The 72,089-nt window shown below is 34.8% G+C and overlaps 6 protein-coding genes and 2 long non-coding RNA genes across 11 annotated transcripts; 2 read left to right on the forward strand and 6 right to left on the reverse strand.

The window, feature by feature from the left end:
- Positions 1-9,726: 9,726 nt before the first annotated feature.
- LOC110937928 lies at positions 9,727-15,080 on the reverse strand. Of its 2 annotated transcripts, XM_022180396.2 has the most exons (6): positions 14,797-15,080; positions 14,601-14,681; positions 12,450-14,054; positions 11,636-11,780; positions 11,393-11,537; positions 9,727-10,435 (listed from the first exon to the last, which is right to left on the reverse strand). In XM_022180396.2, the coding sequence occupies exons 3-6, from the start codon at positions 14,047-14,049 to the stop codon at positions 9,941-9,943; spliced, it is 2,385 nt and encodes a 794-aa protein (XP_022036088.1). In that variant the 5' UTR covers positions 14,050-14,054; positions 14,601-14,681; positions 14,797-15,080; the 3' UTR covers positions 9,727-9,940. The 2 variants fall into 2 exon arrangements, with proteins under 2 accessions (XP_022036088.1, XP_022036087.1); XM_022180395.2 differs by having other exon boundaries at positions 14,601-15,080.
- A 2,242-nt stretch (positions 15,081-17,322) lies between these two features.
- LOC110937926 (fructose-1,6-bisphosphatase, chloroplastic) lies at positions 17,323-20,620 on the reverse strand. The gene is made up of 4 exons (XM_022180394.2): positions 20,075-20,620; positions 19,528-19,752; positions 18,145-18,651; positions 17,323-17,619 (listed from the first exon to the last, which is right to left on the reverse strand). The coding sequence occupies exons 1-4, from the start codon at positions 20,480-20,482 to the stop codon at positions 17,548-17,550; spliced, it is 1,212 nt and encodes a 403-aa protein (XP_022036086.1). The 5' UTR covers positions 20,483-20,620; the 3' UTR covers positions 17,323-17,547.
- A 1,021-nt stretch (positions 20,621-21,641) lies between these two features.
- On the reverse strand, positions 21,642-26,881 carry LOC110937925 (phosphatidylinositol:ceramide inositolphosphotransferase 1). The gene is made up of 11 exons (XM_022180393.2): positions 26,460-26,881; positions 26,261-26,350; positions 25,635-25,721; positions 25,472-25,540; positions 25,268-25,348; positions 23,169-23,240; positions 23,000-23,057; positions 22,812-22,914; positions 22,628-22,723; positions 22,068-22,224; positions 21,642-21,975 (listed from the first exon to the last, which is right to left on the reverse strand). The coding sequence occupies exons 1-11, from the start codon at positions 26,490-26,492 to the stop codon at positions 21,898-21,900; spliced, it is 924 nt and encodes a 307-aa protein (XP_022036085.1). The 5' UTR covers positions 26,493-26,881; the 3' UTR covers positions 21,642-21,897.
- A 2,018-nt stretch (positions 26,882-28,899) lies between these two features.
- On the reverse strand, positions 28,900-30,202 carry LOC110935274. The gene is made up of 2 exons (XR_002589003.1): positions 29,724-30,202; positions 28,900-29,339 (listed from the first exon to the last, which is right to left on the reverse strand). It is a non-coding gene; the product is annotated as an uncharacterized LOC110935274 (long non-coding RNA).
- A 2,072-nt stretch (positions 30,203-32,274) lies between these two features.
- On the reverse strand, positions 32,275-37,759 carry LOC118491218. The gene is made up of 2 exons (XR_004890850.1): positions 35,032-37,759; positions 32,275-32,805 (listed from the first exon to the last, which is right to left on the reverse strand). It is a non-coding gene; the product is annotated as an uncharacterized LOC118491218 (long non-coding RNA).
- A 144-nt stretch (positions 37,760-37,903) lies between these two features.
- LOC110937924 (mRNA turnover protein 4 homolog) lies at positions 37,904-40,583 on the forward strand. The gene is made up of 7 exons (XM_022180392.2): positions 37,904-38,041; positions 38,173-38,228; positions 38,382-38,639; positions 39,070-39,219; positions 39,616-39,706; positions 39,819-39,877; positions 40,183-40,583. Exons 4-7 carry the CDS (start codon positions 39,170-39,172, stop codon positions 40,259-40,261), a joined length of 279 nt encoding a protein of 92 aa, XP_022036084.1. The 5' UTR covers positions 37,904-38,041; positions 38,173-38,228; positions 38,382-38,639; positions 39,070-39,169; the 3' UTR covers positions 40,262-40,583.
- Positions 40,584-44,170: 3,587 nt separating this feature from the next.
- On the forward strand, positions 44,171-48,296 carry LOC110937923 (dual specificity protein phosphatase 1). 2 transcript variants are annotated; one of them, XM_022180390.2, is made up of 6 exons: positions 44,171-44,306; positions 45,733-45,811; positions 45,898-46,033; positions 46,729-46,846; positions 46,934-47,079; positions 48,071-48,296. In XM_022180390.2, the coding sequence occupies exons 2-6, from the start codon at positions 45,740-45,742 to the stop codon at positions 48,133-48,135; spliced, it is 537 nt and encodes a 178-aa protein (XP_022036082.1). In that variant the 5' UTR covers positions 44,171-44,306; positions 45,733-45,739; the 3' UTR covers positions 48,136-48,296. The 2 variants fall into 2 exon arrangements, with proteins under 2 accessions (XP_022036082.1, XP_022036083.1); XM_022180391.2 differs by lacking the exon at positions 48,071-48,296 and adding an exon at positions 47,972-48,050.
- Positions 48,297-51,706: 3,410 nt separating this feature from the next.
- Positions 51,707-55,000, reverse strand: LOC110937922. Of its 2 annotated transcripts, none has more exons than XM_022180388.2 (3): positions 54,809-55,000; positions 52,265-54,116; positions 51,707-52,162 (listed from the first exon to the last, which is right to left on the reverse strand). In XM_022180388.2, the coding sequence occupies exons 2-3, from the start codon at positions 54,086-54,088 to the stop codon at positions 51,884-51,886; spliced, it is 2,103 nt and encodes a 700-aa protein (XP_022036080.1). In that variant the 5' UTR covers positions 54,089-54,116; positions 54,809-55,000; the 3' UTR covers positions 51,707-51,883. The 2 variants fall into 2 exon arrangements, with proteins under 2 accessions (XP_022036080.1, XP_022036081.1); XM_022180389.2 differs by having other exon boundaries at positions 54,711-55,000.
- Positions 55,001-72,089: the final 17,089 nt, after the last annotated feature.

Below are 72,089 nucleotides of genomic sequence, written 5' to 3' on the forward strand. Positions count from 1 at the left end.
TATGTCAATTAATTCCATCTATGGGTTTAAGGCAAACATCAAAATGTTATGAAATCTTAATGCATTATATTCATCAAGAATTAAGTGGATTTATGTACCTACCTCAAGATGAGTGGGAGCAACTAATGTAAACTTATCCTTATATAGATAGCACTTTTTGGATAAGTATATGTTACACAAGTCAAATAATTTCTCACATATATTTTGATATAATGAATCTCGGAAATACCACTTACGTGAGAGATATCAAAATATACCGAGATAGACCCAATGGGACATTAGTTTCATCCCATAAGCCTTACTCTAAAGCGTGCTCTTACATGTGTAACAAACAATATAGCTCTCCTTTAGAGGATAAAATAATAAATGAGATTATTTCCTCATGCTTCATTAATTAGAAGCTTTACAAAGGTTCAAGTCTATACTCGTTTAGATATTGCTCACATTTATGAACATTAGACCACTCTAGATTATTGTGAAGCATCTTACGATATCTTTAAGAAACGAGAAAGACTATAAAGAAGAGGTTGATTATTCTTACCTTGATTTTGTAATATTCAAAAGAACCTAAAAGTCAATTTGGGGTAATCCTTATGTTTGCAGACAAATTTATCTCATGGAGGAGTCATAAGAAACTGTTAACAACAACCTAAATCAAAATGACATAATATGTTGTTAATTAACAACGCAATTGTCAATAAATGTTGTTGAAATTTTATCAGTAGACTCATAAACTTATTACCTCCATATAAATACTATATTGAAGACTTACTGTGAAAAGTCAGCTACCTTATTTTCTCGAACAGTAAGAGTTCGAGAGGTGCTACATTAAACTTCGATACAAAATTATTGTTCGTTTATGAACAAGAAGAGGAAACTAATTATTTGTATCGAATACATTTACATTCATGATATGCTTGCGGATCCGATAACTAAGGTCTACACCCAAAGTCTTTTTAAGAGCTCATAATAAAGACGGGTTTTACTTAAGGCCTTACATAATAGCATATCGTACATATGAATGATTAGTTATTATTAAATTTCCTCAATTGTTTAAATTTGTTTGTTTATAAATACGTATGTGCACCTGATGACGTATAGACAATAATTATACAAATTAATTTCAAATGGCTTACCTCAGTCATTTTGGTCTTAAATTTACGTATGTTTTGATTTGGGGTTGTAACATGATTAATGGGGGTCTTGAGTTGACAGTAACTCAATGACTGTATTTTTCTGTTGCAATTTCAATTTGAAACATTGATTAATGTTTTAACTTGGCCAAACTTACTTATACTTATCACAAATGATCACTCGGCCAAGTGGGAGAATGTTAGAAATAACCCGTTGATGTGGCCTTAAGGATCATTTGGTAACATTACCAATATGACATAACTAGTCCCCGACAATTACTTGATGATAGTAATTGTAATTATTGATTAGTATTAAGGGGCAATTATGATTTCCCTTTAGGTACCATTAATAGAGAAAACATAGAGTTTTATAACGGATCACCATTCATGATCATTTTTTATTGATCTTTATATATTGGTGATAAGTGGTGATCAAAACTCTCTAGAAGAACACCATGATCAATTCTCTCTAGTGTGATCCATCAACACAAGGTACCATAACGGGAATCATGACTTCATCTTTATCCTCAAAGATAATCATCCCTACAAGTAAGTATCTCTAACTTGGCATCTATATTTACGTTATGATTGAATAAACATGATTAGGGTTCTTTATTTTAACTCATGTTTAAAGATATAATCAACAATAGCTATATAAAAAGTAGCAACTAAAAAAAGCTCAAAAATTATATTGTATTTTTTTGTTGTATAACATTTTGTGTTTAATTTTTTGTATTATACTTCTTGTGTTAGATTATTTTGTATTTGATTATGTGTGTTAGGTAATTTTAACAAGATTTTTTCTGTTGTATTTTGAGAGGAAAAAATTGAGAGTTTTTGTTTTAAAATCAAAATGTCCGTTAAAGTTATAAGGAGTGAAAAATGTCATTTTTATAATCTTTTTCAAACTACTTAGACAAAACCCACATTTTAAAGGATCTTTCCCACTATGTTTTAAATGTTGTATCATATGTTTTAAAATAGGGATGAGTGTGGTACCGGTACCGTAACCGATACCGAAATTCATCAAAACTGAGTACCAGTATTGAAATTCGTCAAACTGGGTACCAGTACCGAAATATTCGGTATGATACCGGTATTTGAAGGTAAAATTCGGTATTTTACCGGTACCCATACCAAAAATGCAAAAAAATGGGTACCGGTACTGAAAAAATTCAGTACGGTACCAATACCCTGTACTAAATGCTCATCCCTATTTCAAAAATTGTAATTAGTTAGATTCTATGTAATGTTTACTTTTTTTCTTCCTTTATATTATAGATAATTCAAAAAAACAACAAATTTATTACAAAACGGTATAGAAGATAAAAGATAAGAGTAATGTACACCGATGGTCTATGTGGTTTTATCAAAACTTTGGATTTGGTCTCTACCTTTCCGAAAGTACACAAATAATTCTTGTGATTTACACTTTGTAACGCATTTAGTTCCCATCTTTTTCCAAAAATACATGGATGGTCCCTGTGTTTTACACTTTGTAACGCATTTAGTCCATAACTTGGACATACTAAAGCCTTTAGATTTGTTGGTTGGGGACTAAATGAGTTACAAAGTGCAAATCACAAGGATTATCCGTGTGCTTTTGGAAAGCTAATGACCAAATCCAAAATTCTGGTAAACCATATGGATCATCCGTGTACCTAGAATTATCAAAGTTAGATATTGATTTATTACTATTGTAAATCATATGGATCATTCGCGAATGTCGGGATGTCTAGTATACGTTGTCTTAGTCGGGTACGATCTAGAGAGCCCCTCGCACAATAGATCCCCAATTTAAACCCCTCAATAAGAAACCATAGGGCTCGAACTTGAGACCTGTAAAGGAAAACTCACCCGGGTCCACCATAGGTGGAACTCAAATACCCGTAATCACCACTAAAACACTAGTAATGGTTAAAAAAAAACAGAATTTACCTGATTGTAGAAACCACATCTTTCTAACACATGCTAGACAGGTAGAGTCACTAGAGTGAAAATTGACTTGATTGCAAACAAAAAGTAACAAATGTTTGTGAACATCGAAAGTGAAGGGAGAAATGTGAAAATTGAATATTTGGTAGGGGACTAGGATACGTACCCGTCATCCTTGTGTACAATAAATTGTTACCTTTGTTTACTTTTTTTCCTTTATTTCACGTGACTTTCTCATTTTAAATTCTTCTTGTGCTTTAAAGAAAACGAAAGGATATGCTACTGGTCGGATACATAGAATTACTACACAATTACATAATTCAACACTTTTTCGTTTTTTTACTTGTACAAATACATAATTTTATATTTATTTAAGCATAATAATATGTGGATGATAAATTGATGTGATTTCTTTACGATGAGGGCGAACACCAATGTCACACTACTGTAAGCGATCATTAACACTGAAGTTGTGGTATGTTAATACGAAAAACTAAACCAAAACGTAAAACATATAAAATAATAACTAAGTGGATTTAGAACTCGTGCGTTATGACTAACATGTAATACCATTGTTGAATATTTATTATTACTTTTATTATAAATATAAAAGTGTAAATGCGTAGGCAAGTGAAAAGAAGAATAACAACTTTTAATTGACCAATAAATACTCCTATCATTGATCAATGTGACATACGTTACATGTGAGTACGTGACCGCATTTATTTTTCTCCAGGGAATTTCCATTATACATTTCCATTAGGGTGGTAGGGGGCGTAATGGTTAGTGATATGTGGGTAGGGGTACCCTCGAGGTAGTAGTCACCGCTACCGCTGGAGGAAGATGAGAGAGATCAGAGACAGAGATTGTTCATGTATAAGTGGGCTCTCAATTTTGACTTACCCAGTCATCTATAATCTTTATAACTAGTGATTTTCCCCCGCGCTTCGCGGCGAAAATTCGGTTGATATATGTTCGGTTCGTTATGGTACCTACACTCGCTAGAGTAATCTAAAGAGAAAACATTACATCGATCGAAAACAATAAAAACGAATATCCATACCAGTACCGATGTTCATTTTTTTTGAAAGACAACGTCTGGTCTGCTCTATTCACCAATAATTCTAATATTTATCACCCTTACCCAGGATTGAACCCGGAACATCTACCTTAAGAGGCATATGCCTCTACCAAGTGTGCTAGCCCCACATTGCCAAAACATAGAATCGGACACAAAAACAATCGAACTTGCATCGGCTGCTTGCAATACAACGCATCAACCCTCACAACACATCATTTGATTTGTATGTTGTTCAGTTGATATTAGTTTGTTTGGTTTGCAATCTATGTTTACTTTTTTCAACGTTGCCATATAAACATTATGGAAAACGGCTATTGTGCCGCTATTGTACCAACCCAAATCGAAACCGACTGAACAACATTTGTATCATTATCGGGATTTATTTTTATTGTTTTTCCTTTTGATAAACTAAGATCGTATTGCTATCATACCGTACTGAACAGAACAACATCGGTACGGATATGTATTAATTTTTATGTTTTTTTGTTTGATAACTTATATCATGTTGCTATCGTAGTGATCCGAACGTAAGTTATAATAATAAAAAAAAAACTGAATAGTAAACAAAATGATACTAATAAAAAGAATAAATACCTAATAATTATCCTATTACTAAACAATTACTTAAATGAATAACTGATAAAATATTAGTAAATAAAAAAATATTTAAATATTTCTAACTACTGTTCATCGAGACTTTCTGTTAATATATATAATAATAATAATATGGTTTCAGAGTATTTAAGATGAGTGGTATCAGTGGAATAAAAGTAAAGGTGACAATGCATTAGTGGAATCCAGGGTAGGGTATATGAGAGAAGCACCTCTTCCACCCTCATATCCAAACTATTATGTGTTTTTCGGTGAGTCTTCTGAGTCTTCTGGTTGAGTGATAGCCCGTGACTTTCCAAATGGGAGATTATAAGTTGGACTTTGGAGTGTCGCATGGGACAAATTTTGTTCTAGGTTGAGCTAGTGGGTTTTCCCAGTTGTGGGTTTCCTCCTGAGAGGATGGACAGGGTCACCATGCTCTGTTCTTTGGGTAGGAAATGATTCATGTGTTAGGGTGATCTCGGGTGTCCGAGCCTTTGCTGTTAAAAAACAATTATGTGCTTATCATTGTTTCAAGTCGGGGTTAAGTGCCATCGCATACGCAAAATGTGGATTTAAGAGTAAATGTCAATTAGATTACATAAAAAAAAAAAAAAAATTGAACGGCAATTGTAGGGGGGCCAAACGACCCACTACCCCACATGGGGAGACAAGCTCTAAAACCCTGCCCAAGCCCAACTCCATACTGAAATCCCAATATGTACATAGCAAGAGTCGAATCTGGGACCTCCCAGAGGAGAAGCCTTACGGAAAAGTCCTCTGATCGACTGGGCTATACCATGTTCGCAAATAAAATGTAAATGTTGTATGGATTGAATTTGACATAACAAAAAAATATATATATTGTTTTGAACGATGGTTTTTTTTTCGGCGAGAGTATCTAAGGTCCCAAGTTTAAATATATGTTCGATAAGATAGTTTAAACAATTTTGATAAATATTTATATTTATAGGTTGTAGATTTTAGAATATTTGTTTATTATCATTGTGTCTTTTCTGCGTCTTTTTTCCTCGACATTGTGTTGTATTTTTCGGCATTGTGTTATATTTTGCTCTACATTGTGTCTTCTGCGATCCATTGTGTCTTTGTACACTTCTTATTTTTAAGAGTCTTTGTAGAACAACTTTACCATTTTAGATATATACAAGTACAACTCCAACATCATCCGTAATTAGTTGAGATATAGTCACAAGTTCAATTCTTGTAACATACAACTAAATATATTTTTTCTATAAAACTCGTCCGACCACTAAACCAATCCGCCGGTTCAATCATCACATGTAAAAAATTGTTTAGTCCAACTAATACCAATTCAACTTACCGACCAAACAGGTTCAACTCATATCAACCGATTAACATATCGTAATAGTAATTGACGTATTATAAACAATTTAAACAAACAAATAAAGTAATAAAGTAACTCCGTCTTTAATAAATATGCATATATGCATACTATTAGCGAAAGCCGTCATCGTTGTCATATTCCTGTTTGTGTGTGTTGTACAGAGAATAGACAAAAGAATTGGAATGATATTATGAATATCTTCTTCTTGGTACCGAAATCATTTTGTCGGTTAATACATATATATACATATATGAGGATGACGGTTGTAGGATTTGGCGGGAATAACCGTTATATAAAACGGTGCCACCAATTCGTCATCTCGGTTCGATAATAAGTTACGTAATAAACTAAACATCCTAATAAATACAATAATAATTAAGTTTATAATTCTAATACACACCCCTAAACTTAATTAGGTTTAGAGTAATGTATTGGTTTGCTGTTGCGTGCTTCCTCCACAACCTTCTTGACTTGTTTAAAATCAAACTAGTTATTTTCGCCCGCGTGTTGCGCCGGGGATCCAGTGTCTGCAAAACATGTGCCGGCAACAGCAAGCAGATACTGAATATCAAAACACAGATAAAAATGACGTAGTAACGATAGTCACTCCGTCATAAAAAACGATTTTAAATAATCTAATATATAATAGTAGTACCCACACGTCATACACGTTGGAAATTTGGTTGTTTTCAGTTCAGTTGTTATGGTACTAACACGTTAAAATCTGGATGAGCTCGATACCGATAATGGCATCGAAAGTACCGACCCCAAAAATTATCGAAATTAGGTACCGGCACCGAAAATGCTCGGTACGATACGGTAGGGATGAGCACGGTATAATCTTTAGTTTGCACACAAAATTACACTACAAGCATAAAATGGAAAAAAAAAAATAAGACCCCATGATTTGAACTTGAGTCTCTTTGAAACACATACAATCACAAAACCACTCCACCATGATCAATAATCTAACTAGCTTTGAAGAAAATAGATATATATACACACTTAAAAAGGGTATAGGGAAAAAAAAATTTAACAAAAGACTATTCACAAGGTTGTGTTTTTAATATATAGGATAATTTGCGCCGCTTGTGAAGCTTTTCCATTCCCTTCCAGTCATTGCCTTCATAATATGCATAATGTTCTCCTTCATGTTCAGCAGCATTGTCACTCCTTGTGTTCCTCTCCGTTTGATCCGCAAGAGTGCCTTGGATTTCATCATCTTGACTTCGGCTTTTTCTCGGATTCATCACCTTCTTCACTATCTCTTTCTCATGCACTCTTGTCTGAGTAAATTTAAACTTATAGTAATAAACTAAAACATTTAAATATATTGCATACATCAGCCTCATACATTCCCATTTCATTGCTAATCGTCCTTCTGTCGTGTAAAATCCTTCTTCTGTCACTAAAGCCTTCCTTTCTTTGTCGCTAAGTGTATAACTGAGTCTCTATTTCTTTTTTTTCGATGCATGAATACATTCTCCATAACAGAGACTTGCAATTCATGATTGTTTTCTTCAGTTTCTTGTTCTCTAATTCTTGATTTGATCTTATTCCTTTTATTCAGAACATCTTCACATGCTATCTCATTTCTTTCGGGATCATCTTCTTCTTTATCCTGTTTTGGAATTCAATTTCTTGTAACATTGAATTATCTTCTTTCTGTGTTATTACTTCGCCTGCATCTTCGTTATCTTCGTGACGTCCCGATTCGCATTCCAGTAATGCAATTTCGTATTGCGATTCCATTATTGCAATCTCTCGTTTCAGGATTGCACTCGCGCGTAATCGCGGACTTATATAATCGGCATCGTTGTTAATTTCTCGCCCGTTTCCTTGTCCGCTGTTCATCTTTATCAGCCGTCTCTTCCCGGGATGTTGTAATTCTGATCGTAATTCTCCGATTTCCAACCATTCCCGTTCTCGTTCCATTAACTCGATTTCGCGTTCTTCGTCTCCGTATCCTCTGTTTTTGTTCTTCATCCGGATGTTCCCGGAATCGTATGATATCAATCGATCTTCATCGATTTCCCACCGTGGCTCTGATACCACTATGTTGGACAACCGAAACATCATCGGATTCGTGTGTGTGTTTGATATGAACGTGTATGTGTACGTACAGAGAATCAAGAAGAATGCATATGGATATTATCTTGAAAATATCTTGGTAAAGTATAATGTTCACAGAGATTACATATATATATCGGTCGGTTAGTTTGATAACCGCCACTAATATAATAACCTATGATAACTATATTATTACATAATAATAATAAACAATATATATATGCTAAGTTTATATTCTAACACCATCCCCTAAACTTAGCATCGGTAATGGCTCGTCACGTCGGCTTTGATGATAAACGCATTTTTCTTTAAACTTGTCATGATTCGTCCATAGATCCACCTTGATTTGTTTTGTGATGCCGAGTACGGTAGTATTGTTGTTCATTACCCATTTTGTCGCTGAAAGTCTTTGATCTGTCGTTAAAGCCAATTTAGTGTCGCTAAATCGTTCTGTCGCTAATCTGTCTTCTGTCGCTATCTTTCTTCTTTTGTCACTAACTGTCGTCGCTAAAACTGGAAATCCATTCTTTCCTTTTTGTTCCCGCCATTCCTTCGTACTTCCTTTCTTCATTTTAACTTCTAATTTTATTAACTTCTGCATTCTTTTCTTAATATTCTTGTCGTCATGAACGGTTCCGGTCATCGGAACATCATCTTGCATATCGCCTTTTACTAAGACATACGAGTCTTTATCTTCTTCATCGCTGCGGTCACCACCGGAATCGTAGTATCCCGTTTTTTTAATTGAATCATTGTGATCCTTCTGATCACTGATTGGTTCTTCCTGATCTTCCCGATCGTAACCAACCATATAGATATTCAGGGTGAAGCATGCCCCATCGTGGACATCTGTACTTGTCGGATTCAACATCGAAACGTCTTCTTCGTCTTTCTTCTTGGATTCCCCTGTTTCTTCTTGTCTCCCTTCTGATTCTCGCTCTAATAACTCAATTTCGATTTCTAATTTCATTAGAATATCTCGCTTCATTCTTGCGAACATTCGTGATCGCGGAGTCGTACGATCGGGATTGGATTCTTGTCCGTCTTCATATCCCCTGTTTTCCTTCTTCATCCGGATGTGCCCGGAATCATATGATATCAATCGATCTTCATCGATTTCCCACCATGGCTCTGATACCACTATATTAGCGGAAGCCGTCATCGTCATCATTGTCATATTCCTGTTTGTGTGTGTGTTGTACAGAGAATAGACAAAAGAATTGGAATGATATTATGAATATCTTCTTCTTGGTACCGAAATCAGTTTGTCGGTTAATACATATATATACATATGAGGATGACGGTTGTAGGATTTGGTGGGAATAACCGTTATATAAAACGGTGCCACCAATTCGTCATCTCGGTTCGATAATAAGTTACGTAATAAACTAAACATCCTAATAAATACAAACATACAATAATAATAAAGTTTATAATTCTAATACATACTAGCAGGGTGCCCGGACGATGCGACAGAGACACCATTGAATTATGCACAACTCTTCATATGCAACAAATTTGATGGATTGGCTAAAAAATAACAGCTCGGATGGGTTCAAAGTTCAAACGCATATTTATTATTTAAAACAGCCTAAAACATTATGTACACTTCATATGCAACAAATTTGATAACAAATATAGGATACAATAACTCCACATGAAGTACTAAATCGATTATTCGGATGCCACAACAACACAAGTACATACCTCTTCTGATCACGGGCTCGTAAACTCCTAACAGACCAAAACGACCCCGAATATGTCCTACAGTCGTGCGAAAATCCTATTCAATCCAAGCAATCTGCCCTTATTCCAAGACTTTGCACCAGAGCTTTCTGGTCGTTTGGTTGCACCGTTGATTGTAGCTTGAGACGAGAGATAAGATAACGACTGCACCCAAGAAACAAGTGCTGGTTTGCGAGTAACATCATCAGAATCCGACACTTGAGCATACAAGTCATTTAGAACCATGTTTTGACCGTCTTCCGGAAGCTGCACAACCAACTGTGCCAACAGCTTCATTAAACTTGGCAACACCTGTATATCGACCAATGAGAGAAGTCTTAGTAGTAAATCTAGAAGCTTCTTACACGGCTCCGGTTCATCATCTAAATCTTTCCATTCATTGCATAGGCTGCTAGCTTTCTCCACGAGAGAGTGAACACAGTAAAAGATTGACGGACTTCCAGCTGGAAGATACCGAACCAAAGCAGCAACACCAGATGCCATACCTTCAAAAGGGGTTACACCCGGATATCCCTGCCAATTTTTGATAAATAACATGATGATAATAATAATAATAATAATAATAATAATAATAATAATAATAATAATAATAATAATAATAATAATAAATAAGATAATAACTGGTCACACCACCGCCAGCGACCCCTAACAACGAAAAAGTTGGTATAAAAAATGAAAAAAATCAAACCAAACGGATAGTAGACGTAAAAAAGTTGAACCATGCATGCGAAACGTGAAAGATAGAAAACAATAATTAAGTCGATCTAGGACCTGCGTGATGCAACAGGGTCGTTAACGGTAAAAAATAGGCGTAGAAATGTTGAACCACACACGCACGTTGCCACATGTTAACTCGCAAAATTTAGACTGAAACCTAAAATGAAAAATTTGTAAAAGATTAAAAGTATAGGAGATCAAAGTTGCAGGTGAAAAAGTGTTGAGGCTAAATAGTAAAAAAATGAAAAAAATTAGGGTTAAAAGTAAAAAAAAATTAAAGATATTTAAAAAAAGAGTTAATCACTGTTTTCGTCCCTGTGGTTTGTCAAAAATCACTATTTCAGTCCATTAGTTTAAAAATTGCGATTTCTGTCCCTGTGGTTTCGCTTTCGTAACCATTTCGGTCCCTGTGGTTTCACTTTCATAACCATTTCAATCCATTATTTTGTTAAGTACAGGGAATGACGGTCCCTGTGGTTTCACTTTCATAACCATTTCAATCCATTATTTTGTTAAGTACAGGGAATGAAATGGTTACGAGGTGGACTGAAATGGTTACGAAAGTGAAACCACAGACTGAAATCGCAATTTTTAAACTAATGGACTGAAATAGTGATTTTTGACAAACCACAGGGACGAAAACAGTAATTAACTCTTTAAAAAAATTAAAAAACTTTACAATGCATCAGGGGTATAAGTTGGTGATTAATAATATATATAGCAAGTGATTGTAAGTGATTATAGTTTTCATACCTCTAATGATCTCTGCATGTAATAGTAAACAAGTTGCTCCTTCAATAAAACTCGTTCGCTATCAACATCTTTGCCGGAGGAAATGAAAGCCACAAACGTTGAATGTGAGGCTCGGGTCACTTTCTCATTTGGGTGTCCCATGTATCTAGTATCGCATGTGTTAAGTAATAAATAATCATCAAATGTGAACTACGAAATAACAATACGTTTTTAATATTGTAGAAAATTAGATATTGCGGATACAAAAAAAGAATGGGAGCCACAGTCTTTCTGAACACCGGAGCCGGTATGCATTCTGCGCAGGTCGGAATCACACGCAAATAAAATAAGATTCTAGAAGTCTGCATCTCGTCTTTAGACCATGTAAACTCCATTTTGTTTGAGGATACTAAAAAGCAAAAAAAAAAGAAAAATTAGTATTATATAAGTAGTTAACTAAATCAAGAGTAAACTTCCGTTTTGCTCCCTATGGTTTGGTCACTTTAACGGTTTTGCTCCAAACCTTTAAAAATAGCCATTTTACTCCCTGATGTTTCGTTTTTTTTTGCCAGTTTGCTCCTCACCTCTTACTCCATCCAAATTGTTTGTTTTTCCATTTTGCTCCCCGCAGGGAGCAAACTGGCAACAAAACCAAAACATCAGGGAGTAAAATGGCTATTTTTAAAGGTTTGGGGCAAAACCGTTAAAGTGACCAAACCACAGGGAGCAAAACGGAAGTTTACTCTTAAATCAATTAGAAATATAATACTTTATTGAGTAAAGTACACGACTACATGGATGGTCCCTATGGTTTACCAAAATTTTGGATTTGGTCCCTAGCTTTCCAAACCTAAAGGTTTTAGCATATCCAAGTTAGGGACTAAATGCGTTACAAAGTGCAAACCACAGGGACCATCCATGTACTTTGGGAAAAAACTGGAAACTAAATGCGTTACAAAGTGCAAACCACAAGGACCATTTGTGTACTTTTGAAAAGCTAGGGACCAAATCCAAAATTTTGGTAAACCAGAGGGACTATCCGTGTACTTTACTTTACTCTATTGTAAAGATGTAATACCATGTACTTTGGTCAAATCACCATACGAAGGTATCGACTCAACAAACGAAACACAAGCTATCTGGTCTTCTTGAACACTTCCGGCGACAGCCCTAATCGTATCCATATATTCAGACAATCTCATCCGTCGAAAATACTCCAAACAAGAAAACGAAATTAATATCTTCACCGATATATCCAGCTGGATTTCTCTAGGAACATTAGGGACTAACTTCTGTTTAGTGACAGCCAAAGCAAAGAAGACGACCATATAAAACGCACGTAAGGTTATTTCCTCCAAATCTTGAATCAAGTCTTCATTTTTCCCTCGAAGCATTAACACCACCTGGCGATGTGACATGTAAACATCTTGACAAAAGTCCCATATAAGATTCTCGACTTCGGTTTTAGTACCTTCACTGGCTCGGGCATATTGTTTGCAGAAAACATTAGTTATCATTCCCGCTTCCTTGAAAATAATACTTTGCAAATGTTCGTTAACTTCGTGAATCCCGGTGGTACTAAAATTGACACGAACTTCAAGAATCTTTGAATAAAACCGCGTAAACGGAAAGATTTCGGTCAATAGCGCTGAAGCAAGACATAGAAGCAACGAATCGCTAGAGAAAACATCACCGCTTCGAGCTAAAGCTAATGACATACATTGAAGCAGAACACCGTCTTTAGCTTCATTTACATTTTTCGAAACTATATCATTAGCAATGATTTCGATTCGGTTTTCAGCGGAACTTCTTAATTCCATTAGACCGGTTGATACGGACCTATTAGAGGCCCGCAAGGCTCCTGCTGCACCCATGACAACAGAAAACGGGGCGTATCGTGCGTTGGAAGCTTCGAGAATCTGTCGTGCGAAAGTGGCAATTTTCTCGAACGACTGTGATTGAATGCAATTATAAAGAACCCATTCGACAAGATGCAGTACCATTAGACCATGCGACACGCTAACCGAGGGCCCACCTTGTTTATTCCAAATTCCGAAAAGCGAATCGAGAATTCGAGTAAAATGAATCGCCCCACACGACGATAGAGCGTAACCCATTCCCGCAAGTACATTGGGGACAAGATCGTCAAACAAGTTGTAATCTTGTTCGAGTAGTTTACAAAACAAATCCAAACACTGTGTTCGTTTCTCGTGAGATGTCGAGGGCAGAAACGTAAAAGCGCCAAGAAGAAGAATCCCTTCGGTGAAGAGCTTTACGGTGACAGGTTGAGACGAAAAGAGGTGAAGAACGACGTCTATGGAAGAATGAACAAGTGCGAGAGACGGTTTAGACGATTTCCGAACCCATATGTATAAAAGCCGAAGGAAAAGGGGGTAGGATTCCGAAGGTAACGACAGGTGTGACGCTGAGAGAAAAGAGATTACGAGTTTGACTTGTGGATCAGCAACGTAAAGGGAGATTCCGGAGTTCATTAACGTCTGTAAAGACTGATAGTGTTGTTGTGTGAATGATTTTTGGGTGAGTGAATCCCGAAGATGGGCCCATGCTTGGATGATGGCTCGAGCTGATTGAGGGGTGGTGGTTTTGTTAATAGCGGTGCTGCCACTATTTGTTTGAATCCATTCTTCGAGAAAGAATGTTTGAGCTTGTTTTGCCATTTCACCTACAACATAGTCACAAAGAAAGTATCCTTTTGGTGTTAAAAATGCAAGCAGGCAAGAAGTTTAAAAATATGTATTAGTTTTGAATAAAAGACCTACGTCTGTGTTCAATGAAACGATTATCTGATACTTATAATACTCTATTCCATCATAGAAGTGAAAGTTGAACATTCATTCATACATTCATACCATAATAAGGCTTAGGGGATGTTTGTTTCGGCTCTTAATGTGCTCTTAACGGTTCGGACCTCTTACTGGTTTAGCACTTAATCGTTAAGACTGTTTGTTTCGCGAGCAGATATCTGAATGGTTCAGACATTTGCCTTTGAATGGTTAAGCATTATACCGAGTCTGAATGGTTAAGACCTCTCGTCTGAATTGGTCAGACATTTGTCTCTGAATGGTTAAGCATTATACTGGCTCTTAATGGTTCAGACCTCTTACCGGTTCAACACTTACCCATTCAGAAGTTGCCAAACAGCCCCTAAAACAACGAAAATTCCCAATTGCCAATTAAACAAAATCAGAATCCAATTAATAACACATACCAAAACTTAAAGGAGAGGCACTGGTTCAGCCTTCAAGATGCTTGCTCCGACAACCATAATCCATGGTCCTCAAACAATAGCCTGTAATTCGCATACACAAGTAACAAAAGCATATTTTTTCCCAAATGTAACCGGAAACTCAAATATTAGGTTTAAAACTGGCGTAATTTCAATAAAACAACAGATAGGCAGGCACCTCAATTTCTACTAAGGTTGACAATTAGCAAGAACTGGTGGTGAAGAACTGTTGTCTGCAGGAAGAACTGTTGATCGGCAGATTGTAGTTCGTAATTGTGGTTCTTCAACGAAGAAAACCCTAACCCCAATTGCAGATTTGCAGACGATAAGCTCTTGTTCAAGTATCTATTTTGGGGGTTTATCTTGACCTATTCTGACCTAGAGGTGGGAAAAAACTGGTTCGGGAACCGAAACCGGAAACCGAATCGAACTGAACAGAACCTTCCGTACCGGTTTCACCCCTGGAGCCTTAAACCGAACCGAATCGGTTTTAAATCGGAAAAAGAAAACCGGTGTGTGTATAACATCTGTTCCCGAGACTCGTTTAACAAGGGGAGGGGAGGGAAAATAGATGAAAATATGGAAAAACATGTTCCCGAGTTTCATTTAACAGTGGGAGGAAAGGGAAAAGGGAAGAAAATATGACCAAATATGACCATATATTCATCCTCCCAAATTGGAGAGATTAGACCACCCGTAGTGGGGCGTGTTTTTTAAAAATTTTTCAAAAAAAAACGCCGGATAACGCCCCCCCCCCCCCCTCCCACTACACCCGGCGTTTCCGGGCGTTATATTTGAAAAAAAAGCACACCGGCGTTTTCTTTATAACGCTTAATCTGGTTTGTTTATTGGTTGACCAACCAATCACCACTCACATACATGTCTGACAAGGTATTATTGGAATAATACTAGAGAGAGGGGATCATGCATGTGGCCAAAAACCTTTTTTAACTCACTGACAACTTTTGAATATAATATGTATTTCGTTTGTTTTGTTTTTTTTTTTTCATTAAAAATAATATGGGCGTTATTGGCATAATGCCCCACTACGCCACTTTTGCTATAATGCCCCATCGCTGACTAGGACGTCACGTGTCGGATAATGCCCCATGGTGGGGGCATTATAACCCACTACCACTACACATGGTCTTAGGAGAGAAAATTTTCCTTCCCCTCCCCTCCTCTCACCTCCCCCTGTTAAATGACTCGGGAACATAAATGTTTAAATACAAAAGGCTCTTAACATGCGACGATGTAGGTAACTACCAATAAAATATGCGTAATTAGGGTTAACCAAGCTCATGCGTAATTATGCAAATAACGTGCGTGATTAGGGTTTAACCCAACCATGCATATGCAAATAGCGTGTGTACTTATATATTGTAACGTGTGTAATTGTGCAAAGTTAATTACTGTTGTGCCACCGCGTTCAATCAAAGACCTAGATTAGATCAGATGTGCGGTTGAGATGCTCGCGTACGCATCGCGCGATAAGGTGATCTTGTACGTTAACTGGTCTATATATATACATATATAGTTGAATAAATAAGTATATATACACATAAAAATTAATAAATCAACACAAAAATACATATACATACACATGTTGGAAAATTAGGCCCTTGAACAAACACAAAAACACGGTATGAACGAACTCATTCGACTCTTTCGTTAGTTAAACCATTAAAATACACCAATACATAGAGTTAACCATCTATTTAAATTAACCTCATACTAGTCCTAACCAAACCTAAACACTAGTTAAACAATTAAATAAAAAAACAACTAGATAGACCTATATGTTAAACCAATAATTCAAACTATTTAAATAAATGAACCGAACTATATTGATCTCCAACTAACTTGATTTATCTTTAACTCATATTAACTTTATGGATGATCCACCAAATCAGAATTATCCCTTTACACATAGACATACTAGTATCGTACCCTGTTTTACATACGCCTACTAGTGAGTTTACACTAGCCGATAGTCATGTTACAACCTTTCATTTGGAACGCATGTACAATTGGAACCAAGTATACGTGCACCTATGACCTAAACGCTTATCCATAGAATACCTTATAATCAAACGTATTTAATACACATTCATGCCTTCTACAAGATCTGGAATTGTATTTGTATTTTGAAAAGAGTTAACATACTCGCACGATAACTTTGGACAGAGCATCTACCTTGATATCGAATGAACCGAGCTTTTACACGTTGCTTTGTGGTATAGAAACGCCGAGATTATGAGTGTGTGTGTGTTGCGAAAGAAGACCTTGGTCTTCTATTTATGTTCGTTCTGGAGGTCCGAAGCGGACCATTACTGATTACAGGTCCATTACTATCCTAGTAAAGCCAAGTCACTAGCCAAGTGTCAATCTCTGGTTAATTCATGTTAATTGCGGATAGCAAATCATTATGAAATATGGTAGCGATCCGCTACCATAAGAGTCACTCGACACGTGTAAACACCCATGATTATTCTGCCGCAAATACTGTTAAATGAGAGGGGTGCCTTTGGAAATGCGGGCACAGGATATTACACGTGTCACTCTCGTATTGCAGCAGCCCTATCCCATTCCATAACGGACCATTAGGCTTTTGGATAGTGGTCCATTGTCACCCAATTTTTCTTATTTTCATTTTAAACCTTGAACTTTCATTTTGACATAATTACACACAAACCCCTCAACCTTTAATTATAATATTCTAGGCACAAAACTTTCAAGATGTTACATGTGGATATCATATCACTTACGTTTCTTGAACAAGCAACAAGCCTCAGAAAATTAGAAGTAATAATTTGGGTGAGAAATATCAAATATACAAACAAAGATCCCCATGAAAAACTCCTCAACCAAACTTTAGTTCCCTTTTCACTTTTGTTTTTTCAAGCAATTGCATATTTTACATAAAATTTTAAGCCAAATACTTCTCCAATTTTTCCACTTCCTCTACGCTTCCAATGTATAGAGGAACTCTTTGATGAATCTGCAAAACCAAAGTCGAAAGTTAGTAAATAAATAGAATCATATAACGTATGTATGTATGTATGTATGTATGTATGTATGTATGTATGTGTGTATGTGTGTATGTGTGTATGTGTGTATGTGTGTATGTGTGTATGTGTGTATGTGTGTATGTGTGTATGTGTGTATGTGTGTATGTGTGTATGTGTGTATGTGTGTATGTGTGTATGTGTGTATGTGTGTATGTGTGTATGTGTGTATGTGTGTATGTGTGTATGTGTGTATGTGTGTATGTGTGTATGTGTGTATGTGTGTATGTGTGTTTGTGTGTTTGTGTGTATGTGTGTCTGTGTGTCTGTGTGTGTGTGTGTGTGTGTGTGTGTGTGTGCGTGCGTGCGTGCGTGCGTGCGTGCGTGCGTGCGTGCGTGCGTGCGTGCGTGCGTGCGTGCGTGCGTGCGTGCGTACGTACGTATGTATAGGTGGTTAATAGGAGCAGATTAGAATTAAGAGCCAATTAAGAGCCAAATATAATGTAGTTTTCACAAACCTCGGTTGGTTGGATGTCAAGTACTCGTTGATGGCCATCGGACCCCTTTCCACCGGCTTGTTCAACCAAGTAACTCATTGGTGCACACTCATACAATAGCCTAAGCTTACCATTCTTACTCTTTTTGTCACGCGGGTACCCGTAAATCCCCCCATACAAAAGTGTCCTATGAAAATCACCAACCAAACTACCAATATACCTAGCCGAATACGGCTTGCCTGAAGGCCCAGGGTCCTTAAGATCATCCATGTATTTCTTGAGCTTGTCGTCCCAAAGTTGATAGTTTCCTTCGTTGAAGGAGTAAATCTTTCCCGATTTGGGAATTTGAATCTTTTCTTGAGTGAGGACAAACTCACCGTACATTGGGTCTAGGGTGAATGCGTAGACACCCGTTCCTATTGAGAGCACAAAGATTACGGAGCTCGAGTACATACAGTAACCGGCTGCTAGAAGGTTGTTTCCGGGCTGGCATACACTAACGATGCACTTTTGTTCCGCACTGTCTAGCTGCATTTATTTTATAAACACTTTGTTGTAACATCTGATGGGTTGTCACAACTTCACAAATTGTGTGAAGAACTTTGTTACATACCAAACAAGAGAACTCAACCCAAAAGACTAGTCTGATGGGTGAGAGAACCCATTTGGTATATAGAGTTAAGTTCACGTAAAAATAAAATAAACGTACGAATTGAAAGAAAGTCAAAAAAAGTGGCGGTGGCATTTTGGTAATTATCAGCAACTTCAGAATTACTCTAGTAGAGTAATTTTGAGCTTTTGTAGAGTAATTTTGTAAAAGTTCATGTAGTGTAATTTTGGTCGTGTAGGGTAATTATCAAAATTGTAGGATAATTATCAAAGTTGTCGGGTAATTATCAAAATTACACTAACCCCCCCCCCCCAAAAAAAAAAAAAACCTAAACCACCCCCCACCCCCCCCACCCCACCCCACCCCCCCCCCTCTCCAAAAAAAAAAAAAACCTAAAAAAACCTAAACCACCCCCCCCCCCCCCCAAACTAAAAGCTAAATACACCTCCCAAAAACCTAAACCACCCCCTCTCCAAAAAAAAAACTAAAAAAACCTAAACCACCACCCCCCCCCCCCCAACTAAAAGCTAAATACTAAACCATAAAGCTAAACCCCATAACTAAATGCTAACAAAATTACTGATAATTACCAAAATGACACCGCCACTTTTTTGCTTTTCCCCCAATGCGTACGTTTCGTACGTTAATTTTATTTTTATTTGATCCTTTACCTTGGTATATAAACCCCACATTGGTTGTCCATACAACCGATGTGGGACAAGTTCAGTCCGCAACAGACTTTTAGATCAAACTTGTGACATTTAAAGTAGATTGAAATGAAACAGAATATATACCGCAGAGTCATCACCGATATCAGGGAGACACTCATCATTGGGGCTGTAGATTCCGAATATAGAACCAGTTGAAACGGCAGCATCAATGTTGGATGATCCATCAAGAGGATCAAACACCACAATGTAGTTGCCGGAGTAACTCTCTTCCACCGCCACGGGTACATCCTCCTCCTCCGACGCAATGATTCCGGTCCTTCCACTTGATCTCAAACAATTTGAAAACACCTATTTGATCCAAATATTTTCTATTATATTTGTTGGATAGTAGTTAGAGTTTATTGCAATTATCTGTACCGTAATTTGGATATATCATACACATATGAATCTAAGAAACATAAAATTTAAAAAACTATAAACATTAAATCCCAAAATTTAGTGATTAGAGTTGTTCTTTTTGTTCTCGCAATAATTAGTGTTCTGTAATGATCTCATTTGTATAAACGCTAACTAATATTATTTTGGTCTAGATTAATGTGTCTACTATCTTTCTTAAATACAAAATGATTAATAATTTAAGCACAAGATATGGACATAACAATTAAGAAACCTCATTGGATACGACATCGAGTTTCTTCTGATCCTCTCCCTGAACATTAACGGCTCCTTGGACTCCGGTGAGGTTCGAGATGCTGGCTCGTTGGACCAAGGATGCAATCTGCTTACAAGCCATTGAAATGCTGGACAAAACGATGGTAAGTTCGGCATCAATGACCCCGGATTGCTCTTGTTTCAACAGCCAGTTTGTCAATGTCTCAATCTGATAAGAACTTCTCTTCTTTACGGACTCAGCCACCGCCATGCACCGTATTCCGCCTGTGGTGGTAGAAGCGACACCGGCAGCCGCCATTGGTCGCCTCTTGGAGCATGATAAGAGAGTGGTGTTGAGAGGGGATAGACGTGAAATTGAGTGACAACTGGAGAAGTGAAGGAGGTTTGAAGAAGATGTTGCAGCCATTGCTGTGTTTCCAAAGGGAATGATTCTTGTTTTTCTTTGATTTTATATAATAATATGTTTTGTTAATAAAAAATAAAATAAAAATTGAGATTGGGTTATGGAAAATGTAAGGTGATGAGGGAGTGTCTTATGATGGGTCCCAGATATCCACCACTCATTTGTGATCCTGTGAAATTGTATCAATTGATATATATATACAGGCCTTAGAAAAGCATGATACATGAATATTTTGGGTGACTTATATACATAAAAACATTATATCATTTTATAACGTTTTGATTTCAATTTATAAGGGAAGGTTCATTTGAGAAGAAATTTAATGTGAGAAGAAAAAGAAGAAAATGCATAATGGTAAAACATTAAATAGTTTATAACTCCTCCCATTAATTATGTTATCTCTCATTAATAAAGTAAAAAAACATTTTATCCTACACATTTTCAAAATTTATCCTACATATATCTTACACTTACCGAAATTTACCCTACGCATATTTAAATTTTTCATACACATTTAAGAATTTATCCTACACATACTAAAATTTATCCTACACATGTCGAAAATTGTCCTTCAACCTAAATTATTTTATCTTGAAAGAGTATATTTAAAAGTGAGTTACAAGTTTAATTAGTTAGCTAATTAATTACAATTAGAAATTTACCTATATGCTCTTATTAATAACATTAAATACACATATTAAATGAAATAAAATAGAGCATTTCTATTGGTTTAAAACTTATTCTTTTTATTCTTACAAAATTTTTCTTCTCATTTGAACCCTCCACCCAATTTATAACACTTGTACTTTTTATTTTGGACTCAAGTGGTTAAAAGCACTAAAACACAGGCAGGGGCGGACCTACCTCTTTGGTAGGGGTAACCCCCGCTACCCCTTGGTCGGAAAAAATTTGGAAAAATTAGTGTAAATTTTGGAAAAATTTGACGTTTTTTCGATTTCGTTACGGCTTATTTATAACACGTTACCCCTTGATCGGAATCCTAGATCCGCCACTGAACACAGGGACTCAAAACGTTTATAAAATGAGCGGTTAGGGACTCAGGGCTTTAAACTTTTTGATTTTGGACTCAACTGGTTAAAACCACTAAAACACAAGGACTCAAAAAGTAATTTACTCAAAACTAAAATAGTAGATTCACAAAGAGAGTAGAACCATATACACTTGATATTACTTAAAATAAGTAGCAAAATATATAATTAACAATTTAAAAACTGCTAATAATAAAAAAAATAAAATAAAAAAAACACCAACTTGATAATACAACTAGGTGGTACTCTAAAATCTAAAACTAGATCAAAATCAAAATAACAACTACCCAATTCAATATTTTACTTAAAAGATAACCAGGGTCTAGCGGTCTTTAAATTTCAGACGAACATAAATCGTGCTTCCAATAGCTATGCACCATCCCGTACTTCAACGTGTAGGTTGTCACCATCTTCATTCACCTTCCCGTTGGCTTGACTTCTCGACCTCTGTATCACCATATCATAATACTCAATTATTAATTTATTAATTTTATCATTATCATTATTCTATAAATTCAACCCAAAGTCGTAATAATTACCCGATCTGTACCATCCCCAGAGTTGCCATTCAGAAGTTTAGCGCCTTCTTCTTTCATTCGGCCATTGCTCACAGGTAACGAAAGTGCACCTATACTGCGATCAGGCATCTCCGGTAACTTGTTATCAACAAAGAACACAACCAAATTAACTGTGTACCTGTAATAAACATAACAAGAATGAGTTTGTTGACTTGCGTAACAAGTTAACACATGTGTTGTTATAGAGTTAATTGCCCGGATGGTCCCTGTGGTTTAACATTTTTTCACGTTTAGTCCTCACCTTTTGAAAATAGCAGGTATGCTCCCTATGGTTTGTCATTTTGTTACTCGGATACTCCCCTGACATTTACTCTGGGGACTATCCGAGTAACAAAATGACAAACCATATGGAGCATACCTGCTATTTCTAAACTAACTGATATCTACCCAGGGACTATCCAAGTAACAAAATGACAAACCATAGGGAGCATACCTGCTATTTTCAAAAGATGGGGACTAAACGTGCAAAAACGTAAAACCACAGGGACCATCCGAGCAATTAACTCGTTATATTATCTTACCAGGCAACAACAACATCAACCGTGTAATGTTTACGAGATGCAATAATTAATAAACTCTGTACCACAACCACCAACCAAGCACACTGCTTTATAAATCTGTAAAAAAACAATCAAACGGAGTTTATAAATTTAGAACCGCTTAGTTAAAATGTTGATAAAAGTTATGTTAAGTTGACAAAATTACCTGTTAGTACCGTATTTTTGATACGTACGCACAAATACAAGAGAAAAGATCATGTGAGACGAGAATATCAAATCCCCACAACCATAAAGAACGCCTCGAGGAACTGCAAGTTCAGATATCAACATTAGAAACTGAAACGTGCCGGATCAAACGCAAAGACAATTTTGAAAACGAATTATGGGACTTACTGATTAATAGAGTTTCAAAAATATTGTCCGGACGGGGTAGTGTTGCAAGCCGTGAACCCTACAATCATGAACAAAATTTCAAGCTTGATTTGATTGTACGAATAACTTGATGCTTACAGAGAACAACAAATAAATAAATAAATAAATAAATAAATAGAGAATAATATACCTCGCGACAATGGTAATTTGGACCAGGTAATACAGTTGAATAGAATGTAATTATACGAAGAATCTGACAAGCCTGCACGACATGACAAAAAAAAAATTATTAATCGTATATGGGATCAATACATTATACCATTACTATGTCTAGTCTATGTTTGTGTCTACAGAACATGTACATGTACGCGTACATACATACTTGAGTCTACAAAAATACACATAGAAGTAGGGCTGTAAACGAACCAAACGTTCGGCGAACAGTTCGTGAACCGTGCGGCGGGAAGTTCGTTTGTGTTCGTTCGTTTATAAACAAACGAACACGAACAAGAAATTTCGTTCGTTTAGTTAAATGAACAAACATGAACAACGGTCGCGTTCGTTCATTTATGTTCGTGAACGTTCGGTAACGTGTTCGTTTGTGTTCGATAGTTCATTAGTGTTTTGTTTTTATATATTATTTAAATATTACAAGATCCCGACAAATAAAATATTTAATAAGTGTTAGTGTCTTATATGATCTATTCATGAACGCGTGTTTGTGTTTGTTTGTTTCCATTTGTATTCATCAACGTTTGTTTTCGTTCGTTGTCTAACATTAACAAACAAACACAAACGAACACGAACAAGTTTATTTCCTTAACAAACGAACACGAACAAGTTTATTTCCTTAACAAACGAACACGAACATAAAATCTCGTTCGATAAGTGTTCATGAACCGTTCGTGAACACATATATTCTTTAACAAACGAACACGAACAAGGTCTCGTTCGTGTTCGTTCAGTTTGTTTGCAGCCCTACATAGAAGATACACGTATGGTACATATAATTCAAGAAAATTACAAGAACAACCATGTTGAAATTTATGAATTTTAACCGCTACAAAATATTTTAGTAAAAGGAAACCCAATCAATGCCAGACACGTGGACGATTTTTGCGTATAACTTAGCCATTTCCACACAGAGTAAAATGCCATTTTCATCCCTGACGTTTGGCTAGTTTTGCGAATTTCGTCCAAAGGTTTGTTTTTTCGAATATGGATCCAAACGTTTTGAATTCTTGCCATTTCATCCGGCTCGTTAACTCCATCCATTGTTCTCCGTTGAGTCAAGGGTATCTCCGTCCTTTTTGTTTACTTAAAAGACAATTCGGTCTTTTTCACTTTATGCACAAGCATTTAGCATAATGTACAAGTATTCAAAAGACCGAATCGCCCTTTATGTTAACAAAAAAGACGAAAATACCCCTGACTAAACGAAGAAAAATGGATGGAGCTAACTTGCCAGATGAAAATGGCAAGATTTCAAACCTTTTGGATCCAAATGCGAAGAAATAAACCTTCGGATAAACGTCGCAAAACTTGCCAAACATCAGGGACGAAAATGGCATTTTAGTCCCACAAAAAAAGTGGTAGTACTTTTGCGCAGAGTAGACATTAATGCAAAAGTACTACCGCTTTTGTGCCACTTCACGCATATGTTGCCACGTGTGTTTTCGTGATCAATTTTCCTTGTAAATGAAATATGTATAACAATCCATTGATAATTTAGAGTTAATTGCTCGGATGGTCCCTGTGGTTTCAACTTTTTTCACGTTTAGTCCCCACCTTTTGAAAATAGCAGGTATGCTCCCTATGGTTTGTCATTTTGTTACTCGGATAGTCCCTGAGTAGATGTCAGTTAGTTTGAAAATAGCAGGTATGCTGCCTATGGTTTGTCATTTTGTTACTCGGATAGTCCCCAGAGTAAATGTTGGGGGACTATCCGAGTAACAAAATGACAAACCATAGGGAGCATACATGCTATTTTCAAAATATGGGGACTAAACGTGAAAAAACATGAAACCACAAGGACCATCCGAGCAATTAACTCGATAATTTATAAAAATGAAGTCAAGGGTATTTTGGTCAAATGTTTATTCTCGTGTTTTTCTACATACAAACTATGTATATGAAATAAATACCGTTCATAACAGTTTAACAGACATGTTTTCTTGTCAATATGTCGTTAAAATTAGTACACCGTTATCTCACTTTACTCAAAAGCACAAAAAACATAAGAACTCATTGTGAAACGGCATAAATACGCAGGTACAAAATGCCACTTACAACCAAAAACGCAAGGACCCTGCACCATACGAGAACCGTGTAGATCTTTTTGCTCTTCAATATGAAAGGATGGAAGGTCCACTGTACCAAAAGAAAAGTTAAAAACAGTACTAAACAATGGTTCATGACAAAATGTACACATAAGTTACTTTAACAAATTATAAACTTGTAACATATTAAATACAAAGTATTATCATTGATTACCAAGAAGAAGGATAGAAAGACAAATGTGAATACTGTCTCACTGACATATGCTCTTTCCTGTCCAAGTTCCTAAAAAAAAAATAGATTTATACATATAATTATTACCAATTTTATTATTTATATATACAAACCAGTACACATGGTCTAAGAAGTTGATACTTACAGGAAGTAGAAAGAAACCAGTATCCTGAAGAATTGGTCCGGGACGATGAAAATAATGAACTCCTCTAGCTGCGAGACCATGAATATACTGAAAAACAAAAATATACCAAAATGAGAAGTATGATAAACATCATGTTACTTACATAGAGGTGTAAAAAAACGGTTTTAAGACCGAAACCGGAAAAAAAAAAAAACGGGTTATTTTTTAACCGTTTTTTTAACCGGTTCCAACCCGAACCGAACCGCCGGTTAGTATACTGGTTAGGGATCTTGATCTTCGAAACTGGTTTAAAAACCGAAACCAGCTTTAAAAAACCAGTTATTTTGGCACAAACCGGTTATAAACCGAACCGAACCGGTTATACCGGTTTGGGTTCCCATCGTGAAAAACCGCTTTTTTAACCGGTATTTTTCCAACACAAAAATAACCGGTTCAGTTAAAAACCGGAACCGGTTTGTACACCCCTAGTTACTTTTGTAAAATACTGTAATATTAAATGAATACAAACAACAACTTTATATTCAAACATCTAGTTATCAAAAAAAAAAAAAAAAAAAAAAACTTAAAAGATCCGTACAATGAATATAAAAAAAAGTTTAAAACGAGATGAAGAAAAAGAAAAAAACCTGACAAATTAAACCGCCAAGAATATACTTCCAATTTTCCAGAAGAAGATTAACTTCTGTTGTAGTTTCCGCACAAATTCTTTTCCAAAGCTATTCAATAACATAACACAAATATTAATTAAAAACTGATAATTAATTAATTAATTAATAAATTAATTATAACTTAAAAGTTAATTAGAGTATAAATTAGAAAAAATACCTTTGAAGATTCACGACGAATGTAAAGCGACATCGTTTAAGTGTGTAACAACAACCAATGCCATATCACATCACAATCGTCACCATCGCTCTTGAAAATTATCAACAGAAAGCAGTTTATGAACTCCGAAACTGAATATTATTAATATATGGAACGGTTTTGATTCTTAATTCGAGCGATTTGGGGTGAAATTGAAAGGAAATTGGAGGCTATCGAGATGGAATAATAATAATAATAAAAAATGATATAAAAATAATTTGGAATGTAAGAAGAAGGATGAGAATAGAGAAGTTGGATTTCAAGAGTGGCTGCTGGTGGTGAGGAAAGTTCTGTATGATTTCGATGAAACGAAACGCGAGTTGAACACGGAGAGACCGTTGGGAGACTAAAAGGGGGTTTTAGTTTTCTGGTATTATTGTGCTTCAACCTTCTAGATTTTCAAACTTACAACAATTACTTTGAATAAAAGAGGGTTTTAGTTAAATGTCCTTGAAGACAAAAGACTATATATTTAGATCCATTAGATTTCATTTTTGTTGTCACTTCTGTCTAATTAGGTTAGAATTTCTGCTCTTTTTATCGTTTTCCTCATTTAAATGATGGAGTTCCTGATAGAGTTTAGGCATAAATGACGATTATACCTTCTATTTAAACGAGGAAAACACAAAAGGACATAAATTTCTAACCCACTTTGCCAATTAGATGAAAATGCCAACAAAATGAAACCTGAGGACCCTAATACAAAAAGTTTCATTGTTGGACTGAAGTGGTAAAAGTGATCTGAACTCAGTGACCATTTTGTCTTTTTACTCATTTCGCTATATGTAAAACTACATCTTTTTTTATAAATGGGTCTTGAACGTGTCACGTCAATATGTTTACTCATAACACGATTGTTTTTTAGAACGGTGACTCATACACTCTCTACTATACTCCTAAATTACACCTATATGTCTACCACGGGGATTGAACCCTCACCACACCACTTGGAAAGGCAAATCCTTATCCAACACTAAGGTGTTTCTAGGGCGAAGTCCCTTACTTAAACGGGTTAGGCAGATTAAACCCGTTTAGACATGTTTATACTTGTGTTATTAATGAGTCTACAAGTTTATGACCCAAACACGATAATGTCAAACATAATCTCATTTAGTTTATTGTTAAGCCATGTTGTGTTAGCCGAGGTCTAATATAAATGCAACAACTTCTTAATTTTTTTTCTTGTAAAAATGTCGTTTTTCAATCTTGTTATGGTTTTTGGTTGTTTTACAACCCACGAGTCCTTAGGTAAAATGGTATACCATATGTGTATAATTACAAAAAAAAATATATATTGCCAATCACAATAAATTATATTTTTAACTTTAACGCTAGGTTATAATCTCATGTATTACACGGGTTGATAGACGTAATGTTAGATAATTAATAATAAAAAAAGTTATACTTTAAAAAGCATATGCGTTACACAGTTGAATAATCATCGAACAAAATATAATGTAATTTGTTAACATATATAATCGTCAAGATACGTGTTTAAAAAATATGAACATTGACGTGAAAGTTATAATTTTTGTTAAGGTAATTTTTTAAACATTATTTCGTTCAATTGTGTATTAACTTTGATTTTCTATCACAATCTATTTTTTATTATTTAACATATTATATTTTTACCATTTTTACCATGATGTCGGGTCATTGGTTGGAGATACATCGAAAGATTGAAATTTTTGGAAATCATTACAACACAAACGGATGTCCCGTCAAATTGTTCACGAACTGTTCTATGAACGTTCAGTTGCCCTAAGAGTGGAGATTGCAACACTGGTGGCGGCAATGGTGGTAATGACACCAGGGTGGTGGGGGTCGCAGTGTTAGTGAGTTATAGGGGTGTTCACGATCCAATTTAGAGGGTTTGATGTTTCATTTTTGTAACATGTTTAGGGTTTAAGACTAAACTACCTTTAGTTTTTCGGTCTAATTTTTCAAAAATAACCAAAATACCCTTTTATCCAAATGAACCATTTATTAACGGGAATTTACGAAGGTACAAGTGATTAGGATCTGAAGGAAAATAACTTAAACATGAAAGGTCAGAACAAAAAACATGGAAAAACAATAGAAGTTATACATGTAACTATTTTAATTTGGGGCGAAGCATCGAATGTCAACGATTTGACGATCACGGGCCCCTCTTTTCGTCAAACTTCAGGAAAAAAAATAAAAAAATCAAAGTTGGCATTCAATCATGTAGTACCACGTGGACAGTCAACTGTATGTAATTAACAATTGTATAAAATGGAGGATTTATTATAAATAGTGGAAGCATGGAAAGGCACATGGCATCATGCCGTTGCTTTTTGGCATGTCTGTCCTATCATTTCTTTAAGGGTAAATTACACTTTTCGTCCTTTATGTTTGTATCAGATTGCAATGGATACCCTTTAATTTCAATAATGACAGACACAGTCCTTTATTTGTAAAACCCATTACACCCTAGGTCCTTTAGCCCTAACAAGGTTAAAATTTTCAGTTAAATTTGGCATGTGACTTGCACATGAGGGTAGGTTAGTAATTTCACCTATTATATTTAAAATATGTATTCTTTTTTCCTTTCATCTTCACACCCAAAAAACCAAAAACCTTATCCCCTTTCTTTCTCTTCTCTCTCATGTTCCTCTCTCTAGAAAATGGCCGGCTGCCACCCTTGGTGGCGGAGCCACGGCGGCAAGGCCAACTACCACCATCACCCCAACCTCCGGCGCCCACCTTTACTTGTTCTCCCTTTCACATCATCTAGTAGTACAACCCGTAACGGTAGATGTCACTTTTTTCTGTTAGTTCTTGGGTCACAAGTCACAACGTATTCTGGGTCCATGTAACCTGAGTTCAATTAAGAAGATCAAAAAATTTTACAGGATGCAACTAAATTTAGTAAAAGTCTAAAGTGTCTTTTTAGACATGTGCCTGATTTTATATTAGGTAACCAACTTTTTTATGCTAGAAAAAAAATCAACATTTTGAGAAAACTGATAGGGTAAAGATTACATGGTCAAAATATCGTCATGGTCGCTGATGTTTCATTCGGTTTGACCATGCTGACTTTTTCCCCTAAGATGGCACCTAAAAACGGGTTAGCTTGGAAGATGACCTTAAACTTAAAAAATTAAAATCAAATATTGATTGTTTTTTCTAGCCGAAATTAGAAATCTGACCAATGTTGGTTTCCGTTACGTCTTTTGCTCTATAGATTTTTTTTGTTCTAACCTGAAGTTCCTCTGATCTCTGTATTAACTGCGGTGGTGAATCCACGCTCAAATCACCACCACCGCACCTCTCTCACCCACATCTGAACCGTTGTCCACACCCCACACGTTTGCCACCAGTTTCGTTTGGGGAAACAACCAACCGTTTTCCAGATGCGGCGGCTAGGGGTGTACGGCAATGTTGGTAGCGTGAGCGTCGGATGCAGAGAGGGAGTGTGGGGTGCTTGGTGGTGGTGGCAGGAGGTGACGATGGCGGCCGCTAGTGGTGGTGGCAGGAGGTGGTGGCGGCTAGTGGTGGTGGCAGGAGGTGATGACGGCAATGGTGGTTGAAAATGGGGACTAGCTTCAGATCTGGTGGTGGGTTGTTGGTGACTGGCTTCAGATCTGATGGTTGTTGGTGGGTGGCGGTGGCTGTTAGTTTGTTTAGAGAGAAAGATCAAAGTGTGTCTTTGTGTTAGAGAGATACGGGGAGAAGAAAAGTAAGGATTTATATTTGTTTTTATAAGATTTTATATGTTATTTTCTTTTATTCATAAATTTATAAGTAAAAAGACTAAACTGTCCTTAAGTAAATAACTTAACTGAAATTTTTAACCTGGTTAGTGTTAAAGGACGAAAGGTGTAATGAGTTTTACAAATAAAGGATTGTGACTGTAATTATTAAAGTTAAAGGCTATCCGTTGCAATTCGATACAAACATAAAGGACGAAAAGTGTAATTTATCCTTTCTTTAATTTAAAATTTATAGCCTTAACTCTTTAAGGTATTAACTAGATAATTACTCGTCACTTTCTTACACGCGTTACAATAATATTAAAGTGTGGTGTCCATATGTAGCGTGACGTGTTTTTAACTAACGAAGCGTTACAATAATAATATTAAGATATGGTGTTCACACGTGACGTGACACATTTTTTACTTTGTTAAATATGTTACGTCAATGACTTTAATGTGGTTAGGCAGATATGAAAAGAGTAAGTTGTTTCGCATGTTGCGGTGTATAGTCGTAAAAGTAATTAAACAAAAGAATTAAAGTGTTGGATAAGATGATGTGTAAAGTTATCAAGGAGAAATATATGGTGGTGAAAGACAGAGATGCAACATGAATGAGAAGGAAGGACACAATTCCTCGAAAACATTAAACTTGAAAGTGGAAGTTGGTTTCTATACATGACATGAAGAGGGCTTTACCCAAAAATGTGTTTTTGAGGCTGATCGCTATATATACATGACTTTGATCGTTATATGTACACAACTTTGATCATCATTTAAGGCTAATTGTTATATGTACATGACTTTGATCATCATTTAAGGTTGATCGTTATATATACATGACTTTGATCATTATATATACACGACTTTGATCATCATTTAATCGGGTTGTGTAATAATCATAGTGAACATGTGTTCAATGGTGAAAAATTGGTGATTTTAACTTAATATGAACCAAATAATCAAATATGAGAATTTGCTAACCTAATTAGTATTTTGACCCGTCGTGTGTTGCGGCGGTGTCAAATTTAAAGTTTCTCAAATTGGTACCCTCAAATTTCTGACCCGACTCGTTTCCGAACAAAACTTATGCTAAAACATAGATCAATTTAAAACATGCATATAACAAGCACGAAAATTTATTATATTTGACCTAACTCATTGCAGAGAAAAATTTATGTTAAAACGTAAACCAACTTGGATCTACACTAAAATGCACTTAAAAAGGCACACAAGAAAATAGTTGTTTTCATGTTAAAGAAAGATACCCCGTGTGGCGGCGTTGAAACATACAGTAACTCGAATTCATACCTCCTAGTGAAAACGTATTATATATAACAAAACGTAAACCAACAAAAACTTGCATAAAAATAAGTATGAAAACATATTGACAAATCGAAAACATACATAAAAATACGCATCAAATGTATTGTATTTAACCTACATACATAAAAGTTAGCATGTAAAACTTGAAAAGGGTTAAAATGATATTTTATAAAGAAATTTATAAAGCTAATCTATATATGATAAAAAGAAAAGCGAATGAACAGTGATAAAGGGTAAAGAAAGAATTTAACAGCATCATCAAAACACGTGTCACCTCCTTTTCCTTGCCACCGTACATTATCAATAAATCTTCATCATCTTCATCGCATCTCATTTTAACATTGCAGGGAGAAAAACCATAAAATCAGAGTGAACCGGAGCAACTTGCGGAAAACGACGGTGGTACCGGGGTTTGCGGTCACCGCAGTGGTGGTCAACAGTCGCACTCAAGTGTTGGCTAGGGTTTCGGTTGCCGTTTAAGGCAGAAACCGATGGTGACGACGGTTAGGGTATCACCATAGGCGTTTCTTTTTTTTTTTTCCGGTGTGAGCACACGTGCTCGCCATTCAACACCTCATCTCATCTCATCTGCTTCTTGATTCAGATTAAGAGAGACTAGCAGGAGAGAAAGATAACTGTTCTGGAAATCGAAGCTTGGTTAAGCTTGTCAAAAACACTGGTATACTGATCGATTGTAGCAAATATAACAACACAAACACAGTAGATACAAAAGATAGCGACAAAAACATGACGTAAAACTTTATTATTTCACCCAAACCAAAAAACACCCCCCAAACCCTAGATCTTACTTATGTAAGATCTAATACAACAAATACGAAATACAGGATCAACAGATAAAATATCTGTTGATCATAGAAAGAAATGTGAAATAACAAGATCCAACACAGGATCAACAATAACCAGACCATACTCGGCTGGTTAACAAAAGGATACAGGAAAAACTAAGAATATGAAGATTCACAAGATCTTCAACAACACAAACTGAATAAATTAATGAGATCTTCAACAGATCTTCAATCCTTCTACTGTGTTGGAAACACAACCGGACCAACAGCTGTACAAGTCCCACAACGGATCTCCATCAGATCAGAACTTGAATGAAATGCACATCTTTAATGGATTGAGAGAACTGTGTGTATGATCGGTGTATATTGAAAGAGAATTGGGGGATAATGGCAGAACTATACACAGAGTAGATATGTGTTGATGCGTAAAAATGAAGGTTCTGGAACCCTAGCTGCACACTGAACAGATTTATAGGATGAAACTTCTGAATTTACACTTCAGCCCATAGGTATACGTATAGACAATTGAACCCCCTGGAATGTTTCATATATAACCCTGAACAATTAAACTGAACTCAAGAATGCAACACAATCAGTTATAACAAACAAAGTCCAATAGCTATAAGCCCGGATAATACCAGTTCAGTAACAACCAAGCCCAACTCTCCAAATGTAACAAGCCCAATCAACAAATTTAGTGATGTTGAACAATAAGCCCAACTTGACATGTTTGTTGGATGAACACTATTATTTTTAACATCCCCCCTTGATTCAAACAGCAAACATGTCACATAGACTTGACTTAAACACAATAGTTCATGTTGAACACAATTCAAACCTTTTGCAAACACGTCTGCCAACTGATCTTCAGTGGCATTTTTCCGTGACTTGTACAAACTGATAAGACCCTTTTACAAGCTTTAACAGGTAAATTGCAAATAGCACCAAATATTTTCCAAACAGTACAAACCAATATACACAACATCATGGAGAAACAAACCAAAAACAGAATTTCTATAACCAAATTTCAACTCAGGCATATAAGAACTCTGACAAAATACAATACGAGACAAGAGATCCTTTGAAGGAAACCACAAATACCAACAATAAAAGAACCCTCTATAACAGAGAGTCAACAAAACAGATACACTGTTATGACTAAGAACACCAGACAACAATAATAGCCTTCACAGATCCTGGGAAAATACACAACCAGAAACACATCTCTTACACAAGAGAACAAAAAACATATACGGCTAACATCACAACAGGCATGAATCACAAGATTCATACAACACTGATATATGAGAAGTATACACTCCTATAACAGACAACAATTCTAGCCTCAACAAAAACACAAAATCACATGATTTAATGACCACACACAAGGCTAAGAATAAAGAGACATACACAAGACAATAAGATGCAGCCAACAAATCCTGATTAACCACTAAATTACACAATTTGTAACCAGAACAACATATCTCACACGAGACAATATACTAGGCTGTCACACATATACAAAATAGTCTTGACAAAAACACATCGGTTAAACACGAACCACACAGTTCAGCTAACCATACAAACAAGACTATAGACATCAAGGACAACCTTGGCGACACAACTGATTAGAGAACACTCAAACCACACAGTTTGACTAATCATACATCAAAAGACAACGAGACATACGAACAACGCTCAGAAAACACCTCATCAGACCAAAAAAAACAAAGTTGAATATGATCCAAGACAAAGAAATCTGATAGAATTGACAATCACACAATTCTACGTGTAAGAGAACATAATGACAACCTAAATACTTCTGAAGGTATACACAGTTTCAACCAGAATACAGCTGTCAATATCTTGAACAAAAAACCAGTTCAGTTTGCAAACCACACAGTTCAACGAAAACCAAACTTATAGTCAAAAAAACATTCGACTAAAGAACACAAGATCCTACATTTATACGGACGAATAGGCATGAGGACCTAGCAAACAGTGAAAAACAGAACATGCTAAATTTCAAATCCAAACAAAGTTTTTATTGAAAACTTTTGATGTGTTTGAAACCCTGTTATACAGAAGACAATATATATGTGAAGCAAATAAGTAAAAAAAAACCTTTTTCACCAAAAAAAAAAAGTTGCCATCACATAACAAATTATCATCAAAGAACACTTATATTTTCTTGAAACCTACTAAAAACAACATGGTTCCATTTTGCCATGCAAATCAAATACCTATAAACTCAAATAATTTCAATGTAATCAACACCAATGATCTGAGTTAAAGGAAAACAAAACAGACATACAAGCTTATAAAAAGATTCCAAAAAAAAAACACTTTATACAAAGAACGACATAAACTCATATAAACTGAAGAAAAAACTATTCACAATAAAAATAAAGCATTGTCATCTGTCTAGAACAAATCAAGAACGATAAAATATCCACATTTATCAAATAAATGAAATTGCATACCTTAATTATCCAATTTACAACCCTTTTTTCAACAATACCAATAACACTTCTAACAAAGACTAAACAGTGAACAATTAAGCACTAATAACAACCTTAGCAATTTCATGTTCAACCATTAACAAAATATATCCTAATCTTCTTGTAAACCGTGACAAAATTTATAAATGCTTAAATGAATCATATGTATGATTCACAAAATTACCTTTTTAACTATTTCTTTATTAATGAAACACCATCTCTGGATAAAAGAACAGATTGTAATCCAATTTCATCTACAAAACCACAAATTTTCCAAAACCGCATTCAGTAATTACAATTATGACCATAAAACCAATTTCACTTTACCACTTAAACAAACAAAGAACAGGAGATCTAAGAAGTTTAATAAAAAAGACTATTTTAGCGGACAACTACGAAAGAAACAAATGTTGTTAAAGCTCATAGATGGCAAAAAGAAACAAATTTTTATTTCAATCATGTCAGTATACTAACAACTAACTAAAGAAGTATAGCTCTAAGGAAAGATGGTTTACCAATGTAACGAGTCAATTACAAAGAACATGTCTGAGAGAACTCTTTCACATATAAAAAAACAAACCATCGCATGAACATGACAAAAATCTAATACTAGACAATGGGCATGAACACCATGATTATAAACAAACTAATCAAATTAACAATAAGACTCAAATGAACAAGACCTAAAAAAAATCTATAACCGAAAACAAGACACATCACAACGATGAATTTCAAACCTAGGCAAACCATCAAGTACAACACGCAAGCTCTAAAGAAGCGCATCATAGAACACATCAAAACACACAAACATAACACATTACATAGCAACCAAACATCCAATCATGAATGAAACAACAAGATCATGCAATGAAAACCACAGTAAGTCATGAATAAAAAAACATGACCATTCAATTATCATACAAGATTCAAGAGACATAACAAAACCAAGATATACCCAAACTGTCATGATTTACAAAACCTAACCCTTTAGGACAAACAAAGATGAGAGCCAAACAGATAACATAAACAACAAGGATCTCATATAAACCTGAATCAATAAAAAACTGGATCTAAGAACATGCCACAATATATGCACAACTTACAAAAAACGAAGACCAAACATCTTATATAAACCTTCTATCAGATTTAAGAAAGCTATTCAACAATTTTAATAGTCACCAAGTGACAGATTTTAAACAATCTTGTTACCTCAATCTACATAGACACACAGTATCAAACAATGAATCAGCCAAAACCAAAGAACAAAAAAAAATAAGACACAAAAGAACAAACAACAACAAGACAATAGACCACAGAAGTTAACAACAGATAACACAATATATGAGCCAATTAGAAGATAAAAAACCTAGGGCGAAGCTGAGTCAGGGACCAGATTCCAGGTTCATCACTCTATGGTGCCTGGACAAGCCTTTACTCAGAAGCCACTTCTAAACTAACCACACAAAACAAACAAGAACAAATAATAAACAGTAACAACCACAGAACCAAAACAAATCAACACAACCAAGAACCAAACAATGCAACAGATAACAAGTAGACTCGATCAAGAGCCGGCCCGACTAGTCCGGTAAACAGAATGCCTAGACACAACAATAGTTAGATGCAGAAACAAAAAATAAAAACAAAAATAAAGGAGAGGAACGATCTTACAGCGGTTGCAAGCAACACCAAATAATATCAGATATGTGATTTTCAAGAACAACAAGATCTGATGCAGACAGAAAAGAATCACCATAACTTTTCTGGTTAGTTTGCCCTGAACCTCCGAGGGTTGCAGAGACTAACACAAATGATAAATTGGAGAAAAGACCAGAAGTTAGAAACCCTAACTTAGGGTTCTATTCAGAACCAAACTGTATATCACCAAGAAATCATAGATCTAAGCAGATCTGTCACTAACCAAAAATTTCCGAGCACACTTAGACAACACTTGAAGCCCTGAGATAGGGTTTCAATTCTCTTTAACCTGAAGTACACAGATCTGCTGTCAACAACCAATTCCAAGAACAGAAACCCTGGAAACAACAACAAAGCCAAACAATCAGACAACCGACACTCAACAATACAGCGGAAGACATACAATCGATCATCAACAGGAGCATGAAGGCTCTGATACCATGTCAAAAACACTGGTATACTGATCGATTGTAGCAAATATAACAACACAAACACAGTAGATACAAAAGATAGCGACAAAAACATGACGTAAAACTTTATTATTCAACCCAAACCAAAAAACACCCCCCAAACCCTAGATCTTACTTATGTAAGATCTAATACAACAAATACGAAATACAGGATCAACAGATAAAATATCTGTTGATCATAGAAAGAAATGTGAAATAACAAGATCCAACACAGGATCAACAATAACCAGACCATACTCGGCTGGTTAACAAAAGGATACAGGAAAAACTAAGAATATGAAGATTCACAAGATCTTCAACAACACAAACTGAATAAATTAATGAGATCTTCAACAGATCTTCAATCCTTCTACTGTGTTGGAAACACAACCGGACCAACAGCTGTACAAGTCCCACAACGGATCTCCATCAGATCAGAACTTGAATGAAATGCACATCTTTAATGGATTGAGAGAACTGTGTGTATGATCGGTGTATATTGAAAGAGAATTGGGGGATAATGGCAGAACTATACACAGAGTAGATATGTGTTGATGCGTAAAAATGAAGGTTCTGGAACCCTAGCTGCACACTGAACAGATTTATAGGATGAAACTTCTGAATTTACACTTCAGCCCATAGGTATACGTATAGACAATTGAACCCCCTGGAATGTTTCATATATAACCCTGAACAATTAAACTGAACTCAAGAATGCAACACAATCAGTTATAACAAACAAAGTCCAATAGCTATAAGCCCGGATAATACCAGTTCAGTAACAACCAAGCCCAACTCTCCAAATGTAACAAGCCCAATCAACAAATTCAGTGATGTTGAACAATAAGCCCAACTTGACATGTTTGTTGGATGAACACTATTATTTTTAACAAAGCTACAAATTTATTGAGATTAAGAGAGACTAGGAGGAAAAAAAGAAGGGCCGGTTTCCTCACAGCGGTCACCGGTCACCGACCTTCGGTCGGATTTCGATTTATGCAACCATTATGGCTGAGTAGGGTTCCGATCAAGTTCTCGCAAATTCCGGTTAGCCTTTTTCTCTTTTGGGGATTTGCATAACCTTTGATCTGTTATATGAAAAATGCTTTATTTTTCAACTTTACCTTTTTTTGCACTTGTGCGTTGTTTTTATTTTGCTTAAATTTGTTCTAAATTAGCATGGTGCCTGAAATATGGACAACGCTGCTCGAATTTGGTCGGAATTCAAGAATAGGTATGTTTGATTTTGTTGAAATTTGTTTGGGTTTTGCAAGTGAGCAACTACGCCTGGATGTTTACAATTATCAAGTACTAATAATTTTAGATATAGATTTGTGATTTACATTTGACTAATTTATTTGTTTGGTTCTAAATAATTCATTTGTAGTGGCAGCTTAGAGTGGATTTTACTAGATGAAAATCCATTTGAAACAAGAATCACATAACAATATGTTTACTTGAACATTCATTGGATAAATGCCGACGACGATGATAGTGGTTGTATCGGTGGCAGCGATGGTAGTTACTGGTAATACCTATGACGGTAACAGGTTTGAGACGAATGGAGGCGACGGTAAAAGTTATGATGGATTTAGTTGATGACGGTGGTTTAGATCGACTCCGACGTGTTTTCAGCCTATCATCGGTAAGAACCATCCCACATTTGAAATATATTCCAATTATAGAAACCTAAACACAAGTTTAAAAATTAGAGATGGTGAACGCGAGTCAAACATCGGGTCAAAGCCGGATTCAACATGGTCAACAAAAGTTAACTCGGGTCAACCGAGTCAACTCAGTTAAAGCTGATCAACATGGTCAGACTGAAAATCGAGTACCCGGTACTAACTCGAACCCGATAACATAATTATTTATAATACGTTATAGATTACATTGATGTCACGTGTGGGACAAATGAGCTTACTGAACCTCACCGACCAAATTAGGTCTGGATAACTCAAAAGAAAATATATATGAATATAGGCTACAAATTTATAATTTGTTTGGCTTTCGGTAACGGCTTTTTTATTTGTGGGACTTATTGGGTTTGGTTGTTGTTGTTTGGTTTTCGGTAGCGGGAATGCCGACATTGGGATGGCCCATGGTAAAAGGTTTTTGGGCTGTGGAGGTGGTGAGGATAGGTTTTCGAGCCCAACATTTGGAAATGTCTAAACCATGAATTTGAAGTTTAAGCAGTTCAGAGAACAACTTAAATCCACCAGCAGGTGCTTAAAATGTTTAATTTTATTAATTTACTGAATGATATTATTAGTAGTAGGGGTGACGGTGGGTTTGTGCCTTTGTGGGTTGAATTGATGAGCTTGTGTCGAAGACATCAACCCGTATACGGTCCGTCTGATCACTTATTACTCAAAGCTTTTACGGTTTGTAAACCGGTTAAAGGGGTTAACCATATAAAGCAACTTTTATTAACTCTATTTTAAAATCGTTTAAGTTTACGCGTTAAACGGTCAACCTGAACACGACATGTTTATTAAACGGGTTAGAACGTAGAAGTAACAACCCACAACCTAGCTATTTCCGTGTCGTGTTTTGGGCTGTGTGGTATATGATATCGAGGTATAATATATATGTTTTTTTGGTTATCTTTGATATTTCAGATTTTTCCTAGGATTAAACAAAGTTATGCAAGTTACTTTAGGTCGATCTGAATCCGATGAGATGAGGCCAGGGCTTCACAAGGTTTCTAAGGTAAGCAGAACATGTTAATACATACCTTTGTTTGTGATTCTTCATCTTTTTGTACGCTATTTTTCATTTAATGTTAGCTGGTCTTATATATTTGACCATTGTTTGCATACAACTTCTTAGAGGGGATTCTGGTCTTTGTTTAACCAACATGCCTGTAGAAGAAGCCCAAAGGTTAATACTACAAACCCATGTTAGAAGTGCTTCTGTTATTGAACTTGAATTACCACCTCTTACAGTTGGCACATTAATATTGGTATTATAAGTTGTTTTTGTGGGTCAACCGACCTGCATTAAAAGATGACATGTGTGACCTGACGTTCTGACCCGCAACTCTTGTCACCTCGAGCTGGACCTATATGTTAATTCATGTGTCATGAATCATGATGCAAACACACATCTATTTCACAATAGTGCTTTGTTCATTTTTCTATTATTTATTTTAATTTAATTTGTTATGGCTTCTACATGTTTGGCAGAATATTTAACGAGTATGAAGATTACGACTATGCTAAGACTGGTAATATTGCTACAGAAACGGTGGTAGTTATATGCTAGGACTGCATTATATTTGTTTACATGCCCTTTTAAATCTCTACCAACAGCCACATTATCAATCTTAGTGACTCGGTTAATTCGACTAATGTGTCTTTATCTAATCAAGACATAGTTGAAGTTAGGGCAGTTTGTGTATATTGATAAGTTTGAGTTTGATTGACCGGTACCGCATGTAAGTGGAGTGCGTCTGCTTGCTGGACGCCGTCCGTTATCCGTTTGTAGAGTTTGTTGTTTATATATTCCAGTTGATAAAATCGGGCTAGATTGTGAATATATCGTGTTGCTGCTATTGATTTTTAATGTTGTTGATTACCAGATTCAAGCAACTGTGTTGTTTATGTTTAGTTATTTAGTTGTTCCCAATGGTACGTGATTGGCCAAGGCTTCAACACTTTTGCTTCAACACTTTTCCGGAAACATGAACGCCTGCGCGATATTGATAACACTAGTTGATGTAAATAACAAACTTGAACGTTGAGAGTAAAAAAGAAGAAAAATCAAAAAAGAAAGACAAAAAGAAAAAAAACCTTGATGTGATTGTCGTTACACTGAAATACCTTTTCAGAATGATATATACACGTAAAGTGACAGCCACGTCAGCAAGAGGACGTGGTAAAGAAGCACGGGATGGGAGAGCGTGAAAGTGATGCTTTTATTAAAAAAAATATTAAACAAGAACCAATCAAAACCAAACCAAACAACCAATAGCATTGCGCCACGTCAGCCACCAACATCCCCTCCACGCCGATGGAAATCTCCCTGCCTACACCACCACATCACCCTACGGGCCGGTGTGCCCAGCGTGGAGGGGCTTCCACGCCGATGTTCATGCCACCATACCGAATAGTCTTAAAGGTTCTAAAATAAGTGTTTGAATAACTTTTGATCAAATGATTGGTAAAAGAATAAATAAAACTCAATAAGTGTTTGAATAAATTTTGATCAAATGATTGGTAAAAGAATAAATAAAACTCAATTTATGTTTAAATTTATATGTTAAACGTGCTAAACATGTCATATGTTGATTTTTTTTTAAATAATTAAGCAATTTAATCGAAAGTTCAAAACTCACATGTTACGCATGCATTTAGGATTAGACGGACGTTCACAAGTTATATTAAGTAAGTTGATCAAGGACTGATCAATTTGGTAAGTTTTTTGTTAAATGATTCAAAATGTGTAATTGAATATTAAAATGATGGTACGGTGATGATTTTTACGTGTTTGATAGAAACACGCTTAGTATGGTGTTTATAAAATAAAAATAACATAAATTATGTGTTGAAAAATAAAGCATTCACCATTTTGACATATTTGTGCACTTAGCTTGCCTATAAGGCTATTAATCGAGGTATGCATATTTGGCTAAGTATTAAAGTCTAATTGAACACTCAATTATTTGGATAAGTACTACCAAAGGGTTGGATTGGACCACTTGTTTAAAATCCCAATAACTAATAGTTAATGATGCCTTTCTGTTTTTGGAATTCTAGTAGATGCATTGAATCACGCGTTGCCATGGGAACACCAGTGAAATTCGATCGATATCAATTCAGTTTGTTATGATAGTGACTTAGAAATATAATGAGAACTTAAAAGTTAAACATTAAAAAAAACAAGAGTAAATTGCCAAAATTGTCCATGAGGTTTAAGTTTGTTTGCCAGTTTTATTAAAAATAACTTTTTTTTGTGTCATATTGTCTTTTGCTTTTGGCAGTTTTTGTCATTTTTATCAAGTCACTAACATTGTTTCTTTTTCTGGTTAAGATGAGAAGCACTTTTGTCTTTTAGCTAACGTACAACACATTAAAGCTTGGTACAAGTTGTAAATGCACACAAATCACCCCCACCGCCACATCACCACCACCATGACACCCTCACCACCACCACGACATACCCCACCACCGCTCATTCACCGCCCACCCCACCAACACCACACCTTCAACACCCCCATTCAGTCATAACCCCATTGCCACCAGCACACAGTCACCACCCCATCACCACCACCATTTAGTCATCACCCCACCACACCATTGAAGATGAATTGCAAAGGGAGACAGAGAAAAAAATTGAGAGCAAAATTGAGTTGTGATGAGTTTGTACGAGGTCTTCTATTTTCGGGACAATGGGCAAGGCGATCCTTTATCACCATTCTTGTTCGTGGTGATAATAGAAGCGCTACACATAGTGATGACGAAAACGATAAAAGAAGGGGGTAATAAAGGGTGTCAAGTAACCCAATGATGGTCGTATTTTCCTCACATATTTTACGCGGAGGATGCAATCTTTAAGGGGGAATATAATCAAGAAAATTTAATGAATTTGATGAGAGTGCTTAGATGCTTTCAATTGGTGTCGAGTTTGAAAGTGAACCAAAAGAAAAGCAATTTATATGGGGTTAGGGTAAAGGAGTACAAATCCGAGTTAATGGCAGATATACTGAAATGTAGACAAGGTAAATTACCATTCACATATTTAGGCTTAAAGGTAGAGGCATATATGAGTAGGTCCGATACAAAAAAATATTTTATTGCGAATATAACTTTGTATTCAACGAATTTTATACCGTCACATCTATAAACCTAAAAAACGAATACGGTATATTGTTTAACATTTAAATTATATTTTATATAATTTAGATAAAATTGTTAAGTTAAATGTAGGGGTGGCAAAATGGGTGGGTTGGGTAGGTTTAGGTACTGTGTTAGGATGAGTATGGGTTAGGATGAGTTTATTAAGAGATGGGTTACTAGGTTAGGATGGGTTTAGGTCAAAATGAATTTTTGTTAAGATAGATTTGGGAATGATAAAAAATCAAAAAATTCTAAAAATCAAAAAATTCTAAAAAAATCCAAAAAAATTCTAAAAAATCCGAAAAATTATAAAAAAATCCAAAAAATATAGAAAATCAAAAAATAATAAAAAATAAAAAAGTCTAAAAAAATCAAAAAATAATAAAAAAATAAAAAGTCTAAAATAATAAAAATTCTAAATGGTTTTTTTTATTTTTTATTATGTTTTTTATTTTTTAGAATTTTTTGGATTTTTATTATTTTTTTTTTGTTTTTTAGATTTTTTTTATTTTTTAGATTTTTTTATTTTTTAGATTTTTTTATTTTTTTTATTTATTAGAATTTTTATTATTTTTTAGATTTTTTCTATTTATTTTTTTTTAGATTTTTTTAGATTTTTTTTTTGTGAAGCCAACGTCTACGAAAACTGGAATAGGATAAAGAATCTGCCTATGATGCTCTTTTTTGAACTACTCATTTACCCAGCATAATACCCATCCTGACCTACGAATTATTTTAAATAGATATCATATAACCCATCCTGACCCATCCTTAATTATTTCTTAACCCATCCTCATTTTTAAAATGATACAAAATAACCCAAAAAATCCAAATGGGATTTTATTGCCAGGCCTAGTTAAATGTCATTATTGTAGAAAATATTTGCATAGCTTTTTAAGTTCACATTTAACCGTCGATATAAATTAATAGGATGAGTTGTATTTGGATTTAAAAAAAATAAATTATTTAAGTAAAAAAGACAAAAATGCCCCTTATTTAACTGACTTTTTTGACGAAGTTAATGGGCTGAATGAAAATGGCAAAAAAATGCAAACCTCAATGACAGATGAGAAAAATTATCATTGTTATTATTATTATTTATCTGTAATTATTATATTATTATCTAAATCGGTAGGGTATAGTCTCGTGTTTTACACGGCTTACATAAGATACTGTCTTTATTCAACGCGTGTGATACGCATATCTATACCCTACTACTAATAACGCAGATCTATACCCTACTACTAATAATAAAAACTCTTTGAATTAACGCGTGATATTTGTAGTAAATAGATTTGAAGAACATTAAAAGAGAATCATAATAATAATAATAAAAAGCTCTTTGAAAAAACGCGTGATATTTGTAGTAAATAGAATTGAAGAACATAAAAACAGAATCATCAGAAGGACTTATAAACCCTAAATCCCTAATACAATCCTTCTTCTCTTACTCATCTCGATTGATTTCACAGGTATGACTTTCAGCAGTTTGCAATTATCATGTTTGTGATTTGTGAACAAGATTAGTTTTTTTTTTTTTTTTTTTTTGGGTTTAAATTTTATTTACTACTGTTAATAACTATTACTGTTATGATAAAGCATGAAGCTAGAATATACCTACCGACCGATATACGTAAAAAAAAACGACTTCAAACCAAACCGATGACGTGTTTGAACGGTTACAACAATTTTGATACTTTCTTTTTCTTGCACAGAAATATGTTCTTTATTATATTGATAATTTTAGGGCTGCAAACGAACCGAACTAACACGAACAAGACCTTGTTTGTGTTCGTTTGTTAAGAAATTTTTGTGTTCCCGGACATTTTATGAACACTTACCGAGCGGGATTTTAAAATGAACTTGTTCGTGTTCGTTTGTGTTTGTTTGTTAATTTAGGCGACGAACGAAAACGAAAGTTGATGCACACAAATGGGTACAAACTAATGTTCATGAACACAAATGGAAACGAACGAACACAAACAAGCATTCATGAACAGATTATATAATACACCGACACTTATTTAGTATTTTATTTGTCGGAATTTTGAAGTATATAAACAAAATATAAAAACTAAAAACACTAGTGAACTATCGAACACAAACGAACACGTTACTGACTGTTCACGAACATAAATGAACGAATGTGGCCTCTGTTCATGTTCGTTCGTTTAACTAAATGAACAAAGTTTCTTGTTCGTGTTTGTTTGTTTAACAAACGCACAAACACAAACGAACTTCCCGTCGAACGGTTCACGAACTGTTCGCTGAACGTTTGGTTCACTTGCAGCCCTATTGATATATGAAGTAGTGCTTTAAGATATAACAGCAAAAGAAAATAGTTTGATATATGTAAAGCAGTTGACTTTTTTTAGTCAAATGAAATAACATGAGATCAAGCTAAAACGGATACTTCAAATTGTATATTAAAAAAATCGAGAAAAATGTTAAAAATGGAACAAAGTTGATGTTCATATAAACACTATTGTAAACTTGATTTTGGTATTTTGGTGGCGTATGAACCCAATATCTAATTGTTAGGGGCTGTTTGTTTACCTCTTAATGAGGCTCTTAATGGTTCAGATCTCTTACTGATTTAGCACTTAATGGTTTAGACTGTTTGTTTCGCGAGCAGATGTCTGAATGGTTCAGACACTTGCCTCTGAATGGTTAAGTTTTATACTGAGTCTGAATGGTTAAGACCTCTAATCTGAATTGGTCAGACATTTGTCTCTGAACGGTTAAGCATTATACTAGCTCTTAATGGTTCGGACCTCTTACTGGTTCAACACTTAATGGTTCAAACCTCTTACTGATTCAGCACTTAACCATTCAGAAGTTGCCAAACAGCCCTTAGACTCTTTAGGGAATAGGTTTGAATTTGAATTTGAATTACAGTTTTGCAATGGATGACCTTTTGAGAGCAGTTAAGGCAACAAAGGATATTAAAGATGACATTCCATCTCAAATAGAAGAGGTAAACTAAAACCGAAAAATCAATCTCTTAAAACTTTATTAACATCATCATGTTACTTATTATTTTTATCCAATCCAATATTGTAGGGTCTTTATTTGGGTTCACTTGAAGCTGCCAATAACAAGACCCTTTTGAAAAGTTTAAACATTACTCACATTTTAACTGTTGCCTCTTCATTTCCACCTGCATACCCAAATGATTTCACTTACAAAACTCTTGATGGTAAGATGCTTCTTTTATTGATCAATGATATCGATCCTTATATATTCTATTCCATAGTCACAGGAAACGCTAAAAGACCCTTGTATCGCGTACCAGATTCACCGTACCGAATCGGGGTACAGAGTCGTCCCAATCGCCTCCGGTACACGTACCGGATCGCTAATTTGGACCGTTCCCGATTGTGTACCATAATAGTGTTCCAAACGGTGAATACACGTTTTTAATTAATACGAAACGCATTTCCGTTTGTAGTGTACCGGCGTTCCAGCATTCCAAAAGTCAGATTCCGGTACAACCTGGTCCTGAACAGTTCTTCCCCCATTAACTTTTTCCCGCTTTTTATGAAATTTATGTTTTGATTATTAATTTTCTTTTATGAAGTTTCTGTTTTGAATTTTGATTATGTTTTTGACAGTTTAATGAAAGATCTATTTTATACTTTTTTATATATATATGATACGTGTACCAAACTATGGTGGTACGCCATAGGATACACCGTACCATGTACCGAATTAGCGTTCCCAAATGAACCTACCCCCAACGTACCGATTTTTAGAAAGACCCGAATTGCGTACCCGTTTTCGTACCGCGTACCGGAGCGTACCGCGTTCCATGTGACTATAATCTATTCATATATGTAATATGTTTCAATAAACTTTTTATAGTTCTCACCCGCGTAACTTTATTTGATTTAGTACACGACAGAGCAGACGTAAATATTGCACAATACTTTGATGACTGTTTTGGTTTCATCAATGAAGCTAAAAGAACGGGTAGCGTGTTGGTTCATTGCTTTGCAGGAAGATCTAGAAGGTGATTTAATTTTTAGGATTTTTTTTTTTTTTTTGAAATGAGCATTTGAATTGAAACTAAGTTTAACGTATTATATATTTGATCTAGTGCGACTGTTGTTGTGGCCTATTTGATGAAGACACATGGCATGCGCTCATCTAAAGCGTTGAACCTTGTGAAAAGTAAACGAAGCGTGGTTGCGCCCAACGCTGGTTTCATATTGCAGCTGCAAAGTTATGAGAAATCTCTTCCAGGTATGTTGTAGTTTTATATAAAAAACGCCTCGTGATTAAGGATCCTCTTAAAGGATACCTTCATAATAAAGAATCTCCATTAAACCTCAATTGTTTTAAATATGAGTAACTTATAGTGATTCCGTAAATATGAGGATTTACTTTCGCTTTATCAAAAAATTTAGGGATGGGAAATGAGGATGGGGATTGAGATGGAGTGAAAATTGAGAAACGTGTTTTCCTTATAATTTGAAGATGGGGATGAGGATAGGGAATGTGTTAGAGCACTCACATCAGGTTCCTTAAACCTACACCCATCCTCAAAATTTAAAGAGAAAAACTAAAGATTCCTCTATTTTCACCCCCATAGTTGTCAATAGCGGCTATAGCGATCGCGCGCTACGTAGCGAAGCAATGTAGTGTCGCTATTAGGGTTATAGCGGTTGATAGCGAGAATAGCGACAATTAATTTTTTTTAAATACAAATAGCAATTAAATATAGCTATAAAATATACATGTAAAATAGCATATATACCATGGTATTTTGATATAATATACATATAAAAAATTTTAATTTTTTTTTCTAGTGTATTGCTATTTATAAAATAACCACCCACTATTTATCGTTATTCGCTATGGGGGGGGGGGGGGGGGGATATTCCACGGTCCTCCCAACCGCCGAGGTGATCCCACCTCGCAGACCGCCACCCAGCAAGCCTGAGTCTGGGGGTAAATCCGCTACCGTAGGGGCATTGGGAACGAGCAAGACTCGAACCCGCCACCTCCGGGTTAGAATGCGGGCTGGTGGCCATTGGGCTGACACCCAATGGTTATCGCTATGTAGCATATAGGTACCTTATCGCTATTTGTCGCTGTTCGCCATTAACCACTATTGTTTCACCCTTACAATTAGGTTCTCCATCTATGTACCCCAACCTCAAAATTTGAGGGTAATGTACAATATTCCCTATATTTGGGGATGCCTTGTCGATAACGCATCTCATTCTTTTAGGAATTGGAGCGCGTACAGATTCTTGGTGGCAATTTGCCTTTGGATCTTGGCTCCGCTTCAGTTGATCTGGTTGAAGATGACGATGAGTTCGAAGAATTGATGGGAAGGAATTTTTAGTTAGCTTAACATTACTAAGTACTGATTCTTCTTTTTGCACTAATTGATATATCAGTTGTTGAATGAACAATTTATGTACTCAAAGGTATGCAACATTTGACTTTCTTTAGGTCAACTGGGATAAGTTTCAAAGTAAAATTGACATGATATTTCTTTGGTTTCTGGAAGAAAAAAAAACTAATGAGCTAATTGAGCTTTAGACAGAAAGAAAATCCAGAAATGAAACAAATTTATGGAATGATAATCATATGAACATTAAGTTGAACAGTGAACACAATAAAATGAACTTGACCTCAAAAGTCAATGCTTACTACTGACTATTGTAATGGCGGGTTACAAGAACAATAACAGCCAACTTTCAGCTGATTATAGTCCGGATGGCACGAAGAACATAATGAGCGCTTGCGAAGATTCACAAGTAAACATTTGGAGGCACGAAGAAACCAAAGGGAAACACAAATATCCGATTATCACATCTTACGAACACTTACCTTGTAATGAAGTTTCTGTTACAGCACCATGGCAATGCGTTCAATGTAACACTCAAAAAGGTCCACCACCACCCTGCCACCACAGGTCGCCGGTACAGGTACTTCTCCCATACATGATGATATTGGCCATTGTAAACCATCGTCGAGACCATTGTCACCACTTCCTAAAGGGGGTCATCGCTCAAAGGACTCAACGGACAACGTTGAAGACAGAACACCATGAAAATGCTGACTCGAGTGTAGTGCCCCGTGAATCCTTAAGCTTAGCCATAAGTTCATCGGGTAGGTTTGATGAAATGATATCACCTTCACCCAACTCCATGTCGTCTCTTGGGTGGGGTGGTAACAAAATAGTAATATCACCTTCACCCAGCTCCATGTCGTCTCTTAGATCACTGACGGACCAATAATAGTAATTTTATCCAACTAAAAACCTCGTGTCCTAAGCAACAAAATAAATGCAAAATACAATACCTATAACGACTTCCCAAATTTACCAAAACACCCTTAGATTTACCCAACTAAAAACCTTTGTCCTAAGCAACAAAATAAATGCAAAATACAATACCTATGACGACTTCATAAATTTACCAAAACACCCTTACATTTATCCGGCCATCGTATAGGACAAAAACTACAAATAATATTTAAAAGTTGTATAATCTAATGTATTTTGATCATATATTTAGAATCATATTAAAGCAAGAAAACTAGAGATATAAGATCTTTAACTTCTTAAAACTTTTAAAAGGGCAGGCAATAAAGTTTGGGCCGTACCACACTAATGGGCTAGTGGCACTAACAAGGTTTGGGCATGCTTGCTTCTAGTTAAATTCACCAGCCCAATAACAGGAAAGTCCACCGGTCTATGTGTCCTTGACCCTTTCTCTTTTTACGATGACAAATTTTATTTTTTATTTTATATTTTCAAGAGACAAGCACAAGCACAAAAGATATCAAATTATGATAGATGGTGTTTGAGTTTGCTTATTTTAGTGATTTATTAGTTTATTGACTTTTCGAAAAGTTAAAAGGTGTATGGCATCATGAGTGTATGTGAGTGAAAAAGTCAATAAGTCATTATGTTGACTTTTCCAAAAAGTTATAAGGAGTTTCCAAACTCAATCCAAACATGGCCAATTCGAAAGGATATTATTATTATCAGGAAATCGTTATCTTTTTTACTCGTCTCTCAATAAATCTGTTGTTTTTTTTATTGCTTTTATCTCTTGTATATGAGAGAGTAGGGGTGTTAAATATTCGAATCAAAAACTCTGAAATACGAATTCGCTCTTTGAATATTTGAATACAACTTAAAGTTATCAAATTCAAATTATCCAACGCCGAAAGTCTTGCGAAATCACATCGATATTGTCATATTGATCCAAACAAAATTGATTTTCGAAATTCTTTCACTTAACAAAACAAATCCTCCTGGTTTTGGTTTCTCACAATTAAACCCTAAACATTGAAATATGAGAAAATTACATCAAAAGTAATGATACTAGGTCTCGTTTATGATAGGTATTTTCGTCTTTTCAATCTAAAAATCGTTCATCTTGAATTTTCTCCTCCTCGTTTTAGGCTATGTGTTGTGGTAGTAGCGAGATATGAATAAAAGTGTTGCCACGTAGGTTGGGTGGTCTCACTTTTCACATTTTTATTAAGGTGTGTTATGATAACGTTAAATGTGGTGGGGTGAGTGATAACAGTTTGAAAAAAAATGTTAAGGTGTTGATAAATGATTGGTATATATATTGATTAATTACAATGAAAATTTACAAAAAGACCAACACATCACCCTAGCACCCCTCTATGCCCACTCGTCTTATACTACATTCATAGCAAAAAAAAAAAAAAAAAAAAAAATAATAATAATAATAATAATAATAATAATAATAATAATAATAATAAATAAAATAATCCTCAACAACAGCTTTACACATGTCGAATAGTTATGATGGAAATTTAAGATTATTACAAGTATGAAATAGAGAAAAAAAACTTTGATAAAAATAACCAACCATAAGAAGAAGTGATATACTAAAAAAAAAAAACAAGAAACATTAATTAATTCTATATGTGTAGTTGATGGAGTAAATAGGACCACCACCAAGCGTATTAAAGTGCACGAGCCTCTAGTGCAATGATGAAAAAGAAAAGAACGTGAAGTTCTTGACTTGCAGACTACTGCAAGTCAAACCAAATATATTCAGTAGAATCCAATCCATCATACATTCATACTCATTATACTTTACACTCTTTTAACTTAACCAGATATATAACAATGAATGGTAAGTTATATAATTTTAGTAGATCCAAATCGACCCGCTATCTGATTTAAGTTGACCCAAATAAACCCGTATGCATAAAAAACTATTTGCGCAACTTAACGCATGTTTTAAAGAATGGAATGGGTCATGATTACCACTTGTGGTTGCCCATATAGTTATGGGAAATTGGCTTATAATAATCCTACCTAGACCTTATTGGCCATTAATAATCCCACCTTAGAATATTCCCCCCACCAGTCCCACCTTTCACTTATTTTTCCTACAATGGTCCGCCGTTAAAAAACCTTAACGGAGTTAAGCTTTTTTCCAAATTACAAACAGATTTTTTTAGGGCTTTTGATTAGAACGACGATACGAGTCCATTGATGTAAAACTTGCCTCGAAACGGTGCTCCAAACGATGAAAACGACGCTTCAATTCGGGTGTGTACATTTCCAATTAACCAAAATCAAGTCACTTGGAGCACCATTTCGAAGTAAGTTTTACATCAATGGACTCGTATCATCGTTCTGATCAAAAGCCCTAAAAAATCTGTTTGTAATTTGGAAAAAAGCTTAACTCCGTTAAGTTTTTTTAACGGGGGACCATTGTAGGAAAAATAGGTGAAATGTGGGACTGATGGGGGGAATATTCTGAGGTGGGATTATTAATGACCAGTAAGGTCTAGATGAGATTATTACAAGCCAATTCCCCTATAGTTAAATCTGATAAGATTGCAAAACAAAAAGTATATATATATATAATACTTTGGTGAAGTAGCTCAATCATTGCATATGTTCATAAGATTTGGTTACAATATCTGTATATCATCTGCTGCTATAGGTAAAAGATAGCCAGCTTACATTTTTCTTTTACAACAAAATATAGCCAACCACTAGTACATTTGGTCTAAACTAATATAACATCTAAATTTATACCCTACCAACAGGTGATGCTGGTGGTTTCGAAACAAACTCCTCGCGAATTTTAACATTCTTATCACTCGTTGGCGATGATCGTATGTTTTCAGACACTTCTTTCGACTCTCGAACATAATTGACTTGAAAGATGTGAGTCAACTTCTGGCTACTTACAACCGCTACGCAAATAGAGAACGCTTGAAGCATAGACATTGATGGATCGTATTCGAGTGAGTAAAGTCCATCCTCAACCGTAACCAACCGAAAACTACACTTGTTCTTCTTCCCAACCTGCAAACCATCAATTATCAAATTAGTACAAAATTAAAAAAAAAAAAAAAAAAAAAAATTGTCATAAGTTGATGTTGGTTTGGTGGAGCGTTAAGCGTATACCTGGAACGAAAGGTCGAGACAGTTTGAGGACTTGTCGATTTCATTTTGATGACTGAGAATATGAAACTGGCAACCGACGTCCCACCCACCGCAGTCACACGCACCACCAGATCTCCATCTGTCTATCAACGGAGAAGGCGATCCACTGTTCGGCCAGCTATGAACGCCATCCGGAAGAACCGCAATCGTGCTTTTACAACTCCCTATATCTCCACAAACTTCGTCGCTCGGATTCTTCACAACTATAGCAGCTAGCTCCCCATCAAGCGGTTTTTCATCTGTTTTCGTGGTATCACTGCTGTATAATACAGACTCGCGCACCACATAAAGGTCTTTCTCCGGACCGCTAAACTCAGCATGGTAAGAGCTGGAAATCTTCATCTGTCCCACAATATTATACCCGAAACCGTAACTTTTATCTTTTGAACTCTGGTATATCCAACTTCCACTCTTCTTCTTGGTCTCGTGCACCGAATAGAACGCGTAAATCAAGCTCGTATCATCCTTGCCAGACGGTAACTTTTTCACTGCAGCGGCGAGAATGTCGCTGCTGCTTTCAACAACTAGTTTGAAAAACGGGATTCCGTTCTTTAACGTAAGCTGTAAAAGAGCCTGGACATTAGCTAATCTATGTTTCCTGTTCGGAAGTAACTCGTTCTCGATATTGTTAAAATTAAGCCCTAGTTTCGATTTGTGAACCTTTTCATCCAAATGGGATCCTTTGAGCTTCAGCAACGGGTCCAGAATTCTGCGCAAAGGACTCGACCTTGATGGAGTAGTTGCAGCCGATTTCTTCCCGTTGTAGTTGACCGAATCAGGAGATGATGCTTGAAAGTTGACCGGACCGGATCGGGATGAAGTATATGCCGGGCTTAGTTGGGGAACAGCTAAAGTAGTATTACTGTTACTATTACTATTACTACTGCTACTCTCTTTGAAGCTAAAACTTCGGGCCATCTTCCCGAGGCTAAAGCTAAATCGCCTATTCGGCGATGATGACCGTTGTTTACCGTTCATCATCGCAGGCTGTTCGTTTACGTCCACGTCAGCTTTCTTCACAGGTGTCCGGTTAGGAGATTCCACGTCAGCACTGAGAGGCAGTGGGAAAGGGCAAGAGTGAGGAACATCAGAAAACGGGTTTACCGAATCGAACTCTGTTGGAGAATAACAACAACCAGACAGTCGACTCGCGTCTGCATCTATGTCAACATGATTATTATCATCTACCTGTTTCCCTTTGCTACTGTCAACAAGTTCTGCAGTATGATATTGTGGCAGGTCAATCGAAGAAGCCGAAGTTTGCGCTTTTACGGGCTTCCCTCTAGGCCATCGAACACCCGGAGGAAGTTTTCCTTTAGACGAAACGTTTGCCGTTTGTTGAATCTTTTTCTTGTTTCTTGTAAACCTCCCTGATCTACTTTCCACAAATGTGGGATTATTAGTAGACAGTGATGTTGTCTTCATGTTTATTCTCGGTGGGATGCGTTTTTCGTTAGATTTCCAGTTTTCTAAACGATCCCAATCAAGAACTCCGAAACTCAAAGCCTTTCCTTGGATATTATACCCCTTTTCCGCACGCTGGAGATATCCCGGCAAATTCTTCATGTGCTTAACAGGGGCGACATCTTTAACGGGTTCGCTGTGGTTCATTCCGGGTCGCAGGTGACGACCCGTTTGCTCATACAATGGGTTTGCTGTTTGGTTATAATCTAGCGATTTTTTTATCCGGTTTCCTCGCAATGTTACGGCTTTCTCCTGCAGTCTTGTTGAGATTTGTTGTTGTTCTCTTGAACCCATTTTGAGCTGTGTATTGTTGTATCTCATGTCTCATTCATACATACATACATACTATCTGTCAACACATACCACAAAGATATTGTCAAAATCAATATATCACATATTCAAAATTAAAAACAAAACAATTTTTATACCTGTAAAAAAGCTTAGCAAATATATAGAGACAAATTAAAAAAAAAAAAAAAAAAAAAAACCCTAAATCAAACCATTCTACTAGTAATAGTTGCAGAGATTTGTGGTCAAAAAGTCAAAAGAGAAATGTAACAAGTGTGGAAAGAACTTTAAAAAGCAATATGAACAAACAAATCGAGCATTTAGTGATACCTTTTTTGGTCAGCACGTTTGGAATTTAACAAAAAGTATCCCCAAACAGTCCATTAAAACAACAAGGTTAAACCTAATTTAAAACGAATCTAACCCAAGATTTGCAACTGAAATAACTAAAATCATCCGTATATAATTTCAAGATTATACACAAAAGTTCCAGATCCAATGTATGAAATAGCTAAAAATTATTAATAAATAATTAAATATGAAGAAAACCACCACATATACATTGCAACTATTTATCAAAAAAAAAAATATATATCAAATAGAAAACAAATCACATCACAAATCAAATATTATAAATCTCAAATCTGGAAGCTACCTCAGCTTTCTATCAGATGCATTACATGAATCAAACAAGAAAAAACGGATCACAGAGCCAAAAGAAAGGTGAACATATGTATGTAAATGTAATCTTACTCTGTAGTAGTAGAGGATTAATGGTTATTTGTGGACAAGAACAGAGGAAAATGAAGAAATCAAGAAAGTAATATCGAAAAAGACGAAGGAAAACCCCGCGAAACGTGCTCCACTTGGTTCACACAGTGTGTGTGTGTGTTTCTGTGAAGATGAGGAGAGGGGGGGGTGGTTTCGCTTTCAATCGAACGGTTAATAAAAGGGGAAAGAATGAATGAATGATGGGATGTGGATAGTGGGGCCCAGAGGTGACGTCATACGGGATCCCGTGAATCGTGAATAGGAGGGAGGAGCAGCGTGTGTGGGGACAAGTGGCAGGTGGAAGCAGCGACTTCAGATTTGTATTTGTGTGCACCATCAAAGGGCTGGTCGGCCGGTGATGCCCAATCGGATAATGTCATCCTCTTTTGGAAACATTTTTTTATGGTAAAACATGCTTCTCCTTTCGTGTTATTTTTGTTTGGGTGAAGAAGATTAAAGTAAATGTTTGGTGATTTTGGTTTTATGTTAAAAAAGGTGACTTAGTTATATAACAAGATGTTCACAAGGTTAGATTGTGTTATGGTGTTTATCCTTGCTTTGCGACGAGATTTCAATTGGTATCGGTTCGTTTCGCTTACTGGTGTGGTTTAGAGCGCAAAAAAGATGTGTTAACACATCTCAGTTTGTTACGGTAATATACTTGTATATTATAGTTATGGAAGAAAAGTTATTTACAACGGTTTTGTTATATAAAAGTTATCCGGTGTAGTATAATCCATTTAAATTGTGATCATTTATGTTTCAATGGTCATCTATTAAAATTAAGCGGAAAAATCTAATAAAAATACCCTATAATGTGACAAGTGTCTTCAATTTAATTTACTTTATTATATACTAGGTTAGTTTCCCGTGTGTTACACGGGTTGAACAATTTAAACTATATAATAAATATTTCTTGTAAATGGAAATCAAAGACGGAGACATTTATATATATTTGATAAATAATAAAACTAATAATAATAGTAAAAAAATCTCATACATGTGTACATAGTCGTCTGTAAGAATTCATGTACCCTGTTTGAGCTCGAAAAAATATGTTCTTTCGTAATGTTTTAATATTATTATTTAATTTTAAAATAAAATGGGTATTGGGCTCAGTAAGAGCATGTTTGGTTATGTTTTTTGAAACAACTTATAGACTTATTGGGGTTTTGGAAAAGTCAGTATGGAGTGTCTTATTGACTTATTGGTTTTTTTCTCTCACATACACCCATATTGTCAAACATCATTTTGTAGATTATGACTTTTCAAAAAGCCAATAAGTCAATAAATTTTTTCAGAAAGCTTAGCCAAACATGCCCTAAAGCTAATGCCAATGGGTATTGGGCTCACTAAGAGCATGTTTGGTATGCTATTTTAAAAAAATTAACATAGATATCGGTTTTTTTTATATAAAAAACATGTGTCCCTCGAAATCACAGACCCTATGCGATGGTCCTCCCCACACACCCTTATCACACCGCCCATGCATGTGTATACTCATTTAAGTAATCGATATACATTTGATGATATCCTATATTTTTTTTGTATTCAATTAACATTTTTCTATTTAGTATTATTTGCAATTATTAACATTTTTCTAAATGTATATATAGAGTATGAATGTTACTGAATTTTTGAAGAATAATTTTTAATTTTGACATATATATTCAAACTTATAATTATATAATGTAGTCATGAATTTTAATAAAATCCAAAAAAGCGTGAAACCCTTTTCAAATTTCAATAAAAGGGTTATAATTATCAGATAAACATTTTTCTATTTAATATCATCTACAAATTAGAAGATATATTATTAGAAAATAAATATTAAAGAAAGGCGGGAAAACCTAAAAATAGGTGCATCCAATGAATGACACGTGTCACACATTGATTTACTTTATTATATGTATAGACTTGAGATATAGATATAGATTTGTAATTTTTTAAACAAACTAAAAAGATATATTATATATAGTATAAGGTGAAAATGAAATAAAAAATTCCTTTTAGTTAGAAATTGTCTATTTATACAATGTATATATCGTAAGAGATCGTTACGTGTATGTGTGTATATAATGTTCTTATAGATATTTTTCTTATACGTTGGGATGGCTTTTTTTTAAACGAAAACATGTTCGTGTGAATGGGGTGCATAAAGTGTGTAATGAACTCATGATTATTTTATCATAAGCTTTTCTTATGTATAAAAGCATCATCAAATCGATTAAGTATTTTTGTGCCCTTATATATTTGTAATCATATAAATATAAATTAGTTTAATTGATTTGCCTTTTATTGGCTTAACCATTTAAGCAATTATCAAAAGCATCATTATATTTTTAACTTTTGGTTACGTATAAAGGTATTTACCAAACTGTTTGTAGTACAATTGTATCAAGGTTTTGTATTGGTGTCTCTCTATCTTAAAGTAGTGAGCGTTCAACTCTTGTTGGAAAAAAGTGATTGAGATTTTAGAAGTTGATTTAGTTTGTCATTAAAAAATACAAAGTATTTATAACATATGAGTCAAATGTATCTTCTAATACCCACAACTAAGAATGACATATTCGCTCACATAATAAAACATAGTATTACACTTGAACTAAAACTAAAGTATAAAATATACAAGATATATGCTAATTACATAACCATATAATCACATCATTTATCGATACATTTAGCCTTATATTTTTATGGCACATTCTTTACGAGTTATGACCCAGTCATTTATCCACATACCTAGCCTTATGTTTTTATGGCACAATATTTACCACCCAATCAATTCTAGAAAACCACTTACAACTGAAATTTGGGATGGTCAACAACTCAACATAACCCTTTCACATTGTAACTTCCGTGGACCAAATTCCCCTATCAATCAAATGAAAGTTTGTCATTCACATAGAATAGTTTTCAATCTTTTACACGTTTTAAAACACGCATATATATAATGGGTAAAGTTCTTGTACAAATAATCTTAACATACTAAACATACAAATTGAAGGAAAACTCAAAAAGACAAGGTGGCATTTTTGTAATTATCAATAACTATCAAAGTTACTCTACAAATATACCTAAAAAAACCTAACCACTCCCCTCACCCCCAAAAAAAACCTAAACCCCCCACCCCCCAAAAACCTAAAAAAACCTACCCCCCCACCCCCCAAAAACCTAAAAAAAAACCTAACCCCCCCCCACCCCCAAAAACCTAAAAAAACCTAACCCCCCACCCCCAAAAACCTAAAAAAACCTAACCCCCCCCCCCCCCCCAAGCTAAAATGCTAAAAACTAAACCCCCAAAAAACCTAAAAAAATCTAAAAAAATAAAAAAAAAAAAACACAAATTATTTTATTTTATTTTTTAACATTTTTTATTAAAAAATCGCTACTTTTAGTAGCGGCAAAAAAAAAAAAATTTTTTTGCTAACGAAATGTAGCGATTTTTTTAATAAAAAATGTTAAAAAAAAATTTGTGTTTTTTTAGGTATTTTTGGTTGTAACTTTGATAGTTGGTGGTAATTACAAAAATGCCACCTTGTCTTTTTGGGTTTTCCTTCAATTTGTATGTTTAGTATGTTAAGATTATTTGTATTTGATCTTTTGCCTATATATAATAAGGCTTTAGGTTGGTTAATATGATATGTTAAATAACAGTTCATGTTTTGGGTTGACACGTCTAACTTGTTTGATAAACATGCTGTGTTTGGGTTGACGTAATACAACTCGCTTAAAATATTCTAACCTATTTACGACAACTTTAACTCGTTTACAACTTAATTACAACTCGTTTATAATCCCCCAATCTATTTATGACAGGTTTAACTCATTTAAAACTTAATTACAACTCGTTTACAATTTGTCAACATGTATGAATCGTTCAGATAAACGAGTTAAATTGGTCATTTTCATATTAGATGGTTTTAAATGTGTTGAGTAAGGGTTAATGTCTTTAGCAAGAATAAATATATAAGTCATGTTCGAGTTAGCAATTTAAACTTGTTAACTCAACACAATTGAAACCCTAGTTGGTTCTATACTTCTACTTATATTTTGTAGTGCGCTGCCACATTTTCCGAAAGAATGTGTTTTGTTGTTCGGTGGGACTGTCTCTAACGTTCTTGAGTCTAGATATATATTGCAACATGTAGAGAACTCGTGATAAGATGACCTAAAACAATAGCTTTGAAAACACCATGTAGCGGTCAAATAACTAGTGTACAAATGGTAGGCCCTATGTGTTAGTATGCATATGCATGCACATAATATGTATGTGGGTTAGGCCACATAGATTAGGTGAAATATGAAGTGGGGCGAAGGCAGTATGTTGTGTAACCGACGAAAAATAGCGGCCCGCAAGCCTGAGCACCGCAAAAAATCCTTCCGAAGCTGGGGTGCCCTCCTGAAGACCAAGCTGCCCCAGACAGTTAAGTATGATGTGTAACCGATGAAAAATAGTGGCCCGCAAGCCTGAGCAACGCCACACAATCCTTCCCGAGCTGGGGTGCTCTCCTAAAGACCAAGCTGCTCCAAACGGTTAATTTCAGCATTACTATAGCCATTAAACAACTGCTAAAAAATAGTTATTAAGTTTAAAAATCCGTCCCATGTATATCCAACTCAAATCTTCATTATTTTCATCACAATCTTAAATATTCTCTCGCATAACTTTTATTACATTCTTACCTTTTCACACCACTTCAGTGGATTCAGCTGCCCGTAATCCTGAGAAAGTTGATTCAAGCCTAAACAAATGCAAAGATCAACCTGAATTTAATCCGCAACCTTTTCTAGAATAAGAGTTATTTTAGCATCGGCAGATCTAGGGGGAGATTGTCGGGTTATGTAAGATCTGCTGATGATAAAAGCCAAAACCCAAGAGAACCATCTTCCCTGCCTGACAGAATAACTTAGAACACAATTCAATGTCCAGAAGTTTCCTCTCTTGAAAGTTATGTAAGATCTGCTGATGATGAAAGCCAAAACCTAAGGGAACTGTAAGGACCTGCACGAAAATGTCCTAAAACGCTCCGTAAGTAATAACCCGGACTCTTAAAACCCTAATTTTTATGAAAAATCAAGAAAATCAAAGTTTATCACTTGGTCGTGGGCCGCGAAGGACTTAAGTAAAGTCTACGCGGGGCGCGACAGCTATGCAGATCGCCAGATAAGCTTTAGGGCCACGTGCCGCACACGTGGCAGGTCTAGGGGTTGACACGGCAGCCCTAGCCGTCGCTAGGGTGGCCTTCGCGGGCCGTGAAGGATTGCCCTTCAGGCTTACGCGGGCCGCGAAGAAGTCAAAACTCAGCTATAAAAGGGACGTGCATGGGCAGTTCAAAACTGTCGAAAATTTTCTTCAAAACTGCTTCCTTTCTGCTGAAAATAATATGTTTTAGTGTCGAGACGCTGCTACGATAACAGGGTAATAACTCGATCACTGCTACGATACAATGTCCGATCGATTGAAACCGATCCGATGGATGTTTAAGTGCTGCCTGAATTCGGGCTATACTTTGTCATTCGTCGTGAGTGTTTTTTTATTTCGTGAAATTATCGTAAATGTTGTATTAAGTTACTAACCTAGTTTCGTTTGCATTATTTAACTAGGTTACCAGGCTTAATCAGTATGCGGACTCTGTCCAGTTAAACTTGCAATGTGAGTCATTCTCTTTTTATCAAATTGCTTTACAAAACCCCAAATGTTTTCTAGTTATACTTTGCAGTGATTAAGTCTTTGCTAATCTTAAGTTACTGGCAGTAAGCGGGGTATTGTGCACATTACTGTTGTTTATATCACTTTAGATGGGCGAGCCTAATTAGTGATATACGTCACTAGTGGGTGACAGGACCCAATAATGGTATGACCACAGTCATAGATCTGGTCGAGTGACAACTGAACCAGCTAATTATAAGATAGGGGCAAATGTGAAAACTCTTAATGCTGTAAATTATAACAATGTGTCATTTTGTGCAAATTGAATGACTCGCCAGTATTTCCCCGCTGACAAAATCTTTTTAAACATGTTTTAGGTGATTTACTGTGAACAAGGAAGAGTGCCGCGTAACACTCCAGCTTGAATAAAGTGACTCAGTAAATAAATAAACATGTTTTTGTAATCAGGGGATTTTCCAGTGAAATTCCTTTATTGTCAATTACAGGTTTTGTCCCAAAACTTGAAATAAAATAAATGGGTGTTTTCAGTTTAAACGATCCTGTTAAAATTTCCGCTGCCAAATTAAGCACCAATACCACGGGTTTCTGTCCCGCGACTTCTGAACCAGGTAAAACCGGGTCGGGGGCCGTGATAGGAACCATTTTCCCTGCCTGACATAATAACTTAGAACATAATTCAATGTCCAGAAGTTTTCTCTCTTGAAAGTTATCCAAACAACCACCAAAACTACTGGAATAAAGAACTATTGCCCTAAAGATACAAGACAACATGTACAAGTGCTAGAATGAAAAATGTTGGGTTAACTGGTCAATAGTCAAAGTCAACAAAGTGAAGACTGAAGATTAGAAGACCTAGTCAACAAGTCAAAGAAAGACCAGAAGTACTGGATTCAAAAAATGCTGGAATCCACTAGCAATTTTGGAATCCTAGTTGTTTACTTGTAATTTTATGCCAGATATGTTTTAGTTGTTTATTTACTAACTGTTCAGCATGTTTGCACAATTGCTGGCAGTTACAACATTTAATGGGTTGTTTTGGGTCATTTTCATGGTGATGCCACTAGTAGTTCTCTCCTCTATAAATAGTTCACTTTGTAATTTGTAAAGGTAACTCTAAGAGCCAAAAAGCGAAAGAACTTAGAGAGAGAGAGAGATTTCGTCAGGTGAGGGAGAGTACTATTGTATAATTGATTGTAATCTGATATAGGAATCATATTGTAACACCTCGGAAATTTACGTCCAATAATGCATTGACACGTGGCATAGGCTTTGGATATGTGAAAACATACTTTAGAGGGACTAAAGTTGACAAACAGTGAAACTATGGGAATATAAGGGTCCAAAGTGTCAACAATGGAAAAATAGGCTCTACAATAACCCTAGATGGTGTTTATAATCCTAAACGGATATATCATGGATCATACAAAGCGGAAAATGAAAGAAAGTGAGGAATTGCAAACTACAGGGGCTAATTGTGTCAACATGTTGAATGTATACCTCTGAGTGATCTTTTGGCAAACCCGAAGCTTTGTAATGATAAAATATACTCACTAGAATATGTGGTAAAAATTTCATGAAGTTTCGTTATCGTATGAGAAAGTTATGATCAAAACCGTGCACGAAGGGTTAAATGCGTCAACGTTGAAATTCGTGACTTTTCGGGAAAGCAAAAAGTTAACCAAGGACTTTACCATGTTTGTAAATGTCCCAAGGTCCTTAAAAATCATATTTGAGGGTCTAATGTGCAAGAAAAATAGCTAAAACCACGTAACAAAGGACCAAGGACCAAAACATCAACATTTAGAAGGTTTTTGTGGATCAGAAGAAGCCAGGCGGCCCGCCTGGGGTTCTTATGCGGGCCGCGTGACCTGCCCAGCGACAGAAAACAGCCAGATGTCAGTTATGGGTCTGATTTCGAGTTGTAACCAACTGTATCCGACTCCAGAGCCTCACCAATGGAATTACATGCAACTAGGGGCACTTGGACTCATCTTACAACATCTCTAGACTATTGTGGCACCCTCTAATGAGATCAAAGTTGGCATAAAAGGGTCTTGAAGCTTGCAAACATTCAACACTTGTAGTTACAAAAATTCACAAAATCAATTCTGGAGCTCTCTGGTCATCAACAAGGGTTCATAGGGCTTCCTACTTGTTATTAGGACTCTTGTAAGTGTTCATACCCTTCTCTAATTCGTTCTAGCTTAGTTTATTAACCGAAAGTCAATCCGTCGTAAATTTAGTTTGACTTTGTGATTAAACGAAATTGGCTCAGTCATTTCTCGAATTGAAAGTACCTACAAGTTGGTATTTATGTGGGTAACAAACCCTTAAAAGGGTATTTTCAGATTCCCACTCTAAATATGATAATTGTCGAGTCAAAGCTTGTTTCAAAAAGTCAACAGAATGTGTATTTGCAAATTTAAGCATGATTAGCAATGTAGGGTACATGCAACCTATTTGATCATTAATATAACTTGGTAATCAATGTAAGAACGTGTCTCAACAAGTTCATCTCGACAATTTTCAGTTTAAACCCGGATGGGAACCGAAAGTCTCATAAATTGACTTTTTCTTTGACTCTCAATTCTGATCCATGCATGCATGTTTGAGATCTGACTTAGAGCTTATTTTGAACCAATTTCATATATGTACAACTCTCTGAGATTTTACAACTTGGTTCAATACTCATCCGATGCATATGCATGTTTCCGATTTATGTTTAAAAGTTGACTATTATGCCCTTTTTGCTATAAAATGCGATTTTTGAAAAAGTGAAAGAGTAGAAACGTTTGTTACTGATTTATAAGCTTGCACTTAAAATTTGATATCAGTTTGAGGTCTAGATTAAGAGTTATGCTCAATATCGTAATTTGAAAGCTTTATGTTAAGTAAACGGCGTAATTAGCGTATAACCTATTTAAGCCCAATTTTTAATATCAAACTTTTTACCCACTGATGTTATATAATATTTTGGGATTTTTGAAGATTTTTATTTAATTTTTGGCTGAGCATAGCATAGGTCTCTAAGTTTAATTCGGTTAATACCGATTTTGCCCTTTTTGGCCATAAAATGAGTTCTACAAATCCTTTTGACCCCAAACCTTTTTCTACTGATTTCATTTGTTAAATAAAATTTGAGCCTTCTGGAATTATAAAAATCTCAGCTTTCTTTTAAAAACCCGGAAATGGCTCCAAATCGGCTTTTTAAGCGTTTTTAACGCATAGTATGCACTATAATCACATTAGACACATAAGGCTAATACCTACTGATGTTTTTAGTATATTTTTATATAATAACAGTAAGCACAAGTTTTTTGAACTCAGGTTTCCAGTTTTGACCGTTTGAGCCTTGTGAAATTACCAAAATACCCCTAAGGGGCATAGTTTGGTTTTAAATGATAAGTTTCACATATGGGTCATAACCTACTGTTATAACATATTAAATTAAGTGTATTTGCTGTATAAATCAGACCTGTAACTCAGATTACAAATTTAACTCTTTTATAATCTTTTAAATGACCAAAATGCCCTTATGAGGCGTAAATTGAGTTAAATTTCGTATGAGGCATAATAGAAGACATCTTACTGATAGTATAACATATTTAAGGCATATTATCTCAGGAAACTTGCATATGACTCTTATGGTTACCCGTAACGCTCTTTTAACATTCGGTTCGGTTTATGTAACTAGTTTGCATAAATTGACCGAAACGGGTCAAACATTATCATTTTTGTCTCAAAATCCAGAATGTATTTAGCATACCCATATTATACAAGTATTCAAACTTGTCGGGTCTAAATCACGTTCTATCCGGTCTTCGCTTAATCGTGCGTTTGAACCGTATCGTCCTTAAAACTAACTGGTCTAAGCTTAGGCTTAAATAAAGATCCGTTAGGAATCTAATAGGTTATTATAAACCTTTGTTCCAGAATAGAAGAACCAGTAAAAGCTACCTTCACTTGCTAGTTGTGATTTATACTTACCAAGGTAAATACTTTTAACTTATTTTCCCTATACGGGCTTGGGTTACCCCGGAATTCGTGATCCTGGCTCAGACGATAGAGCCGGATGAGGGGAGACCCTCACGTCCGGTTCCGCTTGATTGAGCATCAAATCTTACATCCTTGGGTGGTTAATTGAATAATTTGATCGGCTCGTTTAAACAGTCTTGTTTACTTTAAGCCTTTGGGGGATTAATGACCATGTCCCGGATATCCTTGGCATCATCTTACGAGATGGCCACGACCAGAGCACGAGGTGTAGGCGTACACCTCTCAGTGTATAACTCATTATTGTGGTGTGTCTATTGATCTTTAACCCGGACAAGATCCGGGCTACTGAACGCACAAGTAACATGTAATTCGTTCACAAGATTATAATAAATAATTATCCCAAGTTATAAAAATGTTTTGTGCCTTGAGCATTCAAATCAATTTTCAACCTTTTCAAAATGAGTCAGTTAAATTGTATTTACCAGTGTAAACTGACGTATTTTTCCAAAAGGTTAAGTGCAGATACTACACGTAATAGGCTGGCTGTCTTCTAGAGCGTCCACAATAAGTCTCGCAAGCTTGGATGACAATAAATCTGTTGAACAATATCTTATTTTATTTTGATCCGCCTGTGGATCCGTTTCAACTATTAGTGATATTTAATATTACACTCTATTAAAGTTGAAATGAATCTATATTTGCTTCCGTTGTGCATTTATATATTGTGTTGTTTGTCTATGATGATGCCAACTACGTCACTATACTCCCCACCGGGCCCACCGGTGACACGTGGAAATTAGGGGTGTGACACATATATGAATCATTTGTCAGTCATTCTCAAATCCCGCAGTATCTATGATGATGTGTTTATTATTATTTGTTAATATTCAAACTGTTTTATTAAAAACACACACAATTCACCAACTCTGGATCCGACATAGGGTTTTCTCATGAGCCAAATGACTAAAATGCCCCTTGACCATTAACCCCTTTAACAGAATAAACCAAAACCGTTAGAGGAGGGAGGCAAAATGCAAAAAAAAAAAGTACAGGGTGGCAAAACCAAAAGCTTTTGAAATAGGGTGGCAAAGTGAAATCTGCCCAAAACCACATGGAGGCAAAGTGGACGTCACGCTACTTTTTTTAATAACTTACACCATAAAATCAAGCAATTTATTCTTTTTAATATGAGTATAGTATTGCTATAGTTTTCTAATTAAAAAAAATGATAGGTTACATGATTAATAGTATCTATGGATGAGAAATAACTGAACCCTTAACCGAAATCAAACAAATAACATACCAAACTGAACAAAAATCAAACAAAAACTGAATAAATAACATACCAAAAAACCGGATTAACAAAAAGTTGGTTATCGATTTTTTTTGTACCGCTAGTTAACCCAAATCAATAGAATCGAAACGAACCATTCATGTATTTCTAGATTTTATACTTCTATTTCATGTATTTATTTTAGTTTCATTTCATGTATTTCTTAGACCATGAGTAGTGGTGACCGGTGAGGCATGTACTTTGGTATTTTTTGACACGTGGCGTCCACGTCATCAACGCCTTAAAATGGGGCAAAATGGAGTAGTGATGAGGTATGTGGTTTTATAATGGGTTTAGAAGTAACAAAAAACATATGATTGGTTAAGGACAAAGCCTACAAATCTCCCCTCTCTCTCTCTCTCTCTCTCTCTCTCTCTCTCTCTCTCTCTCTCTCTCTCTCTCTCTCTCTCTCTCTCTCTCTCTCTCTCTCTCTCTCTCTCTCTCTCTCTCTCTCTCTCTCTCTCTCTCTCTCTCTCTCTCTCTCTCTCTCTCTCTCTCTCTCTCAACCACGAGAGAAGGCCATAAAACCCAAATCACACTAGGTGAGGGCGGTGTTCACCACGTGGTGAGCTCGTGGTTTAGCCAACCATGAGCCATTACGCATGGTGTAAGCAAAAAAAATTAACCAAAGTTGGGTTTTGATTACTAACAAAAATTAACCGAACCAAACTAAAATCAACAATCTAACCAAATAAACAAAACTGATTAGCCAAAAACCGATTAATTAACAAGATAGATTAACCGGTGGCTTCGGCTTCTTCGGTTAAGGCCAATAATCGAACCGAACCGAACCATGCACAACTCTATGTGTGCTTCGTTGCATCGCGTGGACACCATTCTAATGTTTATATATATAGAGGCCGGTTAACGTACAAAATGTCTTAACGTACGATGCGTACACGAGGCATTATTAACATGCGAATACTTGTAACTAACATGCGAATTGGGTTTTTCATAATAACATGCGAAATTGTATGGGTTTCCATACAACATGTGAAAATGTATTTTTTCATGTGAACATGCGATATTTCTTTTACAACATGCAATATTGTTTTTTTTTACCGTGCGAACTTTCGTTTTTATAACACGCGATATTTCTTTTACGGGTTTATAACATGCGAACTTGCCTCACAAACGCGTCGTACGTTAAGGCATATTGTACGATATATTTTTCATGTGTATATATATATAACATGTGTGTATATATATAATCCTCTTGGGAACATAGGCGTGCAGATTTTCCATCTTTCATACGACCTTTTTGACTTCTGATTCCTTGATATCCACCTATTAGAAATGATTTGGTATTTTCCTATATTTTATTTCTATATATTAGAAATGAGGGTTAATCCTAAGAAAAAAAATTGAAAGAAAAAAATATATTGTGAAATGATTTGGTATTTTCCTATATTTTATTTCTAAAAGACCTCGCTGCTGTAGGTTGGGCCTTGTGGAGGTGGCCGAGATAACTTTGTACAATAGTAACAAAGTTTTAAGAGTGTTTTAATTAGGTCACTCATAATTTTTTTTTGTTTCAATTAAGTCATTCAAATTTCATTTGATGTTTCAATCCTAAATATTTTACCTAAATAGATGGTCATCCATCCTACATGGCATTTATTAAGGTTTTTTATTTAAAAATTTGTTGACATGGCACATAAATGTCAAATGGGCTAGAAGAAAATGCGAAATAGATTTAAAAAAATTTTAAAAAATTGTAGAAAAGTTAAAAAAAATGCAAAAAAAATTAAAAAATGTGATTTTTTTTTTCAAAATCTCTAAAAAGGTATCAAAATTTTTATAAAATCGTAAAAAATAGTTAGATGTCAGTAAATTTTTAATGAAAGAAAGTACTAATTACTCCTACAGCAAAAACATTTAAATTATAGTCATAAAAGAAGATAAACAACTAACCATAAATAAATGCCATGTAGGACTATGACCTGTTATTCAGGTAAAATATCTAGTATTAGAACACCAAAATAAAGTACAATGATCTAATTGGAACAATAAATTTTATTAGTGACCTAATTGGAATACTCTTAAAACTTCATTACTATTCTGTGGCATATTAAAGATCCTATCGTTTATATATATTTTCTCTGTGGAATGGTATAATATATGTGTTTAAACATCTTTTTGACACGGGTACAGATAGATTAATATATCATAAAATGTTTTTTCTTGTGTTATGCTTAGAGAAGTGAAAACACCAATGTCATGTACTCAAAGAGTGTCTCTTTCCCTCACTTTCTAGTTGAGACGTTTTCTCACCTTAAAAACTAGTTTCTCTCTTTCTTTCATGAGGAGAAACTACACCATCATATTTTCTCATCGTCGGTTTTGGGTGGTCAAACGGAAGAACTACCCCACCTTTTCTCATCCTCACTTCATCATCTATTTCCTTCACTCTCCCATAAAATACTTTATTATAAATGGTGTTTATATATTATTATCAATATCCAATAATAAAACTATTCAACATAAATACATATATAAAAAACTTTTTTCATATGAAAGAATTGGGGTGATGAGTGAACGGGACCACCTAACCTAACATCAAGTGTATTAAGTGCACTAGGCTCTTGTTGAAAAAAATGGTAGCTTTTGACTTGCAGAGGACTACATGTCAAACCAGATATATAAAAATCTAATTCTTACTTGACGAGGGAATTTTATTCCATTCAACTGTTCGATTTATAATTGCTTCAAGATAAATTGTTTATTATTATTATTATTATTATTATTATTATTATTATTATTATTATTATTATTTTTATTATTATTATTATTATTATTATTATTATTATTATTACTATTATATATATATATATATATATATATATTAATACAAAGTGTCCATAAATAGTAATCTAAATTTTAAATATTATTATAACTTTTTTTAGTTTTTAATATTTTATTATTATAACCTAATTTTTAAATATTATTATAGCTTTCTTAATCTTTAATATTTTATTATTATAATATCATACTTGGATAATAATACAAAGCGTCCATAAATAGTAATCTAAATTTTAAATATTATTATAACGTTTTTTAATCTTTAATATTTTATTATTATAAACTAATTTTTAAATATTATTATAGCTTTCTTAATCTTTAATATTTTATTATTATAATATCACTAGGTTATAACCCCGTGTATTACACGGAGTTGAATAAATAAATTTTATATATTAAATAATAAAACAATATATCTTTAAAAACCTCATTTATTTTACGGGTTGAATAAATATAATTTTATATATTAAATAACAAAAAGTTATATCTATAAGAACCATATTGTACGGGTTCAAAAACTGTAATTTTATATACCAAATAAAAGTTATATCTTTAAAACCACGTAAATTACACGAGTTGAAAAAATGTAATATTATTTACCAAATAATAAAATAACATATCTTTAAAAAACCCCATTTATTACACGGGTTGAATAAATGTAATTTTATATACCAAATAATAAAAAAAATTACATTTTTAAAAATATGCGCATTACACGGTTTGAATAAATGTAATTTTTTGAGATGTTTAGCCTTTTATATCAGAGGTTTGGACTTAAACAGATGTTTGAGCTTAAACAAATGTTTGGTCATAAACAGATATTTCACCTTAAATAGATGTTTTGCCTTAAACAGATGTTTGGCCTTCTATATCAGATATTTGGACTTAAACAGATGTTTGGCCATAAAACAGATCTGTGGCGTTAAACCAAACATCTGTTTGACTATTGGTCAACATCTGATTGACTTTTGGTCAACATCTGTTTGAATTTTGGTCAACACCTCATTTAGTATTCAACAGAACTTTGAATAATCAATATCTGTTTATTTTGTTGTTTCGTTTTCTTGAATTCTATGTAATTTTGTAAAGTAGTACAAAAACAAACATTTTTACAAAATCCCGAATCACCCTATCATTAAAGTAATTTTGTAAAGTAGTTTGCTCTCAACATAATGGAATTGCTGTTGAATAAAGCTATTGGTCATTAATTTATATCAATTTTGTAAGTCTGCAGTAATTATTTTTTTACTCTCTGTCAATATATGTTATGCATGGTTTTCTAAGAAACGACCCGTGTTTGCACACGGGTCTTACCGCTAGTACTATATAATAAAAAAAACCACTTTAGGGACACTTGTCATTATATTAGGCCATCTTTTACAGATAATTATTATTTTAGTTTAATTTTTTCTAATTAATCATAGATAATCATCCTACTATTATTTAGTTTAATATATTATATTATAAATAACCATCCTACTAATTATTGTTAGTTTAATATCTTATGGATAAACATTATTAGTTTAATTTCAGTAAGTTTTAAATATTTATAAATCTTAAGTATAAAACGACGTATTTCACTCTTTCATATTTAGACCATGCACACTTTACTTTGTTATTTCATTTTACTCCATATTTAGACCATATACTCTACTTTAGTTCAATTTATTTATAGTCTATTCGGTTAACTTTATACTTGATATTTCATATCCACCTCTCTTTTTGTAGTGTTGCTTGTCACATTTGTAGCGTTGCTTGTCACATTTGTAGTGTTGGTTATCGATCCATGATACGAAAACAAATTATGTTATCGATTGAAACAACCGATGATGTGAACATCTATATCTATACTATATAATTAAATAAACCAATATGTGACACGTGTCATTCATTGGAGACACCTATTTTTGGGTTTTCCGCCTTTCTTTTATATTTATTATTTAGTATATAAATTATTTTTACTATTATTAGTATTTTTATTATTATCAAATATATTGATTACTTAAAATTTATATATAAGACTTTATCCAAAATTATATTTATTTAATACACCAATAATCCAAAATTATATTTATTTAATATACTATTAATCTAAAATTACATTTATTCAACTCGTGTAATACATAGAGTTTTTAAAGATTTAACTTTTTTATTATTTGGTATATAAATTACAATACACGAGGTTCTTAAAAATATAATATTTTTTATTATTTAACATATAAAATTACATTTATTCAACCCGTGTAATAAAATGAGGTTTTAAAAGATATATTGTTTTATTATTTAGTATATTTAGTATGTAAAATTACATTTTTTTCAACCCGTGTAATACACGGGGTAATTATCTAGTATAACATATTTCATAAATGGTAGCATTAGATAAAATATTATCTATCTATTTTTTTTTTCATTCAATAAGCATACTATATGTTTAAAGACATATAACATTCATCAATAAATATAAGAAGTTAATATATGGTTGAGAAAAAAAACAAATATGTTTTAAAATTAAATTAACAGGATTTATAAGAAATAATTAAATTGCTCTTCAGTACTCCAATGGTAGTTCTACAGATTTTAAATGATATTTTTGCAATATGTTCTAAAATTGCATACATTATTAGGTTGAGTGAACCAATTTATAAACAGTTAAAACACATATGTGGGACGAAATAACACGTCTCCAAGTAGGAGATTTTTTTTAACAACAAATTTGTTTTAATTTCAAGAGAAAAAGAAGGATAAAAGATCTAAATTTTAGGATGGTTCTTATTTAAATTAGTATAGGAGATATAATAAAAGATGTCTATTAGTTTAAAAAAAAATAATATATATGAGATTGCTCAATAGAATGACACGTGTCCATCATATGGTTTCTTTTATTATATGTATAGATACTTGGATAATAATAACATATAGTTTTTTAGTTATTTTGTTATTATAATTAATTTATTTTGTTTTCTCTTATAGCTAAGATATGATATTTTAAATATTAACATCGTTTATCATTTTATTTATTCTAATAATATAGTGCAATGTTTTATAAAACTTCGAATGTACTATTGCGACATGTTTATTACATCTTTGTTTCGTTAAATTGAGCCGATGTTGTTCGAACAATTACTTTTTTACAACTTTGGTAGCGGTATTGAGTACCTTTTTATATCATATGCTATAGCGAGTGTCGGTGATGAACAAAACTGATACCGTCCAAACAACATCGGTACCATGTCGATTTTGGCCGAACATCGGTGTCGATATTTGTACTTTTAAAATCTTATCAATATTCATTTTATAGTTTTCTATCAATTTAAACATCTGTTGATATCCTTTTGGGAATATCATGACTTTTTTTGGGTTTATCTTTCGATCGCTATACAAAGTGCTGATTACGGTACCGATACCTTATTGAATCGAACCGTTGCCGACCGACTTTACGCCGCAACGCGCGGGGGAAG

Source organism: Helianthus annuus, chromosome 4 (assembly GCF_002127325.2).
Source record: "Helianthus annuus cultivar XRQ/B chromosome 4, HanXRQr2.0-SUNRISE, whole genome shotgun sequence".
Lineage (NCBI taxonomy): Eukaryota > Viridiplantae > Streptophyta > Magnoliopsida > Asterales > Asteraceae > Helianthus > Helianthus annuus.

Coding starts and splice junctions, on each gene's coding strand:
- LOC110937928 (XM_022180396.2), bottom strand. CDS start 14,049: ATGGCAAAACAAGCTCAAACATTCTTTCTCGAAGAATGGATTCAAACA. Junction 11,538..11,635: donor GTGGCTCCCATTCTTTTTTT/GTATCCGCAATA, acceptor ATGCGATACTAG/ATACATGGGACACCCAAATG. Junction 10,436..11,392: donor ACATGCAGAGATCATTAGAG/GTATGAAAACTA, acceptor AAAAATTGGCAG/GGATATCCGGGTGTAACCCC.
- LOC110937926 (XM_022180394.2), bottom strand. CDS start 20,482: ATGGCTGCAACATCTTCTTCAAACCTCCTTCACTTCTCCAGTTGTCAC. Junction 18,652..19,527: donor ATATCGGTGATGACTCTGCG/GTATATATTCTG, acceptor AAATAAATGCAG/CTAGACAGTGCGGAACAAAA. Junction 17,620..18,144: donor TTGACATCCAACCAACCGAG/GTTTGTGAAAAC, acceptor TTGGTTTTGCAG/ATTCATCAAAGAGTTCCTCT.
- LOC110937925 (XM_022180393.2), bottom strand. CDS start 26,492: ATGTCGCTTTACATTCGTCGTGAATCTTCAAAG. Junction 26,351..26,459: donor TTCGTCGTGAATCTTCAAAG/GTATTTTTTCTA, acceptor GTTATTGAATAG/CTTTGGAAAAGAATTTGTGC. Junction 22,724..22,811: donor CAAAAATACGGTACTAACAG/GTAATTTTGTCA, acceptor GTTTTTTTACAG/ATTTATAAAGCAGTGTGCTT.
- LOC110937924 (XM_022180392.2), top strand. CDS start 39,170: ATGAATTTGAAGTTTAAGCAGTTCAGAGAACAACTTAAATCCACCAGC. Junction 39,220..39,615: donor CAACTTAAATCCACCAGCAG/GTGCTTAAAATG, acceptor TTGATATTTCAG/ATTTTTCCTAGGATTAAACA. Junction 39,878..40,182: donor CCTGTAGAAGAAGCCCAAAG/GTTAATACTACA, acceptor CATGTTTGGCAG/AATATTTAACGAGTATGAAG.
- LOC110937923 (XM_022180390.2), top strand. CDS start 45,740: ATGGATGACCTTTTGAGAGCAGTTAAGGCAACAAAGGATATTAAAGAT. Junction 45,812..45,897: donor TTCCATCTCAAATAGAAGAG/GTAAACTAAAAC, acceptor CCAATATTGTAG/GGTCTTTATTTGGGTTCACT. Junction 47,080..48,070: donor TTATGAGAAATCTCTTCCAG/GTATGTTGTAGT, acceptor TCATTCTTTTAG/GAATTGGAGCGCGTACAGAT.
- LOC110937922 (XM_022180388.2), bottom strand. CDS start 54,088: ATGAGATACAACAATACACAGCTCAAAATGGGTTCAAGAGAACAACAA. Junction 52,163..52,264: donor GTCTCGACCTTTCGTTCCAG/GTATACGCTTAA, acceptor GATGGTTTGCAG/GTTGGGAAGAAGAACAAGTG.